General features: G+C 40.9%; 1 long non-coding RNA gene across 1 annotated transcript; it reads right to left on the bottom strand.

The window, feature by feature from the left end:
* Positions 1 to 23,288: 23,288 nt before the first annotated feature.
* Positions 23,289 to 47,982, bottom strand: LOC120860778. Its single transcript, XR_005720432.1, has 5 exons — positions 47,893 to 47,982; positions 44,458 to 44,630; positions 43,917 to 44,022; positions 30,118 to 30,252; positions 23,289 to 25,172 (listed from the first exon to the last, which is right to left on the bottom strand). It is a non-coding gene; the product is annotated as an uncharacterized LOC120860778 (long non-coding RNA).
* Between the last annotated feature and the right edge of the window lie 24,107 nt (positions 47,983 to 72,089).

Here is a 72,089-nt window from a genome sequence, read left to right as displayed (position 1 = left end):
GTAGAGAATCGTGTACGAGGGCTTGGAGCCATTGGTTGAACACAGCTCTTGTGAGAAATTTTGCTGTGAGGAGGAACAGATACTAGAAAAAGAAGTAACTGCGGAAGTCTAACCCTTGAGGAGGCATTCACCCACACTGTGGACTGTTCTGTAGCCAGCTTTCGATAGCATGGCTGAGTCGCTGTTGTCAGTGTCTCCCCATAAGCCCTGCTCACTTCCATGTCACACTAGCCTAACATCCTGAAACTCTGCCTGAGGGCTTTGTCTGCCCTTCCATGTCACACTAGCCTGACATCCTGCAACTCTGCCTGAGGGCTTTGTCTGCCACCAGAGTCAATTTTGCTGAAGTACAAGGCAGCCCAGGAGTGCCAGGAAATTTAATGTCTGCTCTCCTCCCTCAACAGCCTTCAGTCAACAGACAGGCAGGAGCTGATGTATGCCAACTCACTCATCCAGGGAAGTTAATCTTGAGGTTTGTGCTCCACAGTCTCCTAAAGTATCCCTGCAGGATTATGCTCCAGTAGCCCATTCTGGCAACATGCTTGATAATACATCCTTTACTGCCTTCATTAGCTTTCTTGTCTCACTTCCCAACTCCATTCAGAATGTTTCCTGAGACCACCTCCCAAATAATCTATTGCATTGAAATTCTTTTTTTTTCTTTTATTTTTTTTTTAAATTTTATTTTTACTTTATTTTACTTTACAATACTGTATTGGTTTCAAATTCTTAAAGTTTAGTTTTAGGAGACCCAACCTAAGACAACAGAAAATAATCATATTATAACATGAAACCATTATTCCAATTTTGTACAGGACTGCATAGAAAAAGAAACATTGGAAGAATGTATTCCAAAATGACAACAATGATTATTTATTTCTGCATTGTGAGATTATGGGTGTTTAAAAATCAAAACAAATTTTACTGTTCCCAAGAAAAGAAGGAAGAAGGAATTCAGGTTTGTTTTCTTGTTTTAGTAAAGAAGTACTGTAAGTACAATATACAGATTAATAGAGGTTTTGTGAATTTCAGAAGGTGACCTTACAAGAACAAAAACTGTTATTAAATACTAAATAAAATCATGGCTGCTGCTAGTTTTCTCAGCAACACATATCAAAGGAAGTGCTGATGTTCATATGAAAAACACACCAAAAATCCAAGTTTTCAAGGAATTTAGAATCAGTCTAGAAGTATGCTTCATACTGAAGGTCATGTCGTTCTAAGGCAATTATTTGACAAAGCATGATATTTTTCATTCAATAACAATAGCTACCATTTATTGAATGTGTGTACCCTTTTATTATCTCACTAAATCCTTGAAACACTATTGTACAGTATGTATTATTATTACCTTTTTACAGGTAATACAGTTTGGAGAAAATAAAGTGAATTCTCCAAACTATGGAAAAAACCCACAAGATTTGAACCCAGATATTGGTCCCAAAGCCCATAAACTTTCTGCCACTTTGGGCTGTCAAATTCAGTTATTATTTTAGAGCCACCAACAGAAAGTAAAGAAGTAATCATTGTATCAATAGCATATGTGAAACGAATCGCCAGTCCATGTTCGATGCATGATACAGGATGCTCAGGGCTGGTGCACTGGAATGACCCAGAGGGATGGCATGGGGAGGGAAGTGGAAGGGGGGTTCAGGGTGGGGAACACGTGTACACACATAGTGGATTCATATTGATGTCTGGCAAAACCAATACAATAGTGTAAAGTCATTAGCCTCCAATTAAAATAAATATATTAAAAAAAGAGATTTCCATAAAAAAATGTCTGATGCACTTGGTGCAATTTAGAATCAGGAGGATAGAAGTGTATAAGGACACTTTGCTGGGGAAAATGGTTGGGGTCACCAGAGTCATGTTGGGCAGAATGATTGGAACTCTGAGCTCTCCAAACCATGGAATCATGGCCAGTATGATCACAACAAAAAAGTCAGCATTTATAGCAGAAACATGGATATTTTTTAATGTCCAGGCCAAGAAAACACAATTGTAAAGTATATACATGCTTAAAGTGCTAAAAATGGCACAGATTATATAATAACATGCTGTAGAATAAATTTTTGATCAGAGTTAGATTCTTCAGTCATATTTTACATGAGAACATCTCTTACTTACTCATCTAACAGCAGTATTTGCTGAATACCTACTGGATGCTTTATTTACAGGTAAAATATAAACTAGTCTTTAGGAGAAAAGGAAGAAAGAATCCTGTTAGTTCTATTTTCAGCTTTTAGAAAATGAGCGAAGAGTTATAATTGTCTGATCTGCACTGGTTCACCACACCTGGACCACAGGCTTTTTAAAGCAGGTGGAGAAGGACTGTTTCCTGGGACTCAAGTGCCCACAGGAGTCTTCTAAAGCACATGCCTGGTGAATGATGAGGGTATCACACCTCACCAGAAATAAAAGGGTGCTGCAACCTTGGGACACATTTAATGTGACTCAAAATTTCTCCTTCTGGACCAAAGCAGAAACTGCTTCTTCCATTGCCTGAGATACCTGGAGCTAGTGGTCCACACTGGTCAGTGGAGGTAAGCACAAACAATAGGGACAAAGCCAGCCAGGCAGTTTAGAGCAGGGTCCCCAAACTCTGGGCCTGGGACTGGTACCTTCTGTCAGATCAGTGGCAGCATTAGATTAGAAATAAAGTGCACAATAAATGTAATGTGCTTGAATCATTCCCAAACCATCCTCCCACCGACCCCCAGTCTATGGAAAAATTGTCTTCTACGAAATTGGCCCCTGGTGCCAAAAATGTTGAGGACTTCTGATTTAGATGACAACCCCAGACTCCCTAGTGTTCTATTCTACTGCTAGGTTGGTCCTGGAGGAATCCTGTTGTGATAACAGAAGGAAAGAGAAAAGACCACAGCATATTCTTTTCCTTGCATGAAGGACAGTTACTTAGCAACTGATGTGCAGAGAAAACTGCCCAAGTAAGAAGTAAAATTTTAGTTCAGTTATTCCTCAAATAAATACATTTAAATGTGCTAATAAGTGAATATCAGTACAAGAGGGAAATAAGTAACTTCAGCCTCTTTTTTTTTCCTCACATATGACACTCATCTGAAAATATGTGAAGAAGATAAATGCATTTAAAAGTGTTATTTCTAGAATGAATAAACAAAATGTGGTATAAACATGTAATAGAGTATCTTTTCACCTTAAAAAGGAAGGAAATTCTGACACATGCTGAGCATGGATGAACTGTGAAGGCTGTGATATTGTGATTTATAAATAGAACTCCATCTGGTCTTTTGGGACTTCCCTGCTGGTCCAGTGGCTAAGACTCTGTGTTCCCAATATAGGGGGGCCAGGTTCAACCCCTGGTCAGGGAACCAGTACCCACATGCTGCAATGAAGAGTTTACATGCCACAACTAAAGACCCTGAATCACACAAAAAAGATCTAAGATCCCACATGCCACAACTAGGACCCAGTACAGCCAAATAAATGAGTGAACATTTAAATATATATATTTGGTCTTCATGATGTTCTGGCACAGAGCTTCTAAAACCCTTAGGAGTCCGAAGAGTGATAAGGTGCCTTTTGCTAGTTATGACAATTCCCTTTCAACCTGTTTTTGTGAATGACTCTGCTTGTCAGGGAAACTAAACACTTGATTAAAGGATGGAACTAACCTTCAACCCCACCCTACTCCACACATACAGACAGGAGTGGGACTGGAAACTGAGTTCAATCACCAATGGTCAATGGACTTTAATTATCCCTGTTTAAGTATGCGTCTACAAAGCCTCAATTTAAAACACACACACACACACACACACACACACACATGCAAACTAGCACGGGATTCAGAGAGATTCCAGGTTGGTGGACATATAAAGATGGTGGGAAGGTGACTCAACTGGAGAGAGCCTGGAAGCCCCATAACCCTTTTCCCCATACTTTGCTCTCTCCATCTCTTCCATCTGGCTTTTCCTAAGTTGAATCCTTTTATAACAAAGAGAGAGAGACAGTGAGAGAGAGTGTGTGTGTTTGTATGTGTGTGTTTTCAGTCATGTTTAACTCTTTTGACCCTATGGAGTGTAGCCTGCTAGGTTCCTCTGTCCATGGAATTTTCCAGGCAAGAATGTTGGATTGGGTTGTCATTTCCTACTCCAGGGGAATCTTCCCAATCCAGAAATAAAACCCATGTCTCTTGCATCTTGTGCCCTGGGAAGCAGGTTCTTTACCCCTGAACCACCTGGGAAGACCTTATAATAAATTAATAACCTGCTAAGCAAACTGTTTTCCTGAGTTGTAAGCACCTGTAATGCAAGAGATGGGTTCGACCCTTGGGTTGGGAAGATCCCCTGGAGAAGGGAAAGGCTACCCACTCCAGTATTCTGGCCTGGAGAATTCCATGAACTATATAATCTATGGGGTCACAAAGAGTCAGACAGGACTGAGCGACTTTCAGTATTTTTTCTGTGATCTAGAAAATGACCAAGCCCAAGGAGGGCGTTTTATGACCAGTTGGTAAGAAGCACAGGTAACCACCTGGACTTACAATTGCTTCTGAAGTTGGCAAGGAGGGGCAGTCTTAAGGGACTGAATTCTTAACCTACAAGGTCTGACATTAACTCCAAGTATGCTGTGTCAGAATTGACTTAAATGGTAGGACACAGTTATAGCTGGAGAGTCAGAGAACTGGTTATTATGGGAGGAAAAGCCCACACATTTGGTGTCCAGAAGTATTGTGTCACTGAAGGGCAGATACTGTGGGAGCCCAAGGCGGGTGAGCACAGCCCCTCACTCACCCCCAGGGACACAGGCCTTGAGTGGATTTCCTGACTGGCTCTGGGCTCCATGCCACCTCATGGTCCATGCCAGCCTTTCTCTTCCCCACCACTAGGCACTCAGGTTGAAAGATCCTTGAATCTTCCTAGACCAAAGGCTGACTGGTTCAAGATGGCAGAGTTGAAGGGTGTGTACTCTGCTCATCTTCTGCTAGAGTGCAAAATCACAACTAGCTATTTGAACAACAATCTACAGGAGGATATTGGAACCCACAAAAAAAAAAAAAAGATATCCTACATTCAAGGACCCAAAGAGAAGCTGCAACAAGCTGTTAGGAGGGGAGCAATCACAATAAAATCAAATTTTATACCTACTGGGGGCACAGTCCACAAACTGGAGAAAAAATGATACCAAAAAGAAGTTCTTGCACTATTGTGAAGGTTCTAAGCCCCACATTAGGCTCCCCAAACTGAGGTTCTGAAAGGGACTCGGAATCCCCAGGGAATCTGTCTGTGAAAGCCAGTGGGATTTCATTACAGAACTTCGACAGGATTGGGAAAAACAGTCTTGGAATGAACAAACAAAACCTTGTGTGCATTAGGATCCAGGGAAAAGGATCAGCGACCCCAAAGGTGACTGAGACAGACCTACCTGTGAGTGTTTGAGCGTCTCCTGCAGAGGCATGGGTTGGCAGTGGCCCACTATGGAGATGGAGGCAGTGTCAGCAGGAGTCCTGAAAAATGCGTCTTGGCCTAAGTCCTCTTGGATATCACCATTAGCCCCACTATGAAGCTTCCCTGGTAGGTCAGACAGTAAAAATTTGCCTATGATGCAGGAGACCTGGGTTCAATCCCTTGGTCAGGAAGATCCCCTGGAGAAGAGAACAGCTATGCACTCCAGTTTTCTTGCCTAGAGAATTCCCTGGACAGAGGAGCCTGGTAGGCTACAGTCCATGTGGTCACAAAGAGTCAGACATGACTGAATGACTAAGGCTTTCACTCTTGGAGCCTGTAGACTCCAGGACTGGGTCATCTCAGGCCAAACAACTAACAGGGAGGGATTGCAGTCCCACCTATCAGCAGACAATTGGATTAAAGTTTTACTGAGCATGGCCTGAACACCAGAGCAAGATCTAGTTTCCCCCAACAACCAGTCCTTCCCATAAGGAAACTTGTACATGCCTCTTATTCTCATCCACCAGAGGGCAGACAGAAGAAACAAGAGCTGCAGTCCCCCAGCCTTCAGAAGGAATAACACAACCACAGAAAACTAAACAAAATGAAAAGAAATAGAATTATGTCCCAGATGAAGGAATAAGATAAATCCCCCAAAGGAAAAAAAAAAAAAGCCTAATGAACAGGAGGCAGGTCAGGAGTCTGGTATTTCCATCTCTTTCAGAATTTTCCACAGTTTATTGTGATGCACACAATCAAAGGCTTTGGCATAGTCAATAAAGCAGAAATAGATGTTTTTCTGGAACTCTCTTGCTTTTTCCATGATCCAGCGGATGTTGGCAGTTTGATCTCTGGTTCCTCTGCCTTTTCTCAAACCAGCTTGAACATCAGGAAGTTCACGGTTCACGTATTGCTGAAGCCAGGCTTGGAGAATTTTGAGCATTACTTTACTAGCATGTGAGATGAGTGCAGTTGTGCGGTAGTTTGAGCATTCTCTGACATTTCTTTTCTTTGGGATTGGAATGAAAACTGACCTTTTCCAGTCCTGTGGCCACTGCTGAGTTTTCCAAATTTGCTAGCATATTGAGTGCAACACTTTCACAGCATCATCTTTCAGGATTTGAAAGAGCTCAACTGGAATGCCATCACCTCTACTAGCTTTGTTTGTAGTGATGCTTTCTAAGGTCCACTTGACTTCACATTCTAGGAGGTCTGGCTCTAGATGAGTGATCACACCATCATGATTATCTGGGTCATGAAGATCTTTTTTGTACAGTTCTGTGTATTCTTGCCACCTCTTCTTAATATCTTCTATTTCTGTTAGGTCTATATCATTTCTGTTCTTTATCGAGCCCATCTTTGAATGAGATGATCCCTTGATATCTCTAATTTTCTGGAAGAGATCTCTAGTCTTTCCCATTCTGTCCTTTTCTTCTATTTCTTTGCATTGATTGCTGAAGAAGGCTTTCTTATCTTCTTGCTATTCTTTGGAACTCTGCATTCAGATGTTTATATCTTTCCTTTTCTCCTTTACATTTCGCTTCTCTTCTTTTCACAGCTATTTGTAAGGCCTCCCCAGACAGCCATTTTGCTTTTTTGCATTTCTTTTCCATGGGGATGGTCTTGATCCCTGTCTCCTGTACAATGTCATGAACCTCATTCCATAGTTCATCAGGCACTCTATCAGATCTAGGCCCTTAAATCTATTTCTCACTTCCACTGTATAGTCATAAGGGATTTGATTTAGGTCATACCTGAATGGTCTAGTGGTTTTCCCTACTTTCTTCAATTTGAGTCTGAACTTGGTAATAAGGAGTTCATGATCTGAGCCACAGTCAGCTCCTGGTCTTGTTTTTGTTGACTGTATAGCGCTTCTCCATATTTGGCTGCAAAGAATATAGTCAATCTGATTTCGGTGTTGAACATCTGGTGATGTCCATGTGTAGAGTCTTCTCTTGTGTTGTTGGAAGAGGGTGTTTGCTATGACCAGTGCATTTTCTTGGCAAAACTCTATTAGTCTTTGCCCTGATTCATTCCACATTCCAAGGACAAATTAGCCTGTTACTCCAGGTGTTTCTTGACTTCCGACTTTTGCATTCCAGTCCCCTATAATGAAAAGGACACCTTTTTTGGGTGTTAGTTCTAAAAGGTCTTGTAGGTCTTCATAGAACTGTTCAACTTCAGCTTCTTCAGCGTTACTGGTTGGCGCATAGACTTAGATTACCGTGATATTGAATGGTTTGCCTTGGAAATGAACAGAGATCATTCTGTCGTTTTTGAGATTGTATCCAAGTACTGCATTTCAGACTCTTTTGTTGACCATGATGGCTACTCCATTTCTTCTGAGGGATACCTGCCCGCAGTAGTAGATATAATGGTCATCTGAGTTAAATTCACCCATTCCAGTCCATTTTAGTTCGCTGATTCCTAGAATGTCGACGTTCACTCTTTCCATCTCTTGTTTGATCACTTCCAATTTGCCTTGATTCATGGACCTGACATTCCAGGTTCCTATGCAATATTGCTCTTTACAGCATCGGACCTTGCTTCTATCACCCGCCACATCCACAGCTGGGTATTGTTTTTGCTTTGCTCCATCCCTTCATCCTTTCTGGAGTTATTTCTCCACTGATCTCCAGTAGCATATTGGGCACCTACCCACCTGTGGAAAATTCTGAAAGAGATGGGAATACCAGACCACCTGACCTGCCTCTTGAGAAATCTGTATGCAGGTCAGGAAGCAACAGTTAGAACTGGACATGGAACAACAGACTGGTTCCAAATAGGAAAAGGAGTACGTCAAGGCTGTGTATTGTCACCCTGCTTATTTCACCTATATGCAGAGTACATCATGAGAAATGCTGGACTGGAAGAAACACAAGCTGGAATCAAGACTGCCGGGAGAAATATCAATAACCTCAGATATGCAGATGATACCACCCTTATGGCAGAAAGCGAAGAACTAAAAAGCCTCCTGAGGAAAGTGAAAGAGCAGAGTGAAAAAGTTGGCTTACAGCTCAACATTGAGAAAACGAAGATCATGGCATCCGGTCCCATCACTTCATGGGAAATAGATGGGGAAACAGTGGAAACAGTGTCAGACTTTGTTTTTTTGGGCTACAAAATCACTGCAGATGGTGATTACAGCCATGAAATTAAAAGATGCTTACTTCTTGGAACGAAAGTTATGACCAACCTAGACAGCATATTGAAAAGCAGAGATATTACTTTGCCAACAAAGGTCCATCTAGTCAAGGCTATGGTTTTTCCTGTGGTTATCTATGGATGTGAGAGTTGGACTATGAAGAAAGCTGAGCACCAAAGAATTGATGCTTTTGAACTGTGGTGTTGGAGAAGACTCTTGAGAGTCCCTTGGACTGTGAGGAGATCCAACCAGTTCATTCTGAAGGAGATCAGCCCTGGGATTTCTTTGGAAGAAATGATGCTAAAGTTGAAACTCCAGTACTTTGGCCACCTCACGCGAAGAGTTGACTCATTGGAAAAGACTCCGATGCTGGGAGGGATTGGGGGCAGGAGGAGAAGGGGACAACAGAGGATGAGATGGCTGGATGGCGTCACGGACTCGATGGATGTGAGTCTGAGTGAACTCCGGGGGTTGGTGATGGACAGGGAGGCCTGGCGTGCTGCGATTCATGGGGTCTCAAAGAGTCAGACACGACTGAGTCACTGAACTGAACTGAACTAATGAATAGAAAATAGGCAACCTTTCAGAAAAATAATTCAGAATAATGATAGTGAAGATGATCCAGGTCTCAGGGAAAAAATGGAGAAGAGGCAAGAAATGTTTACCAAAGACATAGAAGAACTGAAAATAACAACAAACAGAGATGAACAGTACACTAGAATGAATCAACAGCAATATAATTTAGGCAGAAGAATAGATAAGTGACCTGTAAGACAGAATGGTGGAAAACAAATACTGTGATTCCAGTTATATGAGGTGCCTAGAGTAGTTAAATTCATAGAGATACTAAGTAGAATGGTATGTGTCAGGGGCAAAGGGGAGAGAGTGGGGAGTTGCTTGATGGATGTGCATGCCTGCTAAGTTACTTCAGTCCTGTCCAGCTCTAGGTAGCCCATGGACTGTAGCCCACCAGGCAACAGTGGATACAGAGTTTCAGGTGGAAGAACAAAAAGTTCTGGAGATAGATGGTGGTGATGGTTGCATAACAATGTGAATATAATCAATGTCACAGAAGAGGACATTTTAAAATGGTTAAAATCATCCACTTCATGTTATGTATGTATATGCTACCATGTAGGAGAGGGGGAAATTTTCTTTATCTTTTACCCTTCTAGTCTCTGTGGATGGGACCTTAAAAATTCAATTGATATAAGACTGATAAACAACAGAAAAATAGTTTATTAACATGTGCAGCATGCATGTATACATATGGGGGAAATCTGGTTTTTTTTTTTAAGGAAAATATTTTTATCATCTTTTATAGTTATTTTCCTATTTGGATGTTTTTGCAAAAGTGCTTCGTCTTCAAGTAGATTCAAAGGAAGGACTTTTGACAAACACAAGCTTCTGATAAATTTCAGATTATGCTGCTAAACTAGGTAAGAAATTAGAGTCCTAATGGAAAATTAATGCCTTCATAAAAGTGTTAACAAAGAGGATTATTGCTGAGTGAACTGTGGATGTGGTTATAATTTTTATGTATTTATCTAAAGTATCGGTGGTTTTAGCTTATATTATCCAGATAGACACTTGCTCCTTGGAAGAAAAGCTATGACCAACCTCGACAGACTTTTAAAATTAGAGACATTACTTTGCCAACAAAGGCCCATCTAGTCAGAGCTATGGTTTTCCAGTAGTCATGTATGGATGTGAGAGTTGGACTATAAAGAAAGCTGAGTGCCGAAGAACTGATGCCTTTGAACTGTGGTGTTGGAGAAGACTCTTGAAAGTCCCTTGGACTGCAAGGAGATCCAATGAGTCCATCCTAAAGGAAATCAGTCCTGAATATTCATTGGAAAGACTGATGCTGAAACTGAAGCTCCAATACTTTGGCCACCTGATGTGAAGAACTGACTCATTTGAAGAGACCCTGATGTTGGAAAAGATTGATGGCAGGAGGAGAAGGGGACAGAGAATGAGATGGTTGGATGGCATCACTGACTCGATGGACATGAGTTTGAACAAGCTCTGGGAGTTGGTGATGGACAGGGAACCCTGGTGTGATGCAGTCCATGGGGTCGCAAAGAGTCAGATACGACTGAGCAACTGAACTGAACTGAACTGATCCAGATATACAGAAACCTTTCCCCTCAAGCTAATTATGACCTACAGAAATTTGGAAAATTATACCTTTGTAAATAGAATTAAAACAGATTTCTTTATACCTAATCCTTCCCCAAACTGGAAGCTCTCAGGTTCCCAGCTGCTGTATAGGTAAATCAAAAAGGCCACCTCCTAACAGGTGCAACTCTTCTACTTCGGGTTGAGTGACACTTATGTTCCCTGAACTCAACTTCTCATCTGTAAAGTGAGTACTAAAAAGTAGTATCCATTTCATGCAGTTATTGTTTTATGTGAAAGTGTTTATTGCAGATCCTGGCACAGAGGAGATGTTCAATAAGTGAAAGTTATTATGGCAAGATATTTTATTAGAATATTAGATTAATTTCCCTTGCTATGTATGAATGTTTGTGATAAAGGAATGAAAATGGAATTCTTGAGGTTATAGCTTAAAGACCACTGTGCAGGCATAAAGAGAAAAGTTTGCATGAAAACTTGGCTAACCATGTTTTCCTCCAGAGAGATTAAAACTCAAGTCAGAGGAGAGAAAACATCTGGGAATAAGAGGCAGAGAGCTGGAGATCCCTGTCCCCATTGGTCACCATCCTTAATCTCCCAACCAAGGACAAAGTAGGGGAGATACAGGATATGATAGAAACCCCTTTGAGTCTGGCTGGTGCTTTATCACTTGCTAGAAGCCAGGTGAGTTGGCAGCTTTGTAGAGGAGATGCCCATGCCATCAACCTGTGTTATAAGTAAAACAGAAAACCCTAACTTCCCACTTGGGGTCTGAAAATTTCAGAAAGTGAGAGGCAGCAACCTTATGGACTCTGTAAGCCAGGATGAGAGAATGCCGTAGAGGGAGATGAAGTGTGTGCCATCCAGCTGGGGAGCAGATGAGAACCCCATTATATCATTCCTTTAAAATCCCACAGCAGACTTGATTTTAAATAAAAAACACATGTTAAAAACATTTGCCCAGGACAGCAGAAACCAGACTTTGCTAAAGTTTAAGAGACAACACTAGGAAGATAAATAAGAACTCTTCCTAAATCTAGATCATCTGCTTTATATTCAGGTTAGATCTATAATTCCTATTCATCCTCCTCCTTGTTAAAGTGGTGCAGGAGAAGGAAATATCTCTTTCTGGGAGATGGGGGAGTACCTGGGAGCAGCTTCCAAGTGAGGGTCCTTGGCTTCATGCAGGTAAGAACTGAAGAGTGAGGTGAAGTAGAGTGAAAATGGACTTATTCAGGGAGATACTCTAAAGTCAGAATGTGGACCTTCTCAGCAGGTGAGAGGACTCAGGGTATGGGGTTGTTAGTTTTTTGGGGGCTGGGTAATTTCATACGGTAATGGGTGGAAGGAATATTCTTGCTATTCCAGGGAAGGAAAGGGATTTTCAAGAATTGAACCACTGCATACTTTTGAAATGGTGCAAAAATCTATGGTCCTTGTCTCCCACGTCCTTTGCCTGCCTTTTGTCTATGGAAAAACTTTAGCCAAAGAATAAATTTATTCAGAGAGATGAGAACATGCAGAAATAAAGGAACACAATCAAAGGAGACCAAATGTAGAATAATAATAATGTAATCATTAAGCACAGTCAGGGACCTTTTAATTCCTTCTCAAGGGTGACAGATAATGTTCTGAGCCATATCCAGTGAGCTGTCTTATAGGTACTGAAATCCCCATCAGGTAAAAGAACTACATAATGACTGGGCTATAGTCACGACATAGGCCGCCACAATTCTGAGAACTGACCTTGAGAAATCGGAAAAAAAACAGTCCTGGAACTGAAGACTATTGTACTTAAAACAATCAAGATGATGCCGGTAGACCACCAATGACCAATTTCAAGATGACTGTCAGAACTGACTCTGCTGTTTCTACACATAGCTCTCTCTGTCTATAAAAGGTCTTGTTCACTGTTAATTAAGGGAGGGACAGTCAGCCTTTGGACAGGCATCCACCCTCTCGCCCACTCATGCCAGCATCCAAAATAAAGCAAACTTTATTTCCACCAACCTGGCCTCCTTATTGGCTTTTGAGAGTCAAGCAGCCAGAATTCCCCTTTTGGTATCACTTTTTGGCCTTTTCTGGTCAGCCTTGGAGCTATCACAACACCCTTCACAGCCAGAGGGGAGTGAATTTTAGTGCTAAAATGAAGATGTAATAAGTTAGAGATCAGCAACTGGACCATGCTCAACACTATCTTGATCATAGCTGGTTTGAGCCAGTTTTTGTTGGATACTGTTTTTCTCAATATCTGTGCCCCCTTCATTTTTTTTTTTTTTTTTTGAAGAACGAGTGACTTTATTGAATTCCTGGGATAAACACAAAAATCTTATCTCAAAACAGAAAACAGTCCACTTTCAAAAGTTTAGTCTCAAAAACCAAACTCATCTTAAACTTCTCCCGTACATCATTAGACATCATATGTTATTGTCCATGTTTGAAGTCAACAAAAAGGAATCCAAGATCATACACTCAAAAATATACCAAATCTATCTGAAGATACTATTCAGCTAAACTTAATCTGATTAATCCAAGTGAAAATTTTGTCAATGGAAGAAGAAATCTTGCTACCCTTCATTTTTTTAAATCAATTGTGCCCCCTTCCTTCCCATCTCACAAGCATAGATACACTGTTTCCATAGTGAGGAGGTCATCTGGGAGTCCAGACCTGTTTCTCTGTACACTCGGATGCCGAGGTCCTTTCCTTTCCCATTTAACCAATACTAGGTTGTCTTCTTTGGATGAAGGGCACCACGGACTCCAACCCATCTCAGAGCACCATCATGCCCCAGTCAAGAGCAAGCTACCTCATGGGCAAAAAAATAACAAAACAAAATTGATTATATCAATACCTTCCCTTTTTGGATCATTAGGCATATGGGGAGAAATTGGTCTCTTTCTCTTCATCAAGAATATCTCCATAGGTAACAAGCAAACAGTCATTAAAGGTAAGTTGGGACCTTTAATATTCCAGGAGGCCAGGCTGTGATCAGTCACCACCAAAACCCATCAACAATTCCCTGAGGTAAAAGTAGAATTCAGTAATAAAGTGTTACCTTTTTTCTCTTCCCTTGTGCTGAGTGAAGTTTCACTTGCTCATGGGGTGCTTTGTGCAGAAGCCTCGCACCTTCAGACGAGACTCCCTGGTGTGAAATGGCTGCGCCGACACCTCAGCTCTGAGGGCCATGTGCAGAGTCTCTGCGCCCGGCACTGTGATCCAAGATTGTGGCCAGGGGGCCGTGTGCAGAGATGCTGAGCCCAGAACTATGATCTGGAGCCACGGGCAGCAGGGCCTGTCCTGTGAGAACCCTCCAACCCCCGGCTGACAGGAATCACATACAGCAGTCCCAGGGGTGCTTTTAGGGGAAAGCATGTCCCCTAGAGCACATTCTATGGGCACAAGGCACGCCTAGCACAGGGGCTTCCCAGGTGGCTCAGCAATAAAGAGCCTGCCTGCCAGTGTAGGAAACACACGGATCCCTGGGTCAGGCAGATCGCCCGGAGCTGAAAATGGCAACCCGTTCCAATATTCTTGCCTGGGAAATCCCATCACAGAGGGGCCTGGCAGGCAGCAGTCCTTGGGGCCAAAAAGAGTCAGACAAGACTGAGTGACTGAGCACACCCACACCCCCAGAAGGAACCACCTTCTCCCCCGGCCCCAGCCCCCCCATCGCCTTTGGGGTCTGACTGTGGAGGGTCAGTAACAAAATAGGAAGAAATCTAGCTGATTCGGTTTTTGCTGGTAGTTTAGAGGGTAAAGAACCTGCCTGCAATGCAGGAGACCTGGGTTTGATCCCTGGGTTGGGAATATTCCCTGGAGAAGGGAATGGCTACCCACTCCAGTATTCTTGCCTGGAGAATTCCATGGAATTCTGGTGGGCTATATAGTTCATCGAGTCACAAAGAGTCAGGCACAACTGAGAGACTTACACTTTTTTCACGCTTTCTAGTAGTGAAAGCAGGTACCATTTGGGAAGAAATGAGATTTTTTCCTCCATCAATGGTTCTCACTTGGCTGCAGGGTGGAATCACCTGTGGGGTTTTATTAATAAAAGGTGTTGACTCCTCCTGCCCCTCCCCCAAGATTCTGATTTAACTGAGATGAGGCGTCAGCCCTGGGATTTTACAGAGCTCCCCTGGTGATTCGAATTTGTAGCCAAGTTTACAAACCACTGGCCTTTACTATGTGAGGATATAAAGAACTGCACCTGGATGAGGAAACAGAGTAAAGAGTGATTCTGCAGGAGCAGGAGTGGGTGTTTCTGTATTGGGTGTAGATGAGGTGGGGGCCTGTGACCCCTCTTCCACTGTGAGGCCTTCCTGGTTCCACATTCCATGGCCTGTCCATGCTTCTTACCTGGATGCCTGGATTCTGCTGCCCCATGGTGGTTTTTAGTATGGCACAGCTGTCCCTGGATGTTTCATACAAGCCCAGCCTTAGTTCAGCACAGCCCTACGAGCCTGAGTCCCAAGATGAGGCTTGCTGGAAGGGAAATCCTGGGAGCTGGACATGATGAGCAGACAGTAGCTTCAAAAGTTGCTCCTGCGCAGGGAAACTCAGGAAGCTCCAGGCCACTGGCCAAGAGCAGGTCTGGCACACGACTGTGGCTGGAGCCTTCCTGGGCCTGGGGTCTGAGGTGTGTGTGTGTGTGTGTGCTCAGTCATGACAACTCTTTGGCACCCCAGGGACAGATGATGGGATGTCCCAGGCAGGAATACTGGAGTGGGTTGCCATTTACTTCTTCAGGGAATCTTCCCCTACTTGTGTCTCTTAGGTCTCCCGCATTGGCAGGCAGATTCCTTACCACAAGTCCCCCCTGGGGGTTTGAGCTTATTGGTCTTATCCTCCAGTGACAGGTGCTTCCCAGGTGGCTCACGGTAAGGAATCTGCCTGCCATGCAGGAGACACAGGAGACATGAGTATGATCCTGGGTCAGGAAGACTCCCTGGAGGAGGAAATGGCAACCTATTCCAGTATTCTTGCCTGGAGAATCCCATGGACAGAGGAGCCTGGCGGGCTACAGTCACAAAGTCTCAAAGAGCCACGGATGACTGAGCACAGCCAGTGATAAGTGCCTATGATATCAAGCATCTGAAAGTGCAGAGATACAATGAGCGTCTCAGTAAACAGCGGCCACCCCTATTCTGCTATGTGTGGCAGGATGTGTTTTTACTTATCACATTTAATTTTAATGCAAGCTTGGAAGGTATTAGGATCCCCATCGTACAGACAAGGAAACAAACCTACAGGGCTTAAGGACCTTGATTAACATCATTTAAGTCCTAACTGACAGATGACTCTGAGCCCCGGTTGGACTGCAGTCTGTCCCAGCTCCTCCCATGTCCTGGCAGGCCCAGGAGGTCTCCCTGCCCAAAGATCTGCTCAGTGGTTCAGCCCAACTTCCTGGGTGGGTCCGTGTGGTCCCTCCAGGCTCCCACAGCCCCTTTGCTCCTATTGTCCCTGATTTGGATCCCTCCTAATGCAGGGCAACCACCCCTGCCCCCACCTGAGAGGCCCACGGTCAGCAGGAGGACACCCTTGCCCTGTTCTGGCAGCTTCTCCCTGCAGCCAACTCCCAGGGGTGGGGTCAGGCCAGGTTGTGAGGAGAATCATGAGAGAAGCAGGAAGGTGTGAGCTTGTGGTCAGCGCCTTCCTCTGACCTGGCCCTCCCTCTCTTCTGACACTTCCCACCACTCAGGTCAGCTCCCCTCCATGTGCCCCCCAACTCCCATTATAAGTCCTCCTGTAGCTCTGCTGTGGATCAGAGTCACCAGGGAAGGGGTCAGAATGCACATTCCTAGGCTCCAGCCCTGAAGATTCTGATCCAGGGGGTCACACAAGGGGGGCCTGGGAATTTGAATTTTTATCAAACAGCCCAGTGGATTGGGATGCAGGGAGTCCTCTGAACACACTTTGAGAAGCATTTAACAGACTTGCCACTCATATCTGTAAGCCCTGGATCAAGAATGAAGACCATCCTATATGTTTAAATATTTAAAAGTTGTAAATCGAGCTAACACACTGTCAAGTACACTGTCATAATGACCTGGCAGGCTGGGATTTCTGGACCCTGGAGTTAACAGCTAGAAGGAAGAACAGCAGAGGGAGGGCTAGTCGCAGCTTCCAGCCCTCCCCCTGCTCTTTGCACCTCTGGCTTTGACCCTCTTTGTGCCTGAGGAATCTGCTGCTCAACCAAGAGCATCACAGCCTTCAAGTCCAAGCTCAGACCATCCTTTACTGACCTATAGACAGCTGTATCTTGACTACGTGTCAGGTTAGGACATGGGCCCCAGGAGGGAGGCCTGCACTGGGGCTGGGAACAGGGATTCTAGGGTCCAGGTGCTCAGAGCATGACCTGGACAGGGCGGGGCTCCAGGTGGCCACACCCCCTTGTCCTCTCTGACACCTGTACCTGAGGGGGTGGGTAGGGTGGTGCAACCACAGGATGACCCAAGAAGGGCCTCTAAACCAGCACTTCTCAAACTGTACTGTGAGCAGGAGTCACCTGGGTTCTGGAGATTCTGGGTCAGTAGGTCTGGGGTAGAGACAAGATTCCATGTTCCTAACAGCCTCCCTGGGCAAGCCAATGCTTCTGGTCCACAGGACGCACTTAGAACAACAGAGCCCTAGGGCAGAGTGGCCAGAGTTTTCTTGAAGGACCAGGAAGTCCACTTCCAGGCTTTCAGGGCCTTATGGTTTCTGCTCAGAAAAACATCTACTTCTGCTTCATTGATTATGCTAAAGCCGTGGACTGTGTAGATCAGAACAAGCTGGAAAACTTAAAGAGATGGGAGTACCAGACCACCTTACCTGTCTCCTGAGAAGCCTGTATGCAGGTCAGGAAGCAATGGTTAGAACCCAACATGGAACAACTAACTACCTGGGTCAAAATTAGTAAAGGAGTATGACAGGGCTGTATATTGTCACCCTGTTTATTAAACTTACATGAGAAATAATGTATGTATATGTATAACTGAATCACTGTTGTACAGCAGAAATTAACACAACATTGTAAGTCAACCATACTTATATACATTTTTAAAGAAACAAGAAAAAAAGCCAAGGGTATCAGTAGGTTGAGCAAGTTACTTGCTTACCCTGGTGTTTGCCAGATTTTTCCACTTTAAAAATATAATTCTTCTCTAAAGCATTAATCTGAGAAGATATTTTGAGTCCTTGAAAATGCTGTGCCTTGCCCAACCCCCAAACATTCATCATATGTTTAGTCAATGATGAATTTTGTCTGAGTTATTTATGACAATGGCTGCCATATGGTACTGTTCTGTTAATCTGTTTACATTTGTGAGCTGCCTTTCTACTGTAAAAAAGAGCTTTCCCTTCCTTCTATCTATTTTATGTCTTATTGGAATCAGTATAAACTCACGGATTTAAAAAATTTTTATTGTTGTAAAATGTAGGGTTTAAAAATCCTCAATCTACTGTTTATCGTTATTTACTTACAACAGTTTTGATGTGATATAAACTCCATCTAAGATACTCATTTGGTTGTCTAGGTAGCCTGCCAAATGTAATTTTACAAATGTTTTTCATGTAATGTCCTTCAGAATTAAATGTGATTAACTATTGGATCAAACACTGGTTTGGAATACTCAAAGCCTCCACCTATTGGGGTGGATAATTGTGAGCATTGTTGCTGAGTGAAAGAGTGAAGTTAGAACCATTCAATGTAAACTCTGTGTAGAACATTCTTAGTGTGTCTAAGTCTTAACCCTGTTCTTCTTAAAAATATCACACAATCCCAATTTGAATCTTAAGGCGAGTCATATGGGTGTGCTGTACAGATGGAGGTCTCATAGGGCTGGGGGATGTTATTTCTTCAAGTAATATTATTTTTAGGTCTAAATACAAATAAATATGTATTTCTGCCAGTTTTGAACACACATGGCTGGTTTAGTTTGGGAAGAAATTTTTTTTTTTTCCTTAGAACATTAGGTTTCAAAAACAAAAGCTCAGTTAATCCATATTCTGTTTTAAAATGAAAATTAATAGCTTGTACATAAAAGCTTGATTTAAAAAACTCTGAAGGGTTTTAAAGTAACCTGTCATGTTTCTAGGTACCTTCTTCAACAGTAGAACCATGCTGCTAATTCAAGAATAGAATCTATGTAAATACATGCACAGAATTGTTGTTAGACTTGAGGGGAAAAAAATAAACCTCTAAACTTGATGCATCACTATGAACAAAGCTAGTAGAGATGATGGAATTCCAGTTAAACTATTTCAAATCCTAAAAGATGATGCTGTGAAAGTGCTGCACTCAATATGCCAGCAAATTTGGAAAACTCAGCAGTGGCCACAGGACTGGAAAAGGTCAGTTTTCATCCTAATCCCAAAGAAGGGCAATGCCAAAGAATGTTCAACCTAGCGGACAATTGCACTCATCTCACACAGTAGCAAAATAAGGCTCAAAATTCTCCAAGCGAGGCTTCAGTAGTATGTGAACTGTGAACTTCCAGATGATCAAGCTGGATTTAGAAAAGGCAAAGAAACCAGAGATCAAATTGCCAACATTTGTTGGATCACAGAAAAAGTAAGATAATTCCAGAAAAACACCTTTTTCTGCTTCATTGACTACGCTAAAGCCTTTGACTGTGTAAATCACAATAAACTGTGGAAAATCCTTAAAGAGAGGGGAATACCAGACCACCTTACCTATCTCCTGAGAAATCTGTATGCATGTCAGGAATCAACAGTTAGAACTGGACATGGAACAACAGACTTGCTCCAAATAGGAAAAGGAGTAGATAGAGGCTGTATATTGTCACCCTGCTTATTTAACCTATATGCAGAGTACATCATGAGAAACGCTGGGCTGGAAGAAACACAAGCTGGAATCAAGATTTCTGGGAGAAATATCAATAACCTAGGATATGCAGATGACACTACCCTTACAGCAGAAAGTGAAGAGGAACTAAAAAGCCTCTTGATGAAAGTGAAAGAGGAGAGTGAAAAAGTTGGCTTAAAGCTCAACATTCAGAAAAGGAAGATCATGGCATCTGGTCCCATCACTTCATGGGAAATAGATGGGGAAATAGTGGAAGCAGTGTCAGACTTTATATTTTTGGGCTCCAAAATCTCTGCAGATTCTGACTGCAGTCATGAAATTAAAAGACGCTTACTCCTTGGAAGAAAAGGTATGACCAACCTAGATAGCATATTCAAAAGCAGAGACATCACTTTGCTGACTAAGGTCCGTCTAGTCAAGGCTATGGTTTTTCCAGTGGTCATGTATAGATGTGAGAGTTGGACTGTGAAGAAGGCTGAGCACTGAAGAATTGATGCTTTTGAAATGTGGTGTTGGAGAAGACTCTTGAGAGTCCCTGGGACTGCAAGGAGATCCAAACAGTCCATTCTGAAGGAGATCAGCCCTGGGATTTCTTTGGAAGGAATGATGCTAAAGCTGAAACTCCAGTACTTTGGCCACCTCATGCAAAGAGTTGACTCATTGGAAAAGACTCAGATGCTGGGAGGGATTGGGGGCAGGAAGAAAAGGGGATGACAGAGGATGAGATGATTGGATGGCATCACCAACTCAATGGATGTGAGTCTGAGTGAACTCCGGGAGATGGTGATAGACAAGGAGGCCTGGCATGCTGTGATTCATGGGGTCGCAAAGAGTCAGACACGACTGAGCGACTGAACTGAACTGAAAGAACCTCTTGATGAAAGTGAAAGAGGAGAGTGAAAAAGTTAAAACTCGACACTCAAAAAACTAAGATCATGGCATCCAGTCTCATCATTTCATGGCAAATAGATGCAGAAACAATAGAAATAGTGACAGACTTTATTTTAGGGGGCTCCAAAATCATTGCAGATGGTGACTACAGCCATGAAATTAAAGGACACTTGCTCCTTGGAAGAAAAGCTATGACCAACCTAGACAGCATATTAAAAAGCAGAGATATTACTTTGCTGATAAAGGTCCATATAGTTAAAGCTATGGTTTTTCCAGTAGTCATGTATGGATGTGAGTTGGACTATAAATAAGGCTGAGTGCCAAAGAACTGATGCTTTTGAACTGTGGTGTTGCAGAAGACTCCTGAGAGGCCCTTGGACTATTATGAGATCAAACCAGCCCATCCTAAAGGAAATCAGTCCTGAATATTCATCGGAAGGACTGATGCTGAAGCTGAAACTCCAATACTTAGGCCACCTGACCCAAAGAACTGACTCGTTGTAAAAGACCCTGATGCTGGGAAAGATTGGAGGCAGGAGGAGAAGGGGACAACAGAGGATGAGATGGTTTGATGGCATGACTGACTCAATGGACATGAGTTTGAGGAAGGTCTGGGAATCGTGATGGACATGGAAGCCTGGTATGCTACAGTCCATGGAGTCTCAAAAAGTTGGACATGACTGAGTAACTGAACTGAACTGAAACTTGAACAGGAATTTAACTCTTTCTAACTTTTAAATGCTATTAAAAAAACTTTGATAATGAATAGTATTGCCTTTTGAAAGCCTGTATGGTCTCATTTTAAATATAAACATGATGGTAACAATTAATAAGGCAGTGCTGGAGAGGGTAGTACTGATTGACAGCTAATCAAATATCAGGCATTGTTTAAAAGCAGTTTTTCTCAACTGTAATTAAATCTCAGTTTTATTTAATTTTAAATTTTCAGACCATTGCAACTTAGTCACTGATCCACTGTGCACGGCTAGTGTGCAGCTCAACCACATGAATCTCCCCCTTCAAGTGCAACACTCACACTGGTCCGTTGGCTGTTCAGGATCCCACCCATCCTGAGTGTGGCTGTCATGGCAATAGCTGATGGCTCTGAGTTTCTAGCTTTCTTGAGTTTCCTGTAGTTACTTCCAACCTAGTTACAAACAGTTCATGGACTGACACTAGTGCACAGACCATGCAGTGAGTGTCACTCTCATAGTTGATCTTTGCAACAACCCTCTGTGAATCATACTATCCCCACCTCAACTTTCAGACAAAGACACTGAAGCACAGTGGACTTCCCAACCTTCAGAGCCCATGGGAAACACGAGCAGAATTTGTATCCAAACCCAGTCAGCAATGCTCAGAGTCAGTATTTGTGCCTAAAGGGTGACTCCAGAGCTTGTGCTCCTCCCTGTGATCTTATGTCATTTTAACTACGTGTGGAGGAAGAATAGTCTGGTTTAGGCCACCAGATGAGGACCTTCTCAAATACACCTTCTACAGTCTACAAACCTCCTTCATCCACACTCATCTTGTTCTCCTGTCCCGGTGATTAGGAATCACCAAGGTCAGTGATTCTACCCTGTGTCTCTGGATGCTCTTGGTCCATCCATCATCCCAACCAAAGAACTCCACGTGCAGGAATCGTATCCATCTTCCAGATGAAGAAGCTGAGATTCAGAAGCTAAGATTCCCCAAGATGTAACTAAGGCTGTAAGGTGTCCATAGTCCATTTTGTCAAGGATGGTGCCAGTTTCTCTCCCTGGCAGTCTGGCTGGTTACTGCCTTCATTCTCAAGTGTCCCACTCTGGACAGTGCGTTCTTTGGACCCCCACACTGCTGGTGAGGAGCAGAGGAAGACCTGACAGGCAGATCAGTGTGACTGACTCCAAAACCAGGGCTTTCTGTTATCCCAGGCTACTTCTTAGAATTCCAAAATTACAAAGTTGACAAGGAAGGTTTGTTCTCAGTCATCATGTATTCATTCAGCAAACATTTCCTGAGTGCCCCCTATGTGACAGATACTGTGCTGAAAGATGAAATTATAAAGTGAATAGAGCACAGTTCCAAGTCTTTTTCTCACTTGGTTTAGTGAGAAAACAGACCATATGAATAGTCATAGTCAGGGCAGGCTACATAGTTTACATAACCTATGTAAAATGGAAAGCACAGGGCCTCTTGTTTAAAAATCACCACAATGGATAACAGTAGGATACTAACCAAGTACGGTTCAGTTTAACAAATGAGAGGTACTCAGGGTATCACAGAAAGATGAGTTACCTAGGATGATGACTGATCTTAAAGTGACTTCCTGGAAGAGGTGACAACTGGGCTGACCCTAGAAAATGAGATTTCTCCCCTTCATGGACCTTCCCCTCTATTTTTTAAACCAGAGGGTATTGAGGAGAATCCCTAACTCATCATTTTGACTTACACATCAGTCATCAAGAGTTTCCCCCACAGGACATCCTCATCACCCACCTTAGACCTGTGACACAGGATGTGGGGGGACATGGAGACGTGCTCTTCAGACCTCCCTTCAAGGACCCATTGCCCAGCTGCTGGGGGTGCTGCCAGTAGGCAACCTTAAACCACCAGGCTGCATGCAGTGACCCTTCCAGGTGGAGGTGTAAAGACCTGGCCATTGGATGTGTCAAGACAACCCTGAAGGGCCATCTTCACTCCAGATGCCCCATGGGATCAGCTAAGGTCACCCAGCCAGTGATCCAGCTTGATCCTTCCTTCTGCCCTATCCCGTTTCTTCCCTCCTGATTCCACAGTGTTGACCCCAAGGGCAACCCTGATAAACACCCCAGCACTAAACTCAATCTGAGTCTGCATTCCAGAGAACCAGCCTGCAAAACGTATCAGAAAACATTCCAGTACTCAGGGAGGACTTTTATTTGAAAATGACTGGTTACACATGTACTTAAAACATTGTAAAACCATAAAATGGAAGAAACAAGGACTTCCTGTGTGAATATCATCACCTTTGGTTTAAAATCCACAACCTAATGTTGTCTGGCCAAAATGAAATTGTTATATATTAATAAAGAAAACTATTATGTTTAAACATATGAAAGTGTCATTTTATATAAAAGGCTGAAGGTTAGCAGTTCCAGATGTTCAATCTAACAGAAAAAAAGCCATTAGCACGTGAAATTTAGAGAACATTATGCTTATGACTAACTCATGGGTAAAAGATATAGTTAATGAATTAAATTAGGAATTAGAAAATACATAATACCTTGGCCAGTGATCGGTGTAAGTATCAAAACTTGTAGGTTGTAGCTAAAGTGGATCTCAGAAAAAAATGTCAGCTTTATATACTTATATTAGAAAAATAATGATGTTATTAATCTGTTTTCAATTAAGAATTTGAGGAAAAAATCTCAAAATAAAGGAAAAGTTGAAAGAAAGAAAGAATGATATGATGAACTATATTGTAAAGTAAAAAAATAAATTAAAAAAAATTAAAAAAAGAAAGAAAAACAGAGCATGAATCAAAGAAAAAGTTGATTCTTTGAAAATAGGAAAAGTTATACAAGATTATTCATAAAAAAAGAGCCTCAAAGAAAACTAAAAGGCCAAAAGAACACAGAGATGATGCAGAGATTAAACATATAAGATATCGTGAATAAATTTATGCCAATCAAGCTCAAAACTCACAAGGAACAGATCCACTTCTAGAAAAATGAAACCAAATTGCCTCTGCAGAAATAACACACTGAATAGGAAGCAAATAATTATCAAAAGTTACCCAGATGATGATGGCTGCACAACACTGTGAGTGTGATTAGTGCCACTGAATTGTGTGATTAAAAATGGTTATATGGCAAATTTTATGTTATATATATTTTACAATTTTTTTAAATGTAAAAATATAAAGTCCTCTAACTAGAAGACAGTCTAGACATGTCTGTCATTCATTAGCAAATCCCCTAGAGGGGTTCCCACTTTGAGAAGGCATATTTTCTCTTCCTTCTATTTTAGAGGGCTTCCCCAATGGCTCAGAGGTAAAGAATCTGCCTGCAATGCAGGGGACACAGGAGATGATGTACAGTATTGTCCTACTGTATTTTAACCATATGTTTTTTGGAGGGTGACACCTCTCTCTCCTATAATGTCACTTAAACTACATGTACTGTATGTTTTTCCTATTACTTTTCTCTGTAGTATTTTAACCAGAGGTCTTTGAGTGGAAAATGGATCGTAGTTCTGTTAAAGGAAGTGGTGCCACAAAACGGCAACTTCATACAATCTTCAACAATCCCTAATATAATTAGAAAGTAATATGTAGTTCTGGGAACAGTAAAAAAAAAAAAAAATTGTGAGAACATTGTCTCAAATCTTAGAAAGTGAGTTTCGCTTCAGAGTCTCTCAAGACACAAAACCTGGGAGACAGCTTTTATTGGTGGCCTGCACCTCTGATTTGTATAAAAAAAAATAGTATAACACATAAATAAACACAATAAATCCTTTTGCAAGAGCTTGAAATCACTGAGTGAAGTTGGAGAAAAATTATAGATTACTATCTTGTAATATGTAAATATCTGTTGCTGGTGTGAAAAAAGAACAACATTTTTATGCAGTGCAGAAACCGATTGGAACAATGCCTTCGGAATAGACATGAACTCATGGTAGAATCACAGAGTTGACTCAAAAGTTGTGAGGGCTGAGGGTTGTCCATTGGCCATTCCTAATATCCATAATCACATGGTCACTGTGAGTGATATCTGGTTATTTCCTTTCAGAGTGCACCTGAAGGGGGAAAAAGACAAAACCCACACGTTTAGGAGTTTTAAAGTCCTTCTCCTAAGGCAACACATTCTTAGGTCCACTGCTTCATGTGAAGCAAATCATATCACTACTAGAGGCACAATAGGAAAAACCAGGGGTGTATTTATTCTGTGGAGGAAGAAGCCCCATTAAAACCTTCATTGGGGCTGGACATAATGCCAAACAACCTGTAGATACATTTGAGTTCTGATCATTCTGATTCACAAATATGTTTTTAAGACTAGAGTAAATTGATAAGTAAAATCATTTTACTAACTCAAAACCTGGAGAGAAATTTAAAATAAGGTAACAAAGAGGCTGGGAAATCTATTAATAGTGCCTGACCAAGGGTTTCTCATTTTCACATATAAAATGAGCACAGATTTGGATGTAAATATCAGGGTGTGATCCCTATATTTTATAAACTCTGATTGACAAGCATCGAAAATAAGGAGTAGGAAATGGAGAAAGCATAATACTATGTAGTCATTAAAAAGAATGAGATAACCATATGCACTGATATAATCTGAGGTATGATATTAAGTGATAAAAAGAAAGAATAGCTATCATTTATTGGAGAAGGCAATGGCAACCCACTCCAGTACTCTTGCCTGGAAAATCCCATGGACGGAGGAGCATGGTAGGCTGCAGTCCATGGGGTTGCTAAGAGTTGGACACAACTGAGCGACTTCACTTTCACTTTTCACTTTCATGCATCGGAGAAGGCAATGGCAACCCACTCCAGTGTTCTTGCCTGGAGAATCCCAGGGACAGGGGAGCCTGGTGGGCTGCCATCTCTGGGGTTGCACAGAGTTGGACATGACTGAAGCGACTTAGCAGCAGCAGCATGCTTAGAAACAGGAAGACCACATATTCACAAGTTCTAGCTGATACACAGAACAGCTCAACAGAACAGTCAACAGTGGTGCTGGGGCTCCACCTTGAGGGGGAGCTGTGTGATGACAGGAGTAGAGAGTGATTTACTTTTTGTTCATAGATTTTAAAAATGTATTTTAAAAAGTTTTAAAATTTTGTAGCATTAGATATGCCATGTGTTTTAAAATATCTTATTATAATTATATTTTAATTATTTAGAACAGTGGTCCCCAACTTTTTTGGCATTAGGGACCCAGTTTCGTGGAAGACAATTTTTCCACAGACAGGACGAGAAAGAGGAGGTTCAGGTGTAAAGTGAGAGATGGGGGCAGCAAGCTTTGCTCCTTTGCACACCACCCACCTCCTGTTGTGTGGCCCAGTCCCTAACAGCGCACGGACCATGCCAGTCTGGCCCAGGAGTTGAGAACCTCCAATTTAGAGTCTCTAAAGCTACATAGAACTATGGGTATATATTTTTATTATTGGAAGACAAGTCTTCTGTCTATAGCCTTTAAAAAAATGATCCCATTATTATACTGTAAAACTCTCTATATTTTCAATGCCCTTAAACATCTGCTCTCTCATCTGATCCCTGCAATAGGTGTGAAGAAGCCGGCAGGGCTCTAATCCCTGCTCTACACACAGGTGAGGACCTGAGGCTCAGAGACCTTGGAAATCACAAGGCCATGTGGATGCTAAGTGCCTCCTCCATCTGTTCAAACGGGTCCAGGCTCCCAGAGCTCGGATATGAGGATTTTATAGTTACACCCTGGGAACAAAGAAACTTCAGAAAACCTCAACCAGCTCTGCTTCATCACAGAACAGAATGGATGACAGGCATTCATCCTTTGAGCTGAACTGTGTCCCCTCCAATTTTACATGTTGAAGTTCTAAACACCCCCAGTACCTCAGAATGTGACTGTTTGGAGACAGTGTCTTTAGAGAGGCAATATAGTTAAAACGAAGTCATACAGGTGGGTCCTAATCTAATAGACTGGAGCTCTTATAAGAAGGGGAGATCAGGACACATGCTCACACAGAGGGAAGACCCTGTGAGACGCAGAGAGAAGACAGTGTCTCCAAGCCAAGGAGAGAGACCTCAGAGGGAACCAACCCTACTGACATCTTGACCTCAGACTTTCAGCCTCCAGGGCTGTGAGGAAATAAGTTTCTGTTGAGTTGCCTGCTCTGTGGTCTCTGTATGGCAGCCCTAGCAAACTAATGCCCTCTTCAGCTTTATATATCTAAAAGGAACTTTCTCTGCTACTTTATGGATCAGAGTCAATCAGACAGTAATCAGTCTACCTGAACAATTTGTTCAAGAAAATGTGATGTGGAAGCACCTTTTCCCAGATGTTGGGTTTTCTCTTCAGATGAATGAATTCTGTTCTATTAGAGTGAAAACCTTGTGACTTAGGCTAATCATCCTGCTGTTAACAGCTCTGAACAAGGCATTGATACCTGATGCTTGCAAATTTAAAAAACTGATAATCTGACAGTTTATCCTCCTAAGAGGATGCAGAGTATGCAGAAATAATGTCAAGATGGGATGAGAATCAAGAACTGCATTTCTTTCTGTAGAGGTGACCTGAGCCAGTGGCAGGACTGAAATCTAAGAGTGAGGTTCTGTCACCCTGTGAACTTGAGTGACCACCTCCACCTTGGCTACCACTTGAAAGGAGCAGTGTTCTCAGACTCGACACAGAACACACTACCTAGGACTGCACTCAGCCTCCCTAGCGATTCCCCCTCTGTCTCCTTGGACCAGCTCTGTGACCTTGGGCGAGCCGTGGACCCAATCTCTTCATCCATGACTTGGGATAAAAAAGGGCAGTCAAGAAGATTAAGTGAAATCATACATGCAAGAACTGTGTAAAATAAATGATGAAGAACTATACAAAAGTAACTTACCATTAATATTGTTAGAGTAGGTGCAGGATTACTAGATCAGGAATCACAAGATTTCTAATTCTATGACCTATGTCTGCTTCTGTATGTATCTTATGTGACACTTGATATAAAACATTTACTTAAAGAACAGATTTCTAATTCTGGGTCAGCTGCAAACTAACTTAACACCAATTATATACATGGGACCACATTCCTTCTGAGGACTTAGTTCCTCACCTGTAAAATGAGGATGTTGAACGTTATTATCTTATCTGGGCATATCTAAAATTCTGAGATCAATTTCTCATTACTCAATTACTTGATCATACATAAGGTTAATATAGTTTTTAAATGAACAGTTTGACACATAGGTGGGGACACCTCTTTTGATATGTAATGCCTAAGTTCAAAAGAACAGAAGGGTTTTAAGAGTCCTTGCTGCTTTGTGACTAAATTGTATGGGGAATCACAAATGATTATCAGGTCTCAGGAGGGAAACCCTGACTGGGAGACATTCTAGTAGATGAAAGCACTCTGTGAATTTTAGGCACAAAAAATGCCGTTCATTTTCCATGAACTCCATGTTCAGCTTCTCAATATCTGCATACAACACAGTACCGACTAAAAGCTATCTCCTACCCTATGAACAGTGGAAGGTACTGCTGTGCATTTTCTCATTTCTCAGGATGATTGAGATGAAACAGTGACAGAGGGAATTTGGGCCACATTTTAGATACATTTTTCATACAGAAATACTGTTAGATACTGGGGCATATTTTCTTTAACAGATATTTTAAATATTACACAAGTAATTTTATTCTACTTACAAGTGAAAATCTGGGAAATGCAGAAAAGTATGAAGAAGGAAAAATGCATCCATAATTTAATGCCCAGAGATAAATTTTCAATGGGGGAGCCTTACCACATACAGCCTGAAGCCTCTGCTGCTGCTGCTAAGTCTCTTCAGTCATGTCCAACTCTGTGCAACCCCACAGATGGCAGCTCACCAAGCAATCCCCCGTCCCTGGGATTCTCAAGGCAAGAACACTGGAGTGGGTTGCCATGTCCTTCTCCAATGCATGAAAGTGAAAAGTGAAAGTGAAGTTGCTCAGTCGTGTCTGACTCTTAACGACCCCATGAACTGCAGCCTACCAGGCTCCTCTGTCCATGGGATTTTCCAGGCAAGAGTACTGGAGTGGGTTGCCATTGCCTTCTCCAGTCTGAAGCCTCATCCCACCCCAAACCATGCATCTCAAGCAGCAAGAACACCACACCTTCCCTCCCTCACCCTACCTTCCCATCAGTGTCAACCCCACCTTGTTCCAGAATGAATTACAGGTGGCTGCATGACAATGGCTAAGTCCTTTAAACTAGACCTCAGTTGTCACATCTGTCCAAGACACTACCACCTCACATTTTTTAGAAAGACACCACATGACTGAACGTCGCTCATCGAGGGCCTTCCTCACACCATGTACAGAGCTTAGTGCTCTCACCCACCTCATCTTGAAGAACAGTCTAGAGTACAGTGTTAAGGTATTGTGAATTTCTGATTTATCCTGGTGGCAATATACCTTCTTCTGGAAGTTAGAGGGAGCATGGGTAGGAAGGGGGTAATTGAATAAAGTTCTAAACAACAAAGAATTAGGGATTAAGTGACAGGATCATGTATGAGTTTTCTTTACAGGTTAGAAACAGAAGCAACTTATAACTTTTCCTGGTAATTCTTCCTAGCCTCAAAATATTCCAGAATTTTTTCCCTTAAACTCTCAAATTTCATGGATATTCTTGGACAGCACTTGCATCACAAATGTGCTGAGGACCAATCAGAATGAAACATAAAGGGTCTGCAATATGAGAGTGTTCCATGCTCTAAGGGAATCTGAACCTAGGATCCAAGTGTGTGGTGAGTCCTATCTGAAATCTGTCTCTTAGGCACAGGTGCGCAGGCACAGAAGCGCACACTCATCCTAAACCCCATCCCCACCACTGCTGCAGATTCTCAGCAGACCTGCCTTCAACTGCCATATGTTGTTAAGACCCAGTCATGAAGCTTAGTGTCTGGAGGTTTAGGATTGAAAAGGGCACAGATATCCCAGGTGGAGATTCTGAAGAGTGAACCAGGAGACAAACTAAGTACAACACCCTGCAGCCGGCTCACCTGTTTTGCCCTTTCAGTGAGGGAAGAGGCCTCTGCCTCGCCCAGTATTTGCACCATCTTATAAAACAGGCTATCTGTATTTTGCAGCAAATCATATGGTCGGGTATATTCTTTCTGTCTCCCTGAATCCAAAACCTGTTAATCAGAAGAAAGAAACCAATTAGCACCAGTGTTTCACAGTAACCTATTTTGTATGTGTGTGTGTTAAGTCATTTTAGTTGTGTCTGACTCTTTGCAACCCTATGAACTGTAGCTTGCCAGGCTCTCTGTCAATGGGATTCTCCATGCAAGAATACTGAGTGGATTGCCATTTCCTTCTTCAAGGGATCTTTCCAACCCAGAGATTGAACCTGTGTTTCTTATGAGTCTCCTGCAATGGCAGACAGGTTCTTTACCATGAGTGCCAAATGTCTCACAGTAACATATTATAACTTAGACAATATTTCAGAAACAAGCAGGACAGGGAGAATAGGGAGAATCTATTTGGGTGATAGGACTGGCTGGTGTTTAAACAGTTTGATTCCTCTGTTTTACTAGGCAGACAAAGACCTAACCTGATCTTTTATTATTATAGGGTTATAGGAAAGGAGAAGGACTTCCCTGGTGGCTCAGAGGATAAAGCATCTGCCTTCAATGCAGGAGACCCGGGTTCGATCCCTGGGTTGGTAAGAAGGAAATGGCAACCCATTCCAATAGGAAAGGAAGAAAATGGAAGTTTTACAGTAGGATTACTGACACTCAGCAGTATGTAGCATCTTATATTCTTCCCAGAGCATTTGGGGTTGTTATCATTCGTTAGTGCTTTTAGCTCTCAGACTCTGAGCTTTGAGGGATATTTATACAGATACACAGAGTTGGCAAATACCTTGATTCAAGAAAATGAAAGTCAATTTATCTAAAAAGCAGGTTGATGTCAGACAAACCAACAGGGACCTGACAGCAAATTGTCAAGTTGGTTTGACAGAATCTGAGCAGAATTGGGGAAAAAGGATGATGTTTCTGGAATTCCTTTCTGGTTCTGGATTACTGTCAGCTGTAAGATGGGCAGAATCCTTTATCTGAGAGGTTAAGATGTTTCTTGAAGTCGGTTGTGGTTGTAGTTTATTATTCTGAGAGTGAAAGGCTGGCAAAAGGAGCTGGTACATAGCAGCTTTAGTAGAATTGCTCTGCACACAGACACACACAAAAAATCTCTAGAAATCCAATTTTCTCCTTGGATAAGATTAAAGAAGCAATTAAGAAATTGAGCTTGTAATTCTAGTGATCATGGACCACACAACACGTGGAGGCAGCTCAATCTGAACTGCCTAGGACCTGAACCTGTTTTCACAAATTATCTTTCACTACTCCTTTTTCTTTCTTTCTAAATGCCTTCCTTCCACCCCTTTTATTGCTCATTAATACATCTGCTGGGTTTCCCGGCTAGCTTAGATGGTAAGAATCCACTTGCAATGCAGGAGACCCTGATTCAATTCCTGGGTGGGGAAGTTCCCCTGGAGAAGGGACAGGCTACCCACTCCAGTGTTCTTGGGCTTCCCTGGTGGCTCAGATGGTAAAGAATCACTTTCAATGCAGGAGACCTGGATTCAATCCCTAGGTTGGGAGGACTCCCTGGAGGAGGGCATGGCAACCCACTCCAGTATTCTTACTGGAGCAGTCCATGGACAGAGGAACCTGGCCAACTATAAGCCATGGGGTCACAAAGAGTCAGACACAGACATGACTGAGCGACTAAGCACAACAGGTCTGCTAATTGGAAATTGAAAGAGAGAGGAAGGGGCTCAACTCTCCCATTCTACTTATTAGTGACTTTGATTAATGATTATTTTTTTGGGGGGGTGGGAGGGAGTGTCTGAAACAATTTGCTCAAATGATATAACTACAAAAGCTGTTCTGATGTTAAGCAGTACTTTGTTCTTCATTTAGAGTAAATGTATCTTAAGAGAATATGCTGCTGCTGCTGCTGCTGCTAAGTCGCTTCAGTCGTGTCTGACTCTGTGCAGCCCCATAGACGGCAGCCCACCAGGCTCCCCCGTCCCTGGGATTCTCCAGGCAAGAACACTGGAGTGGATTGCCATTGCCTTCTCCAGTGCATGAAACTGAAAAGTGAACGTGAAGTCGCTCAGTTGTGTCCGACTCTTTGCGAACCCAGGGACTGCAGCCTACCAGGCTCCTCTGTCCATGGGATTTTCCAGGCAAGTGTACTGGAGTGGGGTGCCACTGCCTTCTCCGTGAGAGAGTATGCTGAAACTCTAATCAAGACACAGGTTGTTTCTCCACATCTAGATATTACAGTTAACTCCATTCTTTGTATTTAATTAGAAATATTTATTAAGTCTCATAAGTCCATTTTCCTGTTACCTTTTGTTCACTCCTGTGGATCACTGCTAAGGGCAGCTCTCTCAAAAGAGCCCAAGAATAACAGAATCTGTCACATATACATAATAATTTACATGTTCTGTAACTTGGCCAATTCAGATGCTCTGAATGTATAATTTTACTTAAGAATAACATGATAGAAGATAACTACTCATTCTGATGTCAAGGAAGAAAAAGTACAATTTTGAAACACAGGTCTCCAAACACCTATGGTCAATTAATCTATGAAAGAGTAGTCAAAAATATACAATGGAGAAGACAGTCTCTTCGGTAAATAGTACTGGGAAAGCAGGACACCTACATGGAAATAAATGAAATTAGAACACACTAATTTTTTTATATATATGCATGCATGCTATATTGCTTCAGTCATGTCCAACTCTGTGCAACCCCATGGATAACAGCGCACCAGGCTCCTCTGTCTACAGGATGCTCCAGGCAAGAATACTGGAGTGAACTGCTACTTACTTCTCCCAATAAACAAAATTTTTTGTATATATACAACCATACAAAATAATCCATATACAAAATAAACTCAAAATGGTTTAAAGACCTAATATAAGACTAGATATTATAAAACTAGAGGCAAACACAGGCAGAACACTCTTTGACATGAATCACAATATTTTCTTAGATCAGTCTCCCAAAGCAAAAGAAAAAAAGCAAAAGTAAGCAAATGGGACCTAATCAAACTCAAAAGCTTTTGAACAGCAAAGAATACCACCAACAAAATGAAAAGACAACACTGAATGAATGGGATAAAATATTTACAAATGATTTGACCGACAGGGGTTTAATATCTAAAATATACAAACAACTCATATAACTCAACATCAAAACACCAATCAAAAAATGGACAGAAGACCTAAATAGACATTTCTCCAAAGAAGACATACAGAAGACCAACAAGCACATGAAAAGATGCTCCACATCACTATTTATCAGAGAAATGTTAATCAAAATCATAATTTAGTATCATTCACATGGGTCAGAATGGCCATCATTAAACAGTCTACACATAACAAATGCTGGAGAGGGTGTGGACTAAAGGATACACCTCCTACACTATTGGTGGGAATATAATGTTGCAGTCATGATGGGAAACCGTATGGAAATTTCTTAAAAAAAAAAACAAAACTGAAAATAGAGCTACCATATGATCTAACAATCTCAGTACTGGGCATGTATCTAGAAAAGACAAAAACCCTAATCCAAAAAGATACATTCACCAGCGTTCACAGCATCAATACTTAAAATAGCCAAAATATGGAAACAACCTAAGTGCCCATCAACAGATGACTGATTTAAGAAAATGTGCCACCACACACACACACACACACACACACACACACACACGTACTTATGCACAGTGGCATATTACTCAGACCATAATAAATGATGAAATATTGCCATTCACATGGGTGAACCTAGAGAATATCATACTAAGTGAAGTAAATCAGACAGAGAAAGACAAATATGATATATTTGTATGTGGAACCTAAAAAATAATACAAACAAACTGACATATAAAACAGAAATAAACTCAAAGACACAGAAGACAAACTCAGTTACCAAAGAGGAAATGAGAGGGCATATAAATTAGGACTATAGGATCAACAGATACAAACTACCATAAACGAAACATATAAGCAAAATAGACTTAAAGTATAACACAGGTAACTATATCCAATATCCTGTAATTATCTATAATGGAAAATATTCTAAAAAATATATACATATTAGGTGAATCACTTTGCTATACATCTGAAACTAACAATGTTGTAAATCAACTATATTTCATGCTTACAAACAGGAGTAACACATAGCCAAAACACATTTGAGGAACACAAGTAAATTTTCTTTAATTTCTGAATTGATCTGCAAACATTTATTGCACGTTTAAGTGCACTGATGTCACGTTGCTAGATGCTGTGGAAGACCAAATTATACATAAGCCACAGACCCTGCCCCTGGGGAGCCTGTACTGAGAGGAGAGAGAGAGAGAAGAAAATTTCAAGTGTTTATCATGCAGGGGAAAAAAAGCACAACAAGAAGAGGTTAGTAACAGAAGAGATGACTTCCAGTCAGAGGTTCTGAGAATGAGCATCAAGGAGGAGAGAGGGCAATGAACTAGGCCTTGAAGAAAGGACAAGCCTGAACATGTAGAAACAGGTGGATGGGTGGACAGTAGTCATTCCAGACACAGGGATTATCATGGGCCAAATGGACTGGAGATGAGCCTGGCAGCTCCTCAAGGGCAAGGTTATGTAGTTTTCCTTGTTCACTGTTGCATCTCAGGACCCTGGCATTGTACATGATAAATATCAGTACAAGCCAGTTGAAAGTTTAGTACAAATGAAACTAAATTCAGGGCATCACTGGGTGAGCACTCATTGGTGTAGTTTGTCAAGACTACAGAGTGAGATCAAGGGGAGGATAAGTCCAGCTGGCATGGGGAAGAGCTAAGGCAGGGGATACAGGGATGACAGGATGAGGTATATGGACCTGGAGGACCACCTGCCTCAGGTTGATGGCTGTGGACAAGACAGAGAGTGCGAAGGGAAATGGGGAAGGGACAAACCAGGGCTGAGGATGGAGGCTTCAAACACATTTATGTCAAACATTGGAAAAGATAAAGAAGAAGAGAGAGAGAGGAGGGGGAGTTGAGAGGAGCAGGAGGGCAGTGCAGCCACATATATTCCAGGGAGCTGCCCTACACGTAAAGATTAAATTGAGCCACTGCAAGATAATACATTTAGTTTTCATTGGCAGGATGCCATCAGTGATAATGGTGTGGCTGCGGTGAAAGGTGGGGGCAGGAGAGGGTGGAAGAAAAGCCTAGTAAAAAAAGATGCCAGGAAGAGTTTTCAACATGGTGACAAACATTAAAAGGAGATCCCATTAGGGACAAATAGAGTAGGGAGGTGAAGATCTGAGTATTAGACCTTGATTTTGGCTGCCAGGTGACACAGGGACAGTTGTCCAACCTTGGAAGTTGGGCCCTTAGTAAAAAGGGTTCTTGTGATTTTCTCAGGGACTGGACACTCAATTTTTTTTCTTAGGTCTTGAAATAATAAATCATTCTTCTTGCCCATGAAATGATGAGCACTGGGTCATGGGTACCTCCATAATTGCTCTCCCAAATCTGCTGCTTTTGCATCTAAGCACACCCTTCATAAAGTATTTCTTCTCCCTTATTGTGCTCTCTACTTCCATATTAGTTATCTTTCCTCTAAAAACTTGAATGAAAGCTCTTGGCATGTTTTTTAAGATTTCTCTTCTGAAATGTTCTAACTGCATCCATGTAGGCTCATGAAAGAAAAATTTCATGAAGGTAAAAAACAGAATTTAAGTAAAACTCTAGTTAGGTTTGAGCTCTTTTTGTGTTTTTCAGGTGGGTATATTACAACAGCTTCTGGGTTTTATTTCTCTGGGAAAAATACTTGCAGAGGTTTGAGCTGAGGAAGAGAGGTAAAGAATATGCATAAGATTGTTTACAAATAGAAGAGGTGGAATTCGAGATTCCTACTCCTGGTTTTGGTCCTTCATCATTCATTTCCAAAGAATAATTACAGACAATGAAAATGTTAAACACAGACAACAAAACTTATAGCAAGTGCAGATTTTTATACACCTCCTCTGCTCATGCTTCTGGGGAAAATGCAGGTGATGTGAAGACTGGAGTGTGCAGAGATGGGAGGGGAAAACTGTGCTTTTGTCTAAGGGGAAACAGGTCACAAGCACCCAGTGAATCCTAAAAACTACAGAAAGAACCCACCTTTTAAGGCAGAAACAGTGGTGGGAATTAGGATAAAGAGGATTTCTAATTTATCTGTCTTGCTCCACTTTTTTGGAGGCAATAAGTAAGATTAAATTAGTCATCATTATGACACTATTATGTTTAATGAAAGTAAAATTGAGAGAACATCTTTATAAAATAGAATTCTGAAACATTGATGGTACTTAATGAACCAAAGAGGAGAGTGAGAAAGCTGGATTAAAGCTCAACATTCAGAAAACGAAGATCATGGCATCCAGTCCCACCATTCCATGGGAAATAGATGGGGAAACAGTGGAAACAGTATCAGACTTTATTTTTTGGGGCTCCAAAATCACTGCAGATGGTGACTGCAAGCCATGAAATTAAAAGACGCTTACTCCTTGGAAGAAAAGTTATGACCAACCTAGATAGCATATTCAAAAGCAGAGACATTACTTTGCCAACTAAGGTCCGTCTAGCCAAGGCTATGGTTTTTCCAGTAGTCATGTATGGATGTGAGAGTTGGACTGTGAAATAGGCTGAGCGCCGAAGAATTGATGCTTTTGAACTGTGATGTTGGAGAAGATCTTGAGAGTCCCTTGGACTGCAAGGAGATCCAACCAGTCCATTCTGAAGGAGATCAGCCCTGGGATTACTTTGGAAGGAATGATGCTAAAGCTGAAACTCCAGTGCTTTGGCCAACTCATGTGAAGAGTTGACTCACTGGAAAAGACTCTGATGCTGGGAGGGATTGGGGGCAGGAGAAGAAGGGGACGACCGAGGATGAGATGGCTGGATGGCATCACTGACTCGATGGACGCAAGTCTGAGTGAACTCTGGGAGTTGGTAATGGACAGGCCTGGCGTGCTGTGATTCATGTGGTTGCAAAGAGTTGGACACAACTGAGCGACTGAACTGAACTGAACTGAATGAACCAAAGCTGGGTAAATCCCTTTGAAGAGTCAACACAAAAACAAAGCTATTAACTGAGTCAGTTTTTTCCCAACAAGTCTTTGCTTAGTTTACTTAGAGCAAACAAAACCATTTCGAACAACTGAGATAAGAGAAGTGAAAGGCAAAGGAGAAAAGGAAAGGTATATTCATCTGAATGCAGAGTTCCAAAGAATAGCAAGGAGAGATCTGAAAGCCTTCCTTGGTAAATCAATACAAAGAAATATAGGAAAATAATAGAATAGGAAAGACTAGAAATCTCTTCAAGAAAATTAGAGATACCAAGGGAATATTTCATGCAAAGATGGGCACAATAAAGGACAGAAATGGTATGGACCTAAAAGAAACAGAAGATATAAAGAAGGGGTGGCAAGAATACACAGAAGAACTATATAAAAAACGTCTTAATTACCCAGATAACCATGATGGTGTGATCACTCACCTAGAGTCAGACATCCTGAAGTGCAAAGTCAAGTGAGCCTTAAGAAGCATCACTATGAAAAAGCTTGTGGAGATGATGGAATTCCAGCTGAGCTATTTCATATCCTAAAAGATGATGCTGTGAAAGTGCTGCACTCAATATACCAGCAAATTTGGAAAAACTCAACAGTGGCCACAGGACTGGAAAAGGTCAATTTTCATTCCAATGCAAAATAATGTTCAAACTTTAGCACAATTCAGACATTTCACATGCTAGCAAAGTAATACTCAAAATCCTTCAAGCTAGGCAAAGAAATTCCAGATGTACAAGCTGGATATAGAAAAGGCAGAGGAACCAGAGATCAAATTGCCAACATCTGTTGGATCATAGAAAAAGCAAGAGAATTCCAGAAAAATATCACCTTCTGTTTCACTGACTATACTAAAGCCTTTGACCATGTGGATCACAACAACCTGTGGAAAATTCTTCAAGAGATGGAAATACCAGACCACCCTACCTGCCTCCTGAGAAATCTGTATGCAGGACAAGAAGCAATAGTTAGAACTGGATATGAAAAAACAGACTGGTTCAAAATTTGGAAAGGAGTACATCAAGGCTGTATATTGTCACCTTGCTTATTTAACTTCTATGCCAAGTACATCATGTGAAATGCTAGACTGGATGAGGCATAAGCTGGAGTCAAGATTGCTGGGAGAAATATCAAAAACTTCAGAGATTCAGATAACACCACCCTTGTGGCAGAAAGCAGAGAAGAACTAAAGAGCCTCTTGATGAAAGCAAAAGAAGAGACTGAAATATCTGGCTTAAGACTCAACATTCAAAAACTAAGCTCATGGCATCCAGTCCCATCACTTCATGGCAAATAGATGGGGTAACAATGGAAACAGTGACAAATTTTATTTTCTTCACTCCAAAATCATTGCAGAGGGTGACTGCAGCCTTAAAATTAAAAGACGCTTATCCTCTGGAAGAAAAGCTGTGACAAACCCAGACAGTGTATTAAAAAGCAGAGACATTACTTTGCCAACAAAGGTCCACCTGGTCCAGGCTATGGTTTTTTCAGTGGTCATGTATGGATGTGAGAGTTGGACCATAAAGAGGGCTGAGTGCTGAAGAACTGGTGCTTTGGAACTGCAGCGTTAGGGAAGACTCTTAAAAGTCCCTTGGACTGCAAGGAGATCAAAACAGTCAATCCTAAAGGAAATCAACCCTGAATATTCATTGGAAGGAGTGATGCTGAAACTGAAACTCCCATGCTGTAGCTGAAGCTCCAATACTTTGGCCACCCAATGTGAAGAGCTGACTCATTAGAAACGACCCTGATGCTGGGAAAGATTGAGGGAAGGAGGAGCAGGGTACGACACAGGAGGAGATGGTTGCATGACATCACTGACTCAATGGACATGAGTTTGAGCAAACTCTAGGAGATAGCAAAGGACAGGGAAGCCTAGTGTGCTGCAGTACATGGGGTCACCAGGAGTCGGACAGACTGAGAAAATGAACAACAACAAAACAAAACCACACCCTTCTGTCTTTGTGTAAATATATACACCAGTGCAATAGAATGTACTTGTTACAAGAAATGGCAACCCACTCCAGTATTCTTGCCTAGAGAATCCCCATGGTCAGATGAGCCTGGCAGACTACCATCCATGGGGTGGCACAAAAGTCAGACACAACTTAGCAAATAACAACAACACCTTCAGCACCTAGAACCACAGGACTTCATGGTGGCAACCCTGTCGGTTATGCCCTTCATCAGTATCTGTCATTTCTCCAGCCCCTCCCTGAAGCTGGCTGCCTGCCCTCTGCAGCATCACATTTTGCAACAGGTTGACTCGTTTCACGTCCACATTAAAGCTTTCAGAACAGACAGTCACCTGCTTTCCAGAAAGGAAAGAGGTACAGGGATCCCTTGGAGATATTGGGGCTTCAGTTCCAGAACACCAGAGTATAGTGAATATCACAGTAAAGTCAGTTATACAAAATTTCTGGTTTCCCAGGCTGTATGAAAGTTATGTTTAGACTACACTGTAGCCTAGCAAGTGTGCAGTAGCATTATGCCTGAGAAAACAATGTACAGACCTTAATTTAAAAAATAATAATTTAATGGCTTTGTGCCGATACCATACTGTCTTGATGACTCTAGTAGTAATAATAATAATAATAATTTATTGCTCATGGGTGTACCTATGGGTGATTCTTGTTGATGTTTGACAGAAAACAATAAAATTCTATAAGGCAATTATCTTTCAATTTAAAAATTAATTAAAATAATAATAATTTATTGCTAAAAAACACTAACCATCAGATCACCACTAACACTGAAGGTTGCTGATTACAGATCACCATAACAAATGTAGTGATAGTGAAAAAGTTTGACATGTGAGAATTACCGAAAGGTGACATAGACATGGAGTGAACAAATGCTGTTGGAAAAATGGTACTTATAGAATTTCCCAACTTGCTGACAAACCTTTTATTTGTTAAAAAAAAAAAAAAAGTACCAGCTGGGAACTTCAATAAAATACGGTATGCCTGTATTCCTAAAGCAAGCAATAAGGAAACTGATTTAAAGAATCAAAGGTTTGAAAAAGAACATTCTTTGTTATTTGTGATGATTTGAGGAATTGAAAACTAACCGGTAATCAGAAGCTCTAGAACAAAATATAAGGTTTACACCCGGGGTGAATGGAGCTCAATCAGGGAGCCCTAAACTGAAGGTCTCCCAAAATAGGAGTAGGAAGGGCAGCTCCACGGTGAAGGACAAAGTCATCACGGCAAACAAGTCCAGTCATTGCTCCAAAGAGAACCCTCACATGTCTCTTCTCTCTCTGCCTTCCCTGTTCACCCGCATGCTCGGTCTCCACACCCAGACACCAGCATCAACTCCTCTCTCTCCCCTCAGGTCCCACATTCAATTCATCATTTGGCTCCTCTTCCTTGTCTCCCCCAAATCCAACCATCTCACCATTTCCACTGCAGGCACCTTAGTCTCAGCACCAACAGTCAAGAGAGGGCACAACTGCGAGAGAGGGAATGCTGCATTTGGAGAACTGAAGACCATCAGTGTGGCTTTAGCTGTAAAGGAAGGAGGGGGTGCAGAGTGGGACAAAACTAGAAAGGTGGGGAGGGTCCAGGCTGCAAACTGCTTTGTTAAAACATGTTAAAGATTTGTACACTGATCAATTGAGAAAAATTTGAGGTTATAGAAATTTACCAGGAGATACGCTTCCCTGGTGGCTCAGATGGTAAAGAATCTGCCTGCAATGTGGGAGACCCTGGTTCAGTCTCTGGGTTGGGAAGATCCATGGAGTAGGAAATGGCAACCCACTCCAGTATTCTTGCCTGGGAAATCCCATGGACAGCGGAGCCTGGTGAGGTATACAGTTCATGGGGTCACAAAGAGTGGGACATGACTGAGCAAGCAACACACACGAGAAAGTAAAGCATTAAATAAATTGAGCATACTTTGATAACAGGAACAAAGCTGATTGATTCAGGGATACAGATGTTCACATCTGTGAACCAGGTGCTGAGGGATAAGACTGAGAACTGACTAGCAGACATGCTTTCTAAATTCTGTCCTTTTTCACTGTTTCCTTAACCAATCACACATTTCAAGGTGACAGTTTTTCTAAGAATTAGAGAATAAAAATGATCTGCTACTATTAACGCTGAAATCCCAAAAGCCAAAAATAAAGCTGCAGGGGACATTCAGGAACAAAGAATTTATTTGAATAGACCCCTAACTGAGCTGCAGATCAAGCCATCTTTCTGCTGCTGCCTCTAAAGCCTGACAAAGGGCTTGAAACAGGTAAATTTTACAGCATCATTTATTTATTATGGAAGAAGAATGCTTTGGGGGACAGGCTTCAAAATATACAGTGCTAAGACGTAAGAGCAACAAAGCAACAGGAAAAAGTAGAAATGAAAGGCTACTTTTCCAATTAGCATTCAAGAAGACAAAATGAGGGTCTAAGGATACTGGGTGCTAAAAAAACATTTCTGGAATTTGAGTTACTGTCCTATAGTCTTGGAATGTAAGCCAGTCCCTCTTGAAAGTTTGCAGGTGGAGTCAGCTTCCTACTGAGTTGCGCTAGTCCAGACAACTGGCTACACTGCTGGAGCCTAGAGCATCCCTTTCACTGGGGATGCCCCACTCCTTGGAGAAGGCAATGGCACCCCACTCCAGTACTCTTCCCTGGAAAATCCCATGGACGGAGGAGCCTGGTAGGCTGCAGTCCATGGGGTCGCTAAGAGTCGGGCATGACTGAGCGACTTTACTTTCACTTTTCACTTTCATGCATTGGAGAAGGAAATGGCCACCCACTCCAGTGTTCTTGCCTGCAGAAACCCAGGGACAGAGGAGCCTAGTGGGCTGCCGTCTATGGGGTCGCACAGAGTTGGACATGACTGATGTGACTTAGCAGCAGCAGCAGCAGCAGCTCCACTCCTATTGTTGGACTCTTTGGGAGCTCACTTCTCTGTATGTCCAGCTCGGTGAGTGAGGCTACAGGCACTGCTTCAATGCTGACAGCCTGATATCTTATCTACTCGATGTCCCCACTGATGATCCATCTGACAATGCATGTGAATTGCGGTGGGGGTGGGGGTGGGGTGGGGGGCGGTGATATTCCAGCAACTGTCCAAGAAGTCAAAAGAGAGCCACTATCATAAGACAGTTAAGTTCCAATATCATAAGACAGAAGCAAATTTGGATGTTACTGTTTATTATTGATTATTACCTATTTTGTGTGGACCATCAAAGTACCTAAATATATCTTGCATTCTTTTGGGACTGACTTCCCTTGTGGCTCAGAGAGTAAAGGATCTGTCGGCAATACAGAAGACCTGGCTTCAATCCTTGAGTCAGGAAGATTCCCTGCTGAAGGGAATTGCAACCCATTCCAGTATTCTTGCTTGAAGAATCTCATGGACAGAGGAGCCTGGCGGGCTACAGTCCATGGGCTTGCAAAAAGCTGGACATGACTGAGTGACAAACACATTCTTTGGGATTATATGCAGCCAAAGGTTTTCCTCTGAGCCATGCTTTCTATATCATTTTATAAAGCCACACTCTATCATTTACTGAAACTCAGCGAGCAGCAGAGAGAAACAACAAAGAGAAGATGAAAAGAGATAAGGAATAGAGGGAGGAAGGAAAAGAAGATAAAGAAGGAAATATTAAATTACTGAGAGGAAAGAGCCAATCAAATCTGGAGGGAAGATACTAGACAGATGTCCAGAGACCAAAGCTTGGAGCCTACTGCATGTGCAGTGCCTGGACCTACTGTGTAAGAGACTTGCTGGTTGTTTATCTACAGTCTCTCAGCCTTGATTTGTCTTCCTTTCTAAACTCTCACCTGCAATGCACAGGTTCAGTCTCTGTAAGTCACATTTCAGAGGCTCTCTGGCAAGCTGGCCTTTTTTAGGTTCTGCCAGTAAGCAGGCACTAGAGGGAGACTGACAGTGGGACAGAGCTAATGTTCTATCTGATTTGGCTGTTCCTGCAGTATCACCTCAGCAGGGGGACCTGACTCCAGCTCCCAGCTTCTATTAGCACATGGAGAAAGAGCCCCATCCTGCTTCCTCAGCACATACGGCCAGCAACTGGGCAGGGACCTCCTTGGAGGCTTGAGCACCAACTATAGGACCTTTCTTATGAGTTCTTAGGTCTGAATATCTGTCCTAGGACATGGTAGCTGCTTCCTAAAATCATTACCCCAGTGTTTCCTTTCATTTTTCTAGCTTCCAATTCTTATGTAGCGAATTTCCTATATTAAATCCTTTCAGCTGAAATACTGTTTTTCTCACGAGGCCCTTTCTTCTCATGGACTCCCTTCTGACAGGAAGAGCTGAAAAATTCTGCAACCTTAGCCAACAACCTCCTGGCAATCTAAATGAAAGGTTAATTTTTTGATTAAGGGAATCAGAAAATATTGAAACAACTGTGACAAAGTGAAAATGACTGTGTTCTAGCCTCTTGACATATGAAGCTATAACTTGGGTCTGGAATATTTTCATGGCTGGACATCTTAAAAAACGCAATTCAAATATAAGAATATTATATGAAAACATAAAGTTATTGAATATATTATTTAATAGCATATTTTGAAAGTAAATTAATTACTTGAGTTATTTTCAGCAATGAGAAGAGAAACCAAGAGAAAATTAAATTACTGGGGGTTTCTATCAAGTTTTACAAGGAAGGATCAGTGCAAAATTGAATATATGTGAAAACAACTGAAATGGTGAGGGTCTTACCAGTATCCGTTTCACAGTCAATAACAGTGCTCAACCTGTGTGTGATGGTTAGCACAGTGCACTGGGCAAATTTCTCACGGATTTTTTTTGTATTAATTCATCAGTTCTGGAATCAGAGAAGTTGATATACTTCAGTGAAGTCAGGAAAAGCAGACTAAAGAGTTAAAAATTAAAAGTCAATACTTTAACATGTAATCTTGTTACTAAAAATCTAAGTATAAAAAGTCTATTTAGAAATTTACCATTTTCCATAAAGTGATGGAAAATAGCCTTCCCTTGAAACTGTTTGAAATTATGAGGAGCTGGATTTAGGAGTCCAGTTCTCTTAGGATGCCTCATAATAACATTAGCAGCATATAAACATTAGCAGCATATAACTGTCTTGGTTTCTTCCCTTGTTTTCCTTTGTTTGTGATTAATATTATTAAAAGATATCTGTGGGCCAAAGAGAGCACTGAAACATTTTTCAGCATCACTAAATGTTTTCCATTTACCACATTTACAATTTGGATTCCAGGTTTCATGGACCTCAGTTCCATACCTTGGGTCCACACTGGATGTGGCTTTGTCAAGAATCAATATCTGATTTTTCCTGAGAATAGCCCTGGCAAGGCATACTAGTTGTCTCTGTCCAACACTCAAATTCAATCCTGATTCTGCTAATTTGGTATCCATTTTACCAGGAAGACCTTGGATGGTTTCTTTAAGTTGTACCTGTGGATACAGAAAGAATATTTCAAAAACAAACTGCTGCTGAAGTAGACAAGCCTCTTAGACATTAGAGCTTTGAAGTCCTCATGACTTATGTATCTTACATGTACAGTCACATGATAGGAAAAGCTGTTTCCAATTAGTGTTCACTGAGAAAGATGGTTAGAGTCCAGTCAGGACAGAAAGATCTCAAAGTTCCCCCATCCCTGCCACATGCCATCAACCAACAACCCCCACTTAGGAGTTAGTTCAGAAAGTCTCAAAAATTGAAGCTATTTCTCCCAATGTGGTTTAAACAGAAAATCTAAAAGGATTTTTATGGTTGCATCAACTTTACCAAAGTACATTTTCTACAGGAGTTGGTACACTAATAGAAAACTTTAAAAATTACAGAAAGTATGGTTCTCTAAAGATATAATCTTATTAACAGTTTACAATTTTTTAACATTTAAAATAACACAAATTTAAACAATGGAAAACTCCATCTTATACATTAGTAATCCTGGAACATTTCCCAAGCTTAGTCTATAAATAGTGGACCAGTCAAGTGCATTTTCTTCAATATCATAAATGTCTTCCAGTGAATGAAAACTCAAAAAACAAGATGAATATTGCATCTTATCTCCCCCACAATATGAATATAGGTCATGTTCATACTAATCTTCATAAAATTATACTCATAAGATTAAAAAAACAAATCTTTAACCACCAAATATAATCTGAAAGTACACTTGGTGGTAGGGGTCAGTTTAATGAATATTCATTTTGGAGAAATATTATGGAGCAAGAAGCAAACTCAGGCTGTACTTAAAGTAAAAGAACAAAGAAGAAATACACTTCAAATTAAGAAACCAACAGATTGATGGCCAATAAGTTATGTGATACAGTACAACGTCAGATAACAAAGCACCAAGGGTGAATGAGTAGCATTTTTGTGATATCCTAAATGCTGGACCACTTCCATGAATGTGATCCTGAACTGTGCTCCTGATGGAGTTCAATCCCTAGAAAGCAGAATTGTGAGTTAGGATTAAATATGCTATTGGTATTTAGTGATAGCATAAAAGGTGTACAAACTCTAAAGGGTAAGATTTGGATTGTGGTCCAAGTGGTTGTTCTTTGTTAAGACTGACATTCTAACTTTGAGGAAATAATCTCACACTTACTCCTGAGTCGGATGACATCACATCACTAATCTGGTTTCCTTTTCCTTCAGGTTGTCCATATCTGTCATGATGAATAAGAGTTGTAATGGGAAGTGTTGTTCATAAAATACTGTTTTCTGAGACACTATATTTATTTATGAATCGGGGATGGTTATGAGAATAACATGGATATCAAGGCCCTCTGTAGTGTAATCATAAAATCCAGGTATGAAATATTACAATGGAAGAAAAGGGCAACAGATGCAGTAGACAATAATAACTAGAAGTTGCAACTGGAGAATCTGAACACATTAGACGATAGTGTAATATTACTATTTTATTTCTTTATCAAGATAATTGTTAGATTATACAAGAGAATGTCCTTGAAAAGGACAGAGATTGTGTCTCTTGATGACTGTGATAGACCCAGAATCTGCAATGATGCCTATCTAAGAAGCTCTCAGAGATATTTGCTGGCTGTGTGAAGGCAGAAGTGAACCTCATCGTATGACATATCTGTCCCTATAAATTAGAAAGTAAATCCATATAAACAGGTTATGTTAACACTATTATTATGTGTTAAGGGATTATATTCTTATAACAATTAACTGGCTCCAGAATATCACAACATCACACTGTAAACTGTGGAAAGTATATAAAAAGTTATAATTTAAGGAAAACGGAGCAAATGATACTAATCAAAACTATACATCTCAATATGAAACACTTCAGATCATTTTTGAGGTTGGGAAAATAATAGAATATAGAAAAATTGAAAAACAATAAACTGAACTTATAAGGTACCCTATTTCTCGCATCATAAACATTTTTAAAGTAAGCTGCTGTGTAGTGTATCTAGTAGGTGCCAACACCTCTCACAGGAGGTTAACATAGATGTCCAGTGCTTCCTATATTTTGTGGAACCTTCTTACTTCTCAAAGAAAGGCTGATGAGGGCTGGAAGGAGACAGAGAAATGTAATCAACAGATGGGGAAGAGCTTTTACTAGAGCAGGACCAGCAGTAAATGAAGTAAAGGGGGAGTCCATTCACTTAATACAAGGCCCCAGGAAATGGACATGTGAGCTGTCCCACAGCAAGGACTGAACCACGTGGTTCCTGATGCACAGGCTGCTGATGCCCAGATTTCTGTATCTTGGTTTCCTGTGTGATGAGACACACTTGTGCCCTAACAGAGATGCTATCAGTGCTGGATTTGTGTAACACAAAAATTTTTAAAGAAATAAGCCATACTTCTCTAAAATGAAGAAATCAACCAAAAATTTAGTACCTATTTATCAAGTGCTACTTTTTAAAATCAAAAGACTGAGCTAGGTCCCATGAGAGAATAGAAGTCTGTCTATGATTTAGAAATCTAAAGTTTCTGCCATCAGTAGAATCAATTTGCAAAACTAGGGCTAATACACAAAATAATTAGTATTAAAATATACAAACCAACAGCAACTTAATAGTCAAATTTTTTCATGCAAGGGTAGAGAAATTCAGTGGAGTAAGGCAAGGGGAAACAGAAACTCCTCTAGAAATTAACGTATCTATATAAAAACTGAGCCAAAACACTAGGGTTCTGTTACTTGCATTCATGCTGCAGCATTAAAATGATATAATCATCAATAAGTAATCATCATCACATTCCAACTAAATAATTTACTTTTATAAACACTTCCTTATGAAACTTCATCCCATTGAATTGGAATGATCTTGTTTATCTTTCAGTTAATAATGAAAAACTAGTGTCTCCACTTAGATAGCCCCTAAGGCCAGAGGAGTAAAATGAACATTGGAGGGTAATTAGGGTAATTAATTTACTAGGTCACTCATAGAATTTGATCCCACAGTTTTAATGTCTATTTAATGCTCTGTTAAGGACAAAATAATGTATCTAGTTGCTTGGGGTCCTATAGAAAAAGCTAAAATGAAAACATGAGGAATTATATTGTTGGTTTTCATTATTAATACACACATTTTAGGTGTACCCATCTCATCACTGTTCTCCTGGAAAGTAAACAGTTAAAATGATAAGCTTCACTTAATTACTTGCAGTGCTATGAATGTACACACACAGATACTAATGCTAACAAGTTAATAACATTACATAAATCACCTCTTCTAAGACATTCCACAGCTCTTCCTTCAAATACTCATTAAAGGGATCCAAATTTTTCCTCATTGTTCCAAAGAATAAAACAGGTTCCTAGATACCACGAAATAGTGAACATTAGTACCTTAATCTCTTTTATTTTAAACCGATGCCTATAGAAAAGAATGAAAATACAAAATATCAAAATTCACTACAATTATTAATATTAAAGTTACAAATATATGTTTACAAAACAGTATCTCTAAAATAATTTTCCATTGTACAAAGTGTGCTACAAAAAATCCTCAGACTATTAAACACTAAAAGAAGAAATTGTTTAAGAAGTATTTTCATGTTGATGTATGGCAAAACCAATATAATACTGTAAAGTAATTAACCTCCAATTAAAATAAATAAATTTATATTAAAAAAAAAAGAAAGGAAAATTTTATTTTTTGAAAAAAATTGCCATTCTGGTAATAAATCTGCTTAAACACACACACACAAACTGACATTATAATCACATGAGAAATTTTACAGCAAGATCTACATAAATTAACTGTCAATCCTGGTGTGACTGGGAAACATCAACTGCATGATTAGTTGAGGTTTGTACTTCAAAGCAAAACCATTCAATATTTATACTTTGGCAATGAAGAAGAAACTAGGCTATTTTCTCCACTGGTCAGACTGTTTTCTAGGATCTGGAATCTCTCCCCAGGTATGAATGGAACACCCCCTCATGTTCAGAGAACGTCAGCCCCTGGGGCCTGAGGCACCTCTCTCCATGGAGAGATCACCTCTGATTCTGCATCAGCTGGTCCCCACTTTCTCTCACCTGTGAATCAGGATTACCTGCCTCACAGAACCTCATTACTAACTTCAAGGCCAGAAGGACCTGAAACCTACTGTGACATGAGCCATAATAAAATTATTTAAATAGCTTTTCCTATTCATCTACCTATTCATCATCAGGAGGAGCCACAAGTAAATTACACTAGAAACATACACCTCCTGAGTTTCAAGAGTGAATCTTGTACACAAGTTCATGTAGACAACTTACATTTTCTTCTGGAAGACTCTAGTAAGCCAAGTCATAAGAATATGGGCAGCAGAGAAGAGCCCAACAGGCTCCTTTCAGTGAAGGGGGCAGGACAAGGAGAGGCACACATGTGGGAACAAGAGGAGACCTGACTCTTCCACAAGTGCCCGGAACTGCTCCAGGAAATCACCATGTTCAAATCCCACCTGACCTTGGGGCTGGACTTTCCTTCCAACTTGATAAAATCCTGAGAAGAAAGATGAAGAAGACAAATATTTCTCTTCCCTAGTCATGATGAAGAATGATACTTAGAGAGCCTCCCATAATTTCTTTCCCTATTGTCTCAGTTTTAAGTCTACTGATCAAGAAATGAATGCAGAAGGCACAGGACAGTGTGCCACCAAAAGAGATATATTCCTAAGGAAAATCCAAAATTAAAAATATACTATGTAGGGAGCTTCATTTGCACAAAGTTGATTAAGTGACTGATAAGCCTACAAAGCATTGAAAATCACCAGACATACAACATTTCAAGATGATTATTGAATTGAACTGAAAAATCCAGAGACGCAAATTTAAAGTTTCCCTTAAAACTCTTGAATTTAGTAACAAAGATTAACACCCATCTAAGCAATAGTATATTACTTTGCCAACAAAGGTCCGTCTAGTCAAGGCTATGGTTTTCCCAGTGGTCATGTATGGATGTGAGTTGGACTTTGAAGAAAGCTGAGCATCGAAGAATTGATGCGTTTGAACTGTGGTGTTGGAGAAGACACTTGAGAGTCCCTTGGACTGCAAGGAGATCCAACCAGTCCATTCTAAAGGAGATCAGTCTTGGGTGTTCTTTGGAAGGAATGATGCTAAAGCTGAAACTCCAATACTTTGGCCACCTCATGTGAAAAGTTGACTCATTGGAAAAGATTCTGATTCTGGGAGGGAATGGGGGCAGTTAGAGAAGGGGACGACAGAGGATGAGATGGCTGGATGGCATCACCAAATCAATGGACATGAGTTTGAGTGAACTCTGGGAGTTGGTGATGGACAGGGAGGCCTGGCATGCTGCAATTCATCAGGTCGCAAAGAGTCAGTCATGACTGAGTGACTGAACTGAACTGAACTGAAGCAATAGTAAGAGTTCCTTGTCAGGAGAATAACCATCATTGTACCTCATATTTTTATAAAAACTTTTTACTCTTTATAATTTTCAACCCTAAGATTCCCACATGCAGGTGATTTCTCATCCTTTAGCTGCTATCTATGAAGTTTACACAAACAACCAGTGAGGTGAGGGGAGGCTGGTCCCCAGTGTTCCTCACCCTTCTCTTCTCCACCTTCCCTCCATTATCCAGGTCCTTTCAAGTAAGCAGGTACTCCCTGAATGTAATCTCAACTGGCATTCTTCCTGCGGAATATACTGAACTACTTCAGATCTTGAGCACAAAGGACGAATATACTTCAACTCCCTGTTGTGTTTAAGGAAATTGTTTAGGAAAAGCTTTCATTTTTGCTTTTTCCTGAAACTCTGAATACAAATTGAGGAGTACTTCTTAAGAACACAGTATTCATCTTTAATTTTTATATTTTTTTACATTTATATATAATTTTTTTAATTTTTATTTTTACTTTATTTTACTTTACAATACTGTATTGGTTTTGCCATACATTGACATGAATCCACCACAGGTGTACATGCGTTCCCAAACATGAACCCCCCTCCCACCTACCTCCCCATAACATCTCTCTGGGTCATCCCCGTGCACCAGCCCCAAGCATCCTGTATCCTGTATCGAACATAGACTGGCGATTCGTTTCTTACATGATAGTATACATGTTTCAATGCCATTCTCCCAAATCATCCCACCCTCTCCTTCTCCCTCAGAGTCCATAAGTCCGCTCTTACACATCAGTGTCTCTTTTGCTGTCCTGCATACAGGGTCATCATTGCCATCTTTCTAAATTCCATATATATATGTTAGCATACTGTATTGGTGTTTTTCTTTCTGGCTTACTTCATCTTTTAAAGTTCCCCCCAGGACTGATGGTCTATGTCCCGACTCCCCTGTCTCTGGTTCCTACTCAGGTCCTTGCTGCCATCACATCTCCCCCAGTTCTGACCTGTTCATGGCAGGACCAACAGTGATGGGGATAAGCCTGGGGGAGAGAGAGAGAGATGATCCCAGAAGCTTGCTGCTGTTCCCAGGATCACAGGTAACAGGGATTCGGGAACATGATGTGGGCCTGGCTCACCTGAGTGGGGCAACTCAGAGAAACAGCACTGGGCTCCCCCTTCTGCAGAGTCTGCTCTCAGCTTCCCAGGTTACTTAAATCAGGGTGTTGACACACAAGCATCATGGCTTGCTACTCATTTGAGGGGAAGAGAGATGTACGTTTTCTGCACATAGGCAAGTTAACTTCAAGTAACCAAACAAATAGACTTTTCTCCATCTCTGAGCCAACAAGACACTGTAAAGACAAAGGGCTTTTGGCTAGGGAGGGGTAGGATTTTGAATATCTTCTCCTGACACTTATTAGCCCATAACACATAAATGAAAAAACCTATTTCAGAACTGATATTCTCCAAAGGAGACTCAAAACTGATATTCTCCAAAGGAGACTCAAAACAGGAGGAGTCATATCTTCTGACTTTACCAAACTTTTGTTATGTTTTGGGGAAAATATCTCATGAGAACATCATTTAGTTTAACTAACATTTATTGGAAACAAAAAATTGGAGTCAGACAGTTCTAAGTTCTGATTCAACTTCTCATTAGTTATTAGACTCAGGGTAAATTATTTATCTTTCCAAGACAGTTCCATTACTGGAAATTAGGGTTAGCCTTGCAAGGTTGCTGTGATAATCTGAAACAACAGTGAAGTTCCTGATGTGATGCTAACATGGACCAGGAGCCCAGCTCAACAGGGGTACAGGCAGAGACAGTGTCTGTCAAACTTCAGATGTAGTTGGTGGATTATGAAATTAAGTTTGTGCATTGTGATCATAATTTTGTCTTTTATATGAAGTAGAATAGAACTGGCATCACAGAAAATATCAGAGCACCAGAGCAATAGGAATTTTGTTTTGTGACATTTTTGTTCCTCTGTGTGTTCCTCTGTGTGTTCCTCTGTGTGTTCCTCTGTGTGTTCCTCTTTTGTTCCTCTGTTGTTTGTGTGTGTGTGTGTGTGTGTGTGTGTGCGTGCATGCACATGAAATCATGATATGAAGCAGTTCTATCAAGGATCACAGTCAACAGCCACCTGAAGTCTTACACAAGCAGAGTAATTTGCTTCTCAGCCTCCGGTGTTGGGAACCTCTTTAAATTTACTTTGAACCCTATTAGTATCTTTTGGAAATTAATACATTGTGGATCATGTCATTTGCAAATATTTTCTTCTTTTCCATAGGTTGTCTTTTTTTTTTTTTTTTTTTTGGCTTCCTTCGTGCTACAAATACTTTTAAGTTAAACCAGGTCACATTTGTTTATTTTTGCTTTTGCTTCCATTACTTTGGCGGTCAGATCCAAAAATATAGTGCTGTGATTTATGTCAAAGAGTATTCTGCCTATGTTTTCCTCTAAGATCTTGTCTTAGTAAGTATTTTGTCTTACAGGTCTTTGCTCATTTATTCATTTTGGCTTTATTTTTTTATACGTTATTAGAGACTGTTCTAATTATTTCTTTTACATGCAGCTGTGCAGATTTCTCCACACTATTTATTGAAGAGACTGTCTTTTCTTTATTACATATTGTTACCTCTTTTGTCTTAGATTAACTGACCATAATTATTTTTATGGGTTTATTTCTGGGTTTTCTATCCTGTTCCATTAATCTATGTGTCTAGTTTCTGTGACAGTAACATACTTTTTCATTACTGTAACTTTGTAGTATAGTCTGAAATCAGGGACTGTGATTCCCCCAGCTGTGTTCTTCTGCCTCAAGATTGTTTTGGCTATTTGAGGTCTTTTCTGTTTCCATACAAATTAAAAAAAATTTTTTTGTTCTAGTTTTGTGAAAAATGCCACTAGCAATTTGATAGAGGTTGCATTGACTCTGTAAATTGTCTTGGGTAGTATGGTTATTTTTAACAACATTGAATCATTCAATTCAAGAATATAGTTTATCTTTTCATCTGTTTGTATCATCTTCAATTACTTTCATCAGTGTCTTACAGGTTTTGTATACAGGCCTTTTAACTCCTTAGGTAGGTTTATTCTGAGTTTTTTGTTTTTTTTCCTTTGATGTGATGTCAATGGGATTGTTTCCTTAATTTCTCTTTCTGATACTTTGTTTCTAGTCCATATAAATACAGTCAATACCTGTATAAACAACAGCTTATACAGCTCAATATCAAAGAAACAAACAACCTAATAAAAAATGCAAAGAAGACTTAAATAGACAATTCTCCAAAGACATACAGATGGTCAACAGACCCATGAAAAGATACTCAGCATCACTAATTATTCAGTTCAGTCACTCAGTCATGTCCGACTCTTTGCTGCCCCATAAACTGCAGCACATCAGGCTTCCCTATCCATTATTAACTCCCAGAGTTTGCTCAAACTCATATCTGTTGAGTTGGTGATGCCATCCAACCATCTCATCCTCTGACGTCTCCTTCTCCTCCTGCCTTTAATTTTTCCCAACAGTAGGGTCTTTTCTAAGGAGTCAGTTCTTTGCATCATCAGGAGGCCAAAGAATTAGAGCTTCAGCTTCAGCATCAATCCTTTCAATGAATATTCAGGACTGATTTCCTTTAGGATTGACTGGTTTGATCTCCTTGCTGTCCAAGGGACTCTTAAAAATATTCTTGAACATTGCAGTTCAAAAGCATCAATTCTTCTGTGCTGAGTTTTCTTTATAGTTACCTAATTATTAGAGAAATGCAGATCAAAACTACAATGAAGTATCACCTCACACTGGTTAGAATGACCATCATTTAACGTCTATAAATAATAAATGCTGGAGAGGGTGTGGAGGAAAGGGGACCCTCCCACACTGTTGTGGGAATGTAAATTGGTGCAGCTGTTATGGAAAACAATATGGAGGTTCCTTAAGGAATTGAAAAAGAGTTACTGGGTGATCCAGCAATTCCCCTCCTCAGCAAATATCTGGAAAACATAAAAACCCTAATTCAAAAAGATATATGCACCCCAGTTTTCACAACTGTTCTATTCACAATAGCCAAGATATGTCCACGGACAGATGCATGGATAAAGATATGATGTATACACACACACAGAGGAATATTATTCAGTCATAAAGAGAATGAATATTAACATTTGCAGCAACATAGATGAACCTAGAGATTATGAGACTAAGTGAAATAAGTCAGCAGAGAAAGACAAATATCATATGAGATCACCTCTATGTGGAATCTTAAAAATTGATAGAAATGAACTTATTTACAACACAGAAACAGATTCAAAAACATAGAAAACAAACTAATGGTTACCAAAGAGGAGAGTAGAGGAGAAGGATAAGTTAAAAATCTGTGCTTAAGAAATACACACTACTACTTTGCTGTACAATTGAAACACTGTGAAAAAATAATCAGACACACACAAAATCTGACTCCTGTCTCTGCCCCTTACTTGATAAGTGGGACAAGTTCCCCGGGCCTCAGTTTTTAAATCTGTCAGGTAAGAGTAACTACAGAATTGTGAGGATTAAGCAGCAAATGGTAGGATAAGCGGTTAAAACATGTTAATGACTCCACAAATGTTAGAAATTCTTATCAATACTTGTCAGTAACTTGTCAGGGACTGTAATAAGTACAGAGGAGCAGAAATGAGAGATATGTTTCTGTATCTTCAAGGAGATCCTCAAGGAGAGGAAGAAAATAGCCAAGAGTGTGGGGAGGGCTGAGAAAAAAGGCCAGAGGTCTTGGTGGACTGGTAAGTAAGAATGTGCACAAGGTGGTGGTCAGGAAAGAAGCTGCTGGGAGGGGAAAATGAAATCAAAGTACAAAAAGTGTTATTCTCTCTTCTTGCTTTTGGTGGAAACATTAGATACATTTCTCTGTTATGCATTCCCCCAAATTCCTATTGCGGTTTTTTGTTTGTTTGTTTGTTTCTTTGTTCTACTATTTATATTTATACAAACAATTTAGTTTATATTGTAAACAACAAATATAAAGAAAATCACCAAGCACCATGAACACACAAGAGAAATTAAAGAGTAAAGTCGTTCCAGAAAGTATTACTCTTTTTACTTAAGCAGAAATAATATTCAAAGGCCAGTAACCCAATCATTAAGAATAATAACAGTTCCTGATGACTGAGCATTCCCAAGAACCAGACATGGGCACAAACCTTATCTCGCCCAGCTGTGTGTGCTAAGTCGCTTCAGTCATGTCAGACTCTTTGCAACCCCATGGATTCATAGCCCACCAGGCTCATCTGTCCAAGGATTTTCCAGTCAAGAATACTGGAGTGAGCTGCTATGCCCTCCTCCAGCAGACCTTCCTGAGCCAGGGATTGAACCTGCATCTCTTCTGTCTCCTGCATTGGCAGGCAGGTCCTGTACCACTAGCACCACTTGGGAAGTCCAGATACATCTTCACAACAAATCTGTGTGGCAATGATTCCCAGACCTGTTTTAAAGATGAGGACCCTGATGTCTGGAAGATGAGTGATGTCATCAAGGCCCCATAGTCCTTTGAGGCAAAGCAAGAATAAAACTGTGGGTCATGCTGACATTCAGTCTAAACAGACATTCTATCCCTAGCTGCCTCTGGAATGATTTCCTGGGAACTTTGCACATTGCAAGTTCCCTACAGATACTCCCTCTTTTATCAATCAATATTGTACCTTAGAGACAAAGCATATAGAGAGGAATCTACATGTATACAAAGCTTGGCACTATTTTGTAAGGATGCTCTCTGGAGTGCGTACGTTGAACATGCTCAAAGGAAAGGTAGAAATCAACAGAACAGAACAGAACCAAACCACGGTGATGCAAAGGTATGTTTAGTCTTTGCTCAGATGTGCTTCCAAACATTACTAGCAGAGCCAAGGATCTTCTAATGTTATTTGTTTACTTATGAAGTTATTTTATGTACACCAGCATACAATTCTAATTAATAGCTTTAAAAATAAGGCAGGGTATGTTTCAAAAGCTTTGCATCAAAGGAAATGAAAGGACTCTACAGACATGCCCTTTATTTCTATTAACTAATCTTACTTGGACATTTCAGAGATGAGTACCATCAAAACGTAAAACTTGGGAATCTAAACTCATTTATTTTCTACTGTAACCACAAGTCATGAATTAAATACCCAGAGGGAATCTTTAAATATGGAGACTGAACATGTTAAAAAGTTCTTCCCATTTTTCCTGAAAGGGATACCTTTAAATTTTTTTTAATTGTGGTAAAATACACATGAAATTTACTAGCTTGACCAGCTGTAAGTACACAGTTCAGAGATATTAAGTATATTTACACTGTTGCACAGCGATCACTACCATCCAGCTATAGAACTCCTTTCATTTTTCAGAACTGAAGCTTTGTAAACATTAAACAACTCCTCACTCCCATCAGCTCCTGGCACCCACCATTCTACTTCCTGTCCCCATGAATTTAGTACTCTAGGTACCTCATATTAGTAGAATCATATAGTATTTGTGCTTTGTGACTGGCTCATTTCACTTAGCTTAATTTCCTCAAGGTTCATCTATGTTGTAGCACAAGTCAGAATTTCCTTCCTTTCTAAGACTGAATAATACTCCACTGTATACATATATCCACTATATTTGTTTATCGATTCATCTGTCAATGGACCTTTAGGTGCCCGAACCCTTTTGCTACTGAGAATGATGCTGCTAAGAACATGCAAGTACAGGTATCACTTCAAGTTCTTTCTTTCAATTCTTTTGGGTTTATACTCTAAAGTAGAATTGCTAGATCATATAATAATTCTATCTTTAACTTTTTTGAGAATTGATCAACTTGTTTTCCACAGTTGCTGCACTATCTTACATTCCTACCAGCAGTGAAAAGGGATTCTAATTTCTCTACATCCTTGCCAATACTGCCAACCCATTTTCTTTCTTTCTCTCTTTCATTTTTCTGTTTTAATAGTAGATGTCTTAAGGGGTATGAGGCAGCATTTCACTGTAGTCTGAAAAGCTATATCTTGGTTGCAAAAGTACTTAGACATATGTGTTACCATATGTAAAATTAGATAGCTGGTGGAAATTTGCTGTATGATGCAGGGAACTCAAATTTGGTGCTCTGTGATAACCTAGAGGGGTGGGATGAGGTGGGAAGGAGGTTCAAGAGGGAGGGAACATATGTATACCTATGGCTGATCCATGTTGATACATGGCAGAGGCCAAAATGATATTATAAAGCAATTATCCTTCTCTGGGACAAAAAAATAAATAAATAAATAAATAAATAAATAAATAAAAATAAATTAATTAGAAAAAACAAGAGTACTTAGAGTAATTCTAGGCATTTTAGAGGCCACCAGTAGGTGGCAACAGCTGTAATCAGTCATAAGGCCCAAGCCTACGTTCTCCTTCCCTTTAGGTGCCATGCTGAAATGCTTCCTAACAAACAGGCATTTCAGGGCACATTACACCCACATTCCAGGAAGCACATTTGCCTGGCTCTTTGTGTCTCATCTCTTCTCTGTTTCCCATCTCAAGAGGGTGTTTTTCTGAGCTTTGTTTGATAAGCAGATGATAATGAAGTAAAAAAATAAAAAAAAAAAAAAAAAAAAAAAAAACCAGCAAATCTGTCAAAACAGAGGGCAGGATAGAAGATCAGGACACCTGACCTACATTGCCCTCGGCTATATACCTGGACACAATTAAGAACAGAAATGGTAAAGGCCTAACTGAAGCAGAAGATATCAAGAAGAAATGAAAAGAATACACAGAAGAACTGTAAAAAAAAAAAAGGATCTTAATGACATGGATAACCACCATGCTGCCGTCACTCTCCCAGAGCCAGACATTCTGGAGTGTGAAGTCAAGTGGGCCTTAGAAGGCATCACTACGAACAAAGTTGGGCTTCCCAGGTGACACTAGTGGTAAAGCATCCACCTTCCAATGCAGGAGACATAAGAGACATGGGTTTGATCCCTGGATTGGGAAGATCTTCTGGAGGAGGGCATGGCAACCCATTCCAGAGTTCTTGCCTGGAGAATCCCATGGACCGTAGCTTGGGGCGCTCCAGTCCATAGCATCTGGGGAGAGTCAAGCGACTTGGCATGCACAAACAAAGCTAGTGGAGGCAAAGGAATTCCAGTAGAGCTATCAAAATCCTAAAAGATCATGCTATCAAAGTGTTGCACTCAGTATGTCAGAACATTTGGAAAACCCAGCAGTGGCCACAGGACTGGAAAAGGTCAATTTTCATCCCAATACCTAAGAAGGGGAGTACTAAAGAATATTCAAACTACTGGACAATTGCACTCATCTTCCACGTTAATAAGGTTACACTCAAAATTCTGCATGCTGGGCTGAAGCATTACATGAACCAAGAACTTCCAGATGTCCAAGCTTGGTTTAGAAAAGGCAGAGGAACCAGAGATCAAATTGCCAACATTTGCTGGATCATAGAGAAAGCAAAGGAATTCCAGAAAAACATCTACCTCTGTCTCATTAACTATACTAAAACTTTTGACTGTGTAGATCATAACAAATTGTAGAAAACTCTTAAAGAGATGGGAATACCAGGCCATCTTACTTGTCTCTTAAGAAACCTGTATGTGGGTCGAGAAGCAAGAGTTAGAACACTGCATGGAACAACTGACTGGTCCAGGATTGAGAAAGGAGTACAACAAGGCTGTATACTGTCACCCTGTTTATTTAACTTATATGCTGAGAACATCATGAGAAATGCTGGGCTGGAAGAGTTACAAGCTGGAATCAAGACTGGCAGGAGAAACATCAACAACTTCAGATATGTGGATGATACCACTCTAATGGCAGAAAGAGAAGAGGAACTAAAAACCCTCTTGATGAGGGTGAAGGAGAAGAGTGACAAGGCCAGCTTAAAACTAAATATTAATAAAATTAAGATCACGACTTCCAGCCCCATCACTTCATGGCCTATAGAAGGGAAAAGGTGGAAGCAGGGACAGATTTCCCCCTCTTGGGCTCTAAAGTCACTGTGGATGGTGACTGCAGCCATGAAACTAGAAGACGACTGCTTCTTGGCAAGAAAGCTATGACAAATCTGGACAGTGTGTTAAAAAGCAAAAACATCACTTTGCTGACAAACGTCTGTATAGTCAAAGTTATGGTTTTTCCAGTGGTCATGTATGGTTGTCAGAGCTGTACCAAAAAGAAAGCAGAGCACCAAAGAATTGATGCTTTCGAACTGTGGTGTTGAAGACTCTCAAGAGTCCTTTGGACTGCAAGGAGTTCAAACCAGTCAATCTTAGAGGAAATCACCCCTGAATTCTCACTGGAAGGACTGATGCTGAAGCTGAACTCCAATACTTTGGTCACCTGATGCAAACAGCTGACTCATTGGAAAAGACCCTGATGCTGGGAAAGACTGAAAGCAGAAGAAGAAGAGGGCAACAGAGGGTGAGATGGCTGGATGGCATCACCATACAAAATGGACATGAACTTGGGCAAACTCTGGGAGATGGTGAGGTCCATGAGGTCGCGAAGAGTCAGACAGGACTGGGCAACTGAACAACAACAGTATACCTGGAGGATGGTAATTGCTCAGTAAATATTCACTGAAGTATGTTGAATGGATAAATCACAAGGAAAGACAGGAGCTTCTACTGTGCATCTAATTCAATTTCCAACACACTCTCTGAAAGTCATACTTCTTTAAGAAGCAGAAGAAAAGAAAACAGAATCAGAGCTGAGGGAGAGACGGTCAATACAATGTTCCACCATCACAGCAGCCACACATTGGGTCTCAGTGTGAAGCACTCTATACCATGCACTGATCTATTTTGCATCAGAACACCTTGAAGGGTTGGTACTGTTAGCTGCCTTGTAAGACAGAAAACTGAGGAGCACAGAGGTGGAATTCCAAGTCCCTTTCTCTTCCTTACTATTCTGTACTGACTGCCTGGAGAAAATTATTGTATTAGTGGCTGACTTGTCAAAGTCTCCCCATAGCATCTGTACACTCTGCATTTCTCAAAGCCCCACAGTCTCACAGAACACCCTCCAGGGACATAATCACCTTCGAAAAGATGTCCTCATTTCCTACAGCAAAGCTCTATCTGGAAGACACTTAAAATTTGCATTTCCCTACAGGAATCTCTCCAAGAGCTAAACAAACAATTTACCCTTTTGTTCTCAGAATTATGGGGTTATCAGTGGATAAAATTGTGGAACCTGAGGAAGTCTGAGTCCAGAAATCCATCTCAGTAAATTATTAAATCACATGCACACAAAACTAATGAATAAACAAAGAAACAAAACCTAGAATATGATGAAATTATCTGTTGAAAATACCTGCTGCAGATGAATGGATAAGAAAGCTGTGGTACATATACACAATGGAGTATTACTCAGCCATTAAAAAGAATACATTTGAATCACTTCTAATGAGATGGATGAAACTGGAGCCGATTATACAGAGTGAAGTAAGCCAGAAAGAAAAACACCAATACAGTATACTGACACATATATATGGAATTTAGAAAGATGGTAATGATGACTCTTTATGCAAGACAGCAAAAGAGACACAGATGTATAGAACAGACTTTTGGACTCTGAGGGAGAGGGAGAGGGTGGGATGATTTGGGAGAATGGCATTGAAACATGTATACTATCATGTAAGAAACGAAGTGCCAGTCTATGTTCGATACAGGATACAGGATGCTTGGGGCCTGGTGCATGGGGATGATCCAGAGAGATGATATGGGGTGGGAGGGGGATTCAGGATTGGGAGCTTGTATACACCCATGGTGGATTCATGTCAATGTATGGCAAAACCAATACAGTATTGTAAAGTAAAATAAAGTAAAAACAAAATTAAAAAAAAAAAAGAAAATACCTGCTACTAAAAATATGTTCTACTATGGGTAAAAATGATTAACCCTTTTGTTTAATTTGAAAAAAATAAAAATAAAAAATAAGTAAACTTAGGTGGCTTATGAAAAGAACATGTGAGAGCATACCTGAAGTGCAACTGACATTTTCTTCCTTAAATCATGAAGTCCAATATCGCTTGTCCAGAGCCCATCAATACAAACAACACCTTCAGGTTCTGACAATCTAAAAAGGGCAGTGATGAAGGAACTTTTTCCAACCCCTGTTCTTCCTACAATGCCAAGCTGTAAAGAGACCCAGGAGAGAGTAAGAATTAACAAAATGTAACAAACCCTGGAGAAATGCTGGTTATTGATGATGAATTTTAAAAGTTCTATATAAAGAGTAGTCTATAAGTTTCTCAGTCATGGCACTGTAGACATTATAGGCCAGATAATTCATTCTTGGGGGAAGAGGGCTTGTCCTGTGTATTGTAGGATATTTAGCAGTAGCCTTGAACTCAACCCATTGGATACCAGTAGCACTCCCTAAATAAATGGTGACAACCAAAAATTTCAGACACTGACAACTGTCCCCTAGTTAAGAGCCCCCCTAGTCCCAAGAAGAGTTAAAAATGACAATCTCCTGGCAGTTGAAAAGCCAGCGATCTCCTTAGTGGTCCATAAGAAATCAGCCTTTAAATTAGCCTGAGTAATTTGACCTGGAGAATTATGTGACCAGAAATCGATCTCAGTAAATTTGACCTGGAGAATTATAATTGTATGGAGATATCAAATAAAGTCAGAAGTATTATACATAAAAAAGTATTCACTTTTTCAAGGGCCTAATTATTTAAGAGTAATTATTCTTTGGTAGAAAAACTAAAAAACTTCCTAATATTAAATATCTTAATTATATTCTATCTTAAAAGAAAATACCTTAAAATTATAAAATGCAGATCTCAGTGTCTTATAAGACAGAGGACAGTAGACAAAATGCACATAATGAGTCAACATCAACACAACATTTGCTACTGATATGGGACCTTGCACTGGAGCAGTTCAAAAGGTATTTTATAAACAAATTAATACTTGCAATTGCACCTTGGAAAGATACATGTCAAGTGTCAGTCTAGTCATTAAAACCAAAGCAGAGAGAAATTCAGTACACTAACAATAAGATTGGGGCTTTTCTGGTGGCTCAGTTGTTAAGAACGCACCTGTCAATGCAGGAGACTCAGGTTTGATCCCTGAGTTGGGCAGATCCCCCAGAAAAGGAAATAGCAGCCCACTCCAGTATTCTTGCCTGGAGAATTCCATGGACAGAGGAGCCAGGCAGGCTACAGTCCATGGGGTCACAACGGAGTTGGACACGACTGAGCAACTAATACCTATCAGTGCAGGAGACATGGGTTCAATCCCTAATCCAGGAAGATCCCACAGCTACAGAGCAACTAAGCCAGTGCACCACACCTACTGAAGCCCACACGCCCTAGACTCGGGAGGCACAGCAAGAGAAGCCACCGCAGGGAGAAGCCTGGGCGCTGCGACTAGAGAGCTGCTCACTGCAACTAGTGACCCCTCACTCACTGCAACCTGAGAAAAAACCAGAGCAGCAATGAAGACCAAGCCCAGCCAAAGAGAAATAAATAAAATTATTTTGTAAAAAGTTATGTTTATACTATGTTGTAGTTTACCTAGTGCACAACAGTATTATGTATGAAAAACAATTTTATACCTTAATTTTCAAATACTGATTGCTAAAAGAATGCTAGCTACCATCTAAGCATTTACTGGGTAATAACATTAAAAACCACTGATCACAGATCAGAAAAACAAATATAATAATAATAAAATGGCTTGAAATATTGGGAGAATTACCAAAAGGTGACAGAGGCATGAAGTTAGCAAATACTGTAGGGAAAATGGTACCAATGTACTTGTTCAACACTGAGTTGTCATAAATGTTCAGTTTGTTAACAAAAAAAAAAAAGAAAAGAAGCAGCATTATCTGTGAAGCACAATAAAAATGTGTGTCTGTCTTTCTGGGTGTTCTCATACATAAATCATCACATGTTAAGACACAGGTGACAACTGTATCCATGAGAATGTGTGTATGTTCCCATGTTATCAGCTCTAATGACACTGATCCATCTGTGCAAACGGGAACATTTGTAGATTTTGCATAAATGGGCTGAGATATGTAGGGGCATTGAGGGTTGCTCATGACCACAGGACTGTGAACTCCAAACTTCAGTGAGGAGAATGATAAGAAACAAGGGACTTCACAGGCAGTCCACCGGTTAAGATTCTGAGCTTCCACTGCAGGGAACATGGGTTCAATCCCTGGTAGGGAACTAAGATCCCACATGCTATGTGGCCACACATCCCCTCCAAAAAAGGCAACTCAAAGGAAAAACAAAACAAAACAAAACACCTGCCTCTGGCTATTTCTACAGTTAAATCATTAAACCTATTAGTACAGTCTGAATGCCTTACCTGGGTCACCAATGGGTTTTACCAATTCCACATGGAAAGTGTCACCAGTATGACTAGGTTTACACCAAAGACACTTGGAAAAAATCTTATTTTAGCTGCTTTGCAACCGCTCCTTTCTGTTTTTCCTACCACTTGGATCAGAGTGAGAAGTGTAGGACAGGAAGTCAGGAGCTATTGTGTCTTCAGCAAGATGTCATGGGAAAATGATACCACTTTTTGAAATTAAACTGATGTCCAATAAAATAAAGCTATAAATCCCAGGTTTGTGAATGTGCAGGGAACCTGGCCAGGGTTCATCTCTGATGACCATACCAACTTGTTAGACACTTGCTCCTGGATCTCTCTTCACACATCAAACTCAACATGATCAACATCTGATGCCCCACATAAAACAGCCATGTCCTCTGACTTCCCTACTCTACTTCTTTCCCAGGCTCATAGGCACAACTGTCCACCTTCCTTCCAGCTTTCCCTGAGTCCAGCATGCTGCCAAGCCCTGAAGACTCTACTCTTGCAATGTTTCATGGCTCAATCCCTCATTTTAAGGTCCACATTCACCACCTGAGTGTCAGGATGCATTATTGTTTAAAAAACAAAATAAAACAAACTCTTTTCTTAATCATAATCAGTGCAAATGAATTTGAAAAGTAAATAAAGACTAGATATACCCTAGAAGTCTGATAAAACCAATCTTAAGATGTTGATGTTTTGATTTTCCAGACTTGTGTTATGTGTGCTTAAAGATACAAATTTACATATTTAAACAAAATATGATTAGTATGAATATACTGTTATAATGCATCTTCATTTAGAATTTCATAAAAATATTTATTTTACTTTGCCAACAAAGGTCCGTCTAGTCAAGGCTATGGTTTTTCCAATAATGTATGGATGTGAGAGTTTGACTGTGAAGAAAGCTGAGCACTGAAGAATTGATGCTTTTGAACTGTGGTGTTGGAGAAGACTCTTGAGAGTCCCTTGGATTGCAAGGAGATCCAACCAGTCCATCCTAAAGGAGACCAGTCTTGGGTGTTCACTGAAGGACTGATGTTGAAGCTGAAACTACAATACTTTGGCCACCCTAATGTGAAGAGCTGACTCATTGGAAAAGACCCTGATGCTGGGAAAGATTGAAGGTTGGAGGAGAAAGGGACAACAGAAGATGAGATGGTTGGATGGCATCACCAACTCAATGGACATGAGTTTGAGTAGGTTCCGGGAGTTGGTAATGGACAGGGAGGCCTGGCGTGCTGCAGTCCATGGGGTCACAAAGAGTCGGACACGACTGAGTGAGTGAACTGAACTGTTATAATGTAACTTCATTTAGCATTTCATAAAAATATTTTAAATGACTATATAATATTATGGTATATGTGATCATTTATTTAACAAACTCCTACTGGTAGATATTTAGACAATCTCCAATATTTTGCTATCATAAATAACTGTGTCAAATATCCTTGAAGCTCAATCTTTGCAGACAACCTTAATTATTTCCTTCAGATAAATTCTCTGATGTGGAATTGCTGAGAATAAGGTATGTACATTTTAACAGAAAGCTGTTAAGTATTGCCAACTTAGTCCTCCAGAAAAATGATACCATTTTCAACTTCCACCTGTTTCCCTGCACATTCATAAACCTGGGTGCTATAGCTTTGTTTTAATTGACATCAGTTTGATTCTGAAAAGTGGAGTCAATTTCCCAGGACATCCTACTGGAAACACAACAGCTCCTGACTCCCTGTCCCCTGCACCTGCCCACTCGGGTCCACGTGCTCTCACTTCTCAGATTAAACCCCCAAAGGTCGGCTCTATGTCACTCCACCCCAGGACATCTCTTCTACAAAACTATCCCCACTGACCTCTCCATCCTTCGTGTCCATGAGTCAGCTTCCTTGGGGTCACTAGGTAGTTGTGAGGGATGGATATGAAAATGTGTGTTACACACTTGGCAGTTCTTTTCCCTGAATGCTCTGCAGGTGCCTAGTTCTTCACTCACTGGATCAGGGCATTGTGCCTTTGCTCATGTTGGTCTCACCTCCCAGAATGCCTTACATATGCATTTCCACCTGCTGAAGCCCTGACCACACATCACTAAGTCTGTCTCACATGACTGATACTTTAGAAATGCTCTCCTTGTCCCCTATGTGTGCTTATCCCAATTCTAACAAATGTATTGTCTTTTCCTAAACATCTACAATAATTCTGACCATCTTCTAGCTTACAAAACTAATATACCTATTTCCTTGTTTCTTCAACTGGCCTGTTTATGTTGACAGTAGGATCTGTATTGGACTTGACTTTTTCTTATTTGTATTCCATGTAGAGCCTTGAGATAAAGAAGCTTCCACGGAAAGCTGAGATTTTTAATCAGGCCAGAGAATTTACGGAAAATCTATCACCATATTATTTAGACATATGATAAGCTGGACAAAGAGAAACACGGCAGATGGATCCTACAGACATAAATACAACTTCAAATGCCCAACACTTTATTCTCGTGGGACAGACAACAACTTTCCCCATGTAAGTGGTTATGGTCATTTTATACAGCATGAAAACTACAACCATCGTTGTCCAAGCATTTACTCTGACCCCTGTTCTGGGTGCTTTATATGTCTTATCTTATTTAAGTCGTACAACAACCCTACAGGTTGCTGCTGCTACTGCTGCTAAGTTGCTTCAGTCATGTCTGACTCTGTGCGGCCCCAGAGACGGCAGCCCATCAGGCTGCCCCATCCCTGGGATTCTCCAGGCAAGAACACTGGAGTGGGTTGCCATTTCCCTCTCCAATGCATGAAAGTGAAAAGTGAAAGTGAAGTCGCTCAGTCGTGTCCTTGCGACCCCATGGACTGCAGCCTACCAGGCTCCTCTGCCCATGAGATTTGCCAGGCAGCAGTACTGGAGTGGGGTGCCATAGATTAGGTCCTATCAATTTCATTTTTCAAAAAGAAGACTGAGGCTTAATTAAGTGTAAGGGAAGTCACTCAGTCATGTCCAACTCTTTGCGACCCCATGGACTGTAGCCTACCAGGCTCCTCTGTCCACGGGATTTTCCAGGCAATAGTACTGGAGTGGATTGCCATATCCTTCTCAAGCGGATCATCCCAACACATGGATTGAACCTAGGTCTCCCGTATTGTAGACAGATGTTTTACCGTCTGAGCCACCAGGGAAGTCTTAGTCTTCCTGAAATTTCAGAGTCCATTAAGTCATAGAATGAGACTCAAACCCACATCTGTCAGCTTCTTTTCCATTCTGCTGATGAACTCCTTAAACCTGGATGGCCTGGTATCTTATCATGTCTCTGTGTAGCTAGAACAGAGAAGGTGGTGAGAGACGTAGCTGCAGTTAAAGGAACAGGCCTACCATAGAGATCCTGTGGCCAGAGAGTTGAAGCATGATGTGGACATGGGTACATATAACACAGTGAGTGGGACAAGAGGGATGACATCACTGAGCAGAGAGAGTACCTGAGGTCAGGTGGGCTGGCTGTCAGCAGGAAGAACCAACACCCTAGGTGGGCTAGAAGAGAGACCTGCAACTAAGTGGGGCAATGGTTCCCCAGGAGACAAACCAAACAGACCTCCTGCCTTGCTTGGGGAGCGAGACTCACTCTTTATCCCATCAGGTGGTGAAAGAGCTGCACATACACTGCTGCACTGGGCTGGCTCTGACTCCAGGTCCAGGCAGGGCTGAGCCCGTGGGAAATCCCTCTAGTCCCTGAAGGAGGCTCGTGTAGGGAAGGCAGGAGCAGGATGAAAACTGCCCATGATGAAGACAGACTCCACTGGGAGGACACAGAATAATGCAGTGGAATCACACAGAGTTGAATTCTAAAGCGTAAGTGCAATTTTCAGAATTTGAAACTAAATCTATAGGGGAAGTGGCACACAACTTTCTGGAGCATCATGCTCAGTCATAACAGGGACATGGGTAACTTTTGAGCTCAATTTCAACCTGTCAAAAGATGTTCAATAGAAATCACAGGTTATCACTCATCAGAATTGCCTATGGGAGAGAAAGGAATTTACCAGAAGGTCTTGTTCAAATGTGATGCCGAGTCAAGAGGTCTGGATGGGCTTGAGACTCTGCATTTCTAGAAAGCTCCAAGAGAGGTAGGAGCTGCTGGCCCCACAGTCTGTCTGAGTTACAAGGAATTAGAAAGCTGCCAAGGGAAGTGGGACAATCTGGAGCAAGGAGAGGGGCTGCTGAGGAGATACTATGTAAAAAAGGAGAAAATGTAGGAAACTAATATTTTTGCACATTACAGCAAGGTCTAATAAGCATCTCTAAAAGTGTATTGTAGAAGTAAGAGCTCTGAGCAAGAAAAAAATAACAAACCAAAACCAATCTATCTCAAAAGCTGGAAAAATGCTTTAAAATGTCCCAGAACTCTAACATCATTAAATCAACCATAAAACCACCTAAATGAAAATTGCAACCAGTGTTCAGAATCTAACTGGGAAGATTAAGGCGCTATTTACCTCATTTGGGGTCTTTATTTTTACTTGCTATTTCTTCCATGAATCAGAATTCTATGTAATACCTACTACACTCTCCTATTGACTCTAACTTTCAGGAATCAGGACAGCAGAGGAAACAACGGAAAGAGAACAAAGCCCCATTTCGGCTGGGCAGGCTCACGCCCACATCCCCCACAGCAGCCTCTTTCAATCAAACCCAGCACCAAAGGGGTGACCCAGAGTGATGGGGTGGGACAGGTTGGCAGGAGAGGGAACCTGGGATGTTCACTGGTGGAGTAGAATCACTTCCTGAACACGCTGCAAGGGTATTATCTCTAAACACAGAAATGAAGCTAACGTTGTTAGAGCAGAGGGGGATGACAGAGGATGAGATGGTTGGATGCCATCACCAACTTGAAGGATATGAGTGTGAGCAAGCTCCAGGAGTTGGTAATGGACAGAGAGCCCTGGTGCTGCAGTCCATGGGGTCACAAAGTGCTGGACACAACTGAGCGACTGAACTGATCTGTGATACAGAGAATAGATCAAGTCAGAGATAAAAAGTCAAGCTACCACAATCATTAATTCAGTTTCCAAATTCAATTTGCCCTCACACATTTTGGAATCTCAATAATCCTATGATTTTCAGTTTTTAAGAAGGAAGAATAGAATCTATTATGTTCATAAGCTGTACTGCAGAGTTTCTTAAATAATTCCTATTTTATGGCTTTGGGGAAAATTAAGACAAGTGCAAATTAACAGAATCACATTTACAACAGAAAATCTGACAGACACATTGTCCGAGAGTAAGCCAACATCACCTACAGTGCTCTCAGGGACAGGATTGTATCAAGAGCTGTGGTTAATGTTTTCCCAACAAAACAGTCCTCAGCCTCTTCCTGAACTGCAATGGAACTGGAAATAATTACGAGTCACCTTTAGTGCCGCAACTAACTGAAGCTGCTCCCTGGGTATCCTTTTGGCAATAAGTTGAATATGTATTTTCATGTTACAAGGGTATCAGTCATTAAACTACAGCTATAGTCCACTGGGGCTTGTGGTGGAAAGAGTTAAAGAGCAGTTCTTTTAGTTGTTCATGCAGTTGTCTTGTGTGTATTTTCTGGCTACTGGCTGCTCACACCTGTGTGTTACTCACCCTTGCAGACAGCAGTTCCTCAGCACCCTCTCTAAGCCCTGCAGAATGCCACTTTCTAGGGAACAAAGATGAAAATGAGATGCTCCTTGATTTTAAAAAGCCTCAAGGTACCATGAGATACAGACCTCAAATTACAAAGCACGACACAGATGCTATCTTACCTTTTAATTACGATAAAGTTGACATAACATAAAATTTAACTACTTAACCACTTCTAAGTGGATGGTTTAATGTTCAGTACATTCACATGGTATGCAACCAAGCTCAAGATTTTTTTTTTTCATCATAAAACTGAAATTCTATAACCATTAAACAAACAACTCCCCATTGCCACTCCCCAAGTCCCTGGAGACTACCATCCTACTTCCTGTCTTCTTGAATTTGACCACTCTGTCAAATTCATAGAATTTCACCACTCTGTCAAATTCATAGAATTTCACCACTTCACAAAAGCAGAATCAGAGTATTTGTTCCTTTCATGTCTGACATTTAGCAAGATGTTGTCAAGGTTTAACCATGGGTCAAAATTTTCCTCCTTTTAAACATTGGATATTTCATTGTAAGGATTAGTTCCTTCCAACTTTTGTCTGCTTTGAACATAGTTGTACTGTGAATGCTACCTTCAAAGAGTATATAAGACACTAAGGAAGAATTGAGGGTCTCAAAGATGCATTAGAGTCCCCTCAGAAAATGAGGAGACTTTCACCATCTAGATGACAGAGGGGAAGGTCTCTGAGGCAGAGGGCAGACTGTACACTGGAAGCTGGGAGGATGTGGTGCTTTGGGAGAACCTACACACAACCAGAGTGTAGTGGTGTGTGTAAGTCAGGAGACATTCTGGCTGCAGAGGGAGATGAGGAAGAGCTTTTTACCAACTTGTCTGCTCTGGTTTATTCTCTTCTTCAGGAGTCTGCCCAGGTCCAGGCCAAGGGCCTCAAGTTGAGTATAAAGGAACATCACAGCAGACATGGGCACTGGCTGGTTCGGCTCACAAGTCTCTCTGCCATCTCCCATGTGGATCTTCCCTGCTCTGTTCAATTTGCTTTTGACTTTGAGCAAATCTCTAGGTCCTGCCTCCATCACAGGCCTGGTTCCTCACCCTTGACTGAGTCATGATTCTGGGCTCCACTCTAGTAACAATGAGCTCACCCCATGGCCCATGCTGGAGTGGACTTGGGGCTGTGCTCCGGTTCCTGCAGCAGCTCTCCCAGCCCAGTAAGGATCAGATCTGTGCTAAAGAAAGAAGCAGTCTGTGGGAGGAGGGCAGGGGGATGGCAGCTCAGTGTGGATGTGTAGGAGGACAAGTCTACAGAAAAGACCAAGAGACAGGAGCAGGTTGCAAACAGAGGGAACCGTGGGAGAAAGAGAAGATTTCAGAAATACAAAGAAGAAAAGATGGAAAGGAGATACTGGAGAATTAGGCACAGGGAGCTAGGACTGACTTCCCAGACTTTGTATGAATAATCAGGTGTCACATATAGTGTCCTGGGTCAGGTTAAAATTGAGCCCAGGAGCCCAAGGCCCACCAACCACCATGAGGGAGCTCACAATACAGGGGATAAAAAATGCTTGTATCCCCATTCCGTGGTCAGTTTCCAAGAAAGATTCACCTACATATCACTGATTAAATCATCATCCATGACGTACAAAGAGCCTCCTCTCCCTGACACACTGGCAAGGAAACCAAGAGCAGATGTGATGTTAAATCTTTAGCTGGATTTTAAAGAGGCAAATGGCTTAAACTAACCTTTTCTCTTGGGTTAATGGGTGCTTCCAGTTCCTTCAATACCAGAGGCCCATCCAAGCTGTACCTGAAGTTGATATAAAAGCCAATCTGTCCTCTATGGGGCCAGGATGGTGGTGGAAGATACTCATATTTCCAGGGTGCTTCTTCCTCAAGGTCTATATATTCAACCCCCCTTTCTACTGAAATCATCTGAAATGCATATGATATCACGAGTTAGTATCAGAAAGTCTTGTTTGTGGATGTTTAGAGACTGTAAATGAGACATTTTGCTTTTTTTATCTTTATATCTGATTTTATATGGTTCAGAATATCCTAGGTCTTAGCATCCACACAGGACAGAAACAAGAGTTTGATGAGGCCTTGGATGATTTGCAAACTTGTTCATCATCTTCAACACTTTTACTTACAGCCACTTCCTTCAAATTTATATTAACACTGAAAGAATTAGAGAAATGAATGGTAAGATTTTATTGATTTACTTTTCACACTTTAATGAAAAACAAGAGCATTCGTCAAAGAAAAGAATATTTATGGACACCAATCAGTAATGTGTGGCTACAGAAGGGCCATGTGTTGTAGATAACAGAACTGGATGGTCATCAAACTTCCATTTAATTATTAGTCATTTTCTATTCTATTAGAAGAGAGAAGTGAAAAAATTTCATTTTTATTGCTTTTCTCCCTTTAGGAGAAGCTGCAAATATTTAAAAGTGTATAATTTACATATTGACTAAGGCCTCATGAACAACCATGACTCCACATCTTTGAGAGCACTTTGTGAGAGGGAGCTTATCCTACCAGAAAGAAGGGCCACCAGAAAATTCAGGTATTCAAACACATAAGAATAATTGATAAAATGGGTGAGGGGCAGGAGAGAGGAGCATATTAATTAAAGAAACATCAAAAAACTGATTTCTTTATTTTAAAAAATATGAGGAAACACCCATTAAGAAACAAAGATAAAGAAGCTACTAAGAAATTTGCTTCTCTTCAGGATTTCAGAACCTCCCACCTACAGACATTTATTGTATTTGGGGACAGTTTGATGTGAATATAAAACCTTCTGACATGGCACATGTAAGCCTGAGAAAAGACATATATATTTTATTTTACATTAACTTTAAGCAGATGGAGAAGAATGTTAAAAAACTGTGTTAACTAAGATGTAAAAATAATAGTTTTACTATTTTACATAAGAATTGCTTTTATGCCACTTAACAGCAAGGAGACTTGAAAAGGCTAAGAACAGAAAGATAAACATCACCATGTTCTCAACTTCAGCACTTTGCCTGACACACCATTGGAACATCTCTGTGAGTGTGACCGTGAGAGACAGGACCAGGCCAACCTGCCCGAG

Source organism: Oryx dammah, unplaced genomic scaffold (assembly GCF_014754425.2).
Source record: "Oryx dammah isolate SB20612 unplaced genomic scaffold, SCBI_Odam_1.1 HiC_scaffold_11199, whole genome shotgun sequence".
Taxonomy (NCBI): domain Eukaryota; kingdom Metazoa; phylum Chordata; class Mammalia; order Artiodactyla; family Bovidae; genus Oryx; species Oryx dammah.
Note: the sequence above shows the minus strand (reverse complement) of the source record. Positions and strands in the feature narration are given on the sequence as shown.